Genomic DNA, 60948 nt, shown 5'->3' on the forward strand with positions numbered 1-60948 from the left:
ATCTTAAGAAGACGCCTGCTGCGGATAAGAAGCGCCGCAAAAATAAAAATATCTTAAGAAGCGCCTGCTGCAGATGAGAAGCGCTGCAAAAATAAAAATATCTTAAGAAGGCGCCTGCTGTGGATAAGAAGCGCCGCAAAAATAAAAATATCTTAAGAAGACACGAAGACAAGAAGATGTAAACCCCTTATCATACCCAAATAAATTATTTGTCGCACAAATCCGGTTAAGCAAAGATGGTTTCTGGGAACTCTGCAGCGAAACAATTCCGCATCATCAAGCCAGTAAGAGGCCATTTGCAATATGTAATGAAATAAAAGTAAATGCATCTTAACCGATGATTTCGGGTTCAACCCCAGGGAGGCACCACTGAATTTTCATGTGCTTAATTTGTGTTTATAATTCATCTCGTGCTCGGCGGTGAAGGAAAACATTGTGAGGAAACCTGCATGTGTCTAATTTGAACGAAATTCTGCCACATGTGTATTCCGCCAACCCGCATTGGAGCCAACCTTCTCCTCAAAGGGAGAGGAGGCCTTTAGCCCAGCAGTGGGAAATTTACAGGCTGCTAATGCTAATATGCTTATAAAACATGGTGAATAATATATTCTTACTATATATAACATGGCAGGTTATAATGCATACATTAAAAAGTGGTAAAAGTAAGGGATAAAATTTTAATATTAGGTACATATTTTAATAAAACCTAATGATGTTGAAATTAAAAAAAAGAAAAACAAAAGTTAAATAGTAATAAGTGAATGGCAAAATGCTTGCAGCCTTATATTATACTTATATTATGTAGAATTCATATAAGTAAACTCTTGCAACACCTGCTTTGTTTCAAAATTTTTATTTGAATTTTGTTTTATCATTTTATCTATTGAGCAAATAAGCTTCAATTTATTTATCCATTTAATTTGCGGTGTACTGAAAATATAAATATCCAAGCAAATGTAAATAATTTTGATGACCTCCGTGGTTGAGTAGTGTGTACACTCCAAGGTCCCAGGTTTGATTCCCGGCCGAGTTGATGTAGAAAAAGATCATTAGTTTTCTATGTTGTCTTGGGTCTGGGTGTTTGTGGTACCATCGTTACTTCTGATTTTCCATAACACAAGTGCTTTAGCTACTTACATTAGGATCAGAGTAATATGTGATGTTGTTCAAAATTTATTTAAAAAAAAATGCTTATTTGTTGCCTGAATAAACACAGTCTTATAAAATTGGTAATCATTTAAAAATCTTATTTTTAACTATGTATGGACTTATAATTTTTGGGTGCTGACTAGATTTTTTTTAAAATAGTTAACCAGCTATGCCACCACATTATTCTTTAACCACATAGATTAAACAGTAATGTGGTGACATTGCAGAAAGCCCTACCATCAAGTAAAGTTATTATTAAATTTCTAACTCTGTTAACATTTTATTTATTCATATCAGTTTAGTGTTTCATATCTGCAATATAGTTGTCCTATGTGAGGTAGTTTTCCAGTTATACAGAATTAATTTAACATTCTTCAAAAATTATTACTGGAATTCAGATTCTAATAAATACTGGAAATGACTAAAATATTGTTCAATTTCATGTAATTAAATATAACTTCTTTATTATTTCACTGTAATTATTTTTAATTTTAAATAGGGTTTTTATAACTTCAGCATCCCTTCTTGAATAAGTAGTAATAGCAATCAGGGAATCATATACATTGTACTAAAATCAAAAAGTGTTTAGTATCACAGAGGTCATTTTGGGAAAAATCAGTATTTAATTCAAGTAAATATGTTATAATCATAATTTTGCAGGATTACCAAAGAAGTCTCACAATGCTTTATATGTAAATCAGGAAAAATAGTTTATAATCCACTCATACTCCAAGAAATGAAATAGGAAGTTAAATATTATTACTTGTAGGAAATTAAATATTAATACATTTTTCAGCGATTATCATGTCATTGCAATGCACAAAATACAAATAATGGTATATTTTTGTGCAGCTAAAAACATTTTAAATTTAATTTATATTTAGAAAGCTGGTGACAAAATTTTTATATGATTGGCTCATGTGGCAGCCTTTATTAATAATGATTATTGTACCCTAACAAACATTATGGACTGGATCTCTCACCATGGTAAAGTTACAGATTTATTCACATACAAAGAGGCACCCCTCCACGTTAAATAAATTATTTACTATAACATTAAATTGTGAATAAATCTATAAATTGTTAATTGACAGTACTTCAAACAAGTGGAAAAATTGAGTAAGGTAAGTAGTACTTAATATGTTTTTTAAGTTTTATTAACTACTAAATTATTTTACTTAATGATCTCTTTTTTTTTAAACGGCATATAAATATAATTTGACATTTTAGCTGTGAAAATAATAAAACTAGTTTATTAGCCTTTATAATAGAATATTTCTAGCAACACTGAATAGTATCGTATGTTTTAAAATATTCAGCGAAAATATCCAAGCAGTTATTTCGATTATTATCGATTTAATTATGGGCACAAATTGATATGTTAGATCAATTATCGTTTTTGATGCCATTAAATAAAAACATGTTTTGTTGGTTTTTATGTTGTTTGTTGGTATTTTACTTAAATACATACTCGTATAAAATGTTAAAAAAAACTTCAAGTATTTATTTGGTTGTTCAATTTTCATTGTACGCCTGCAAAACCCACAATGTTTTTACAATTATGAACTCAGTTTATTTTGAAAACATATAGATGTTTCATAAATATTTGAATATTATTAATCGAAAGCGCAAGTTCACCTATTCATGCTGAATGGCGTGGGTAGGGAATGCAATTTTGATTGTTCTTCCGGAACAAACATTCGATTTATTCATTTGCAGCAAGTTTGCGGCGAATACATTCAATCACTAAGTGCCATAGACTGTAACTACATTTATGACGCATTATGTATGTATACATAACGTATGAAAATGTATTTACGAAGTCATAGGCATAGATAGATAAGACAACTTAAACATATTTTATCACGCAATTTAAATTAACTTTTAAGCAATCCATCAGATATGTTCAAGGCAAATGTTGAAGTTATTTTTTTTAATAAAAATGTTGTTTTTTTTCTGAAATGTTTTTTTATTACCTTTTGTAAAAGAAAGTTATGTGTTAATTAACTGCTGCAAGTTATTTGTACGGTATATTTATATAAGTTGTATGTATCACTCTTGAAATAATTTAATAACGTTTTTCTCTTTATTGGTTAAGTTAAGAATTAAAGTAAAACAACACAGTAATGTAAAATAATGTTATAACAACGTTCCCGCTTCCAGCGTATCCAGAAGAGAGCTTAAATTTCCCGCCAATGTTTTCTTTTTTTTTTAATGTTGCCCGCTTCAAAAATCGTAGCGACAACATCCGGCCCTCCTGCAGACGCATTCGCCCTCGAATGACGTTTTAGTCTGGTGTATACAGCTGTAAACGAAAGTTAAATAATATTTAAAATTAAAATTATATATATATATAAATATAGTATTCATATAAGGATGTACACGTGATATCCCATAATGAATACTACTCGATCAAGCTTCAACCAGATATCTCATCACGGTAATTGTGATATTAACGTAGGTATTATTCAAGTTATCCCATCAGCGGCTAACTTATTCAAACCTCATGGCTTAACCAGCAGCACCTTAGGTCACTGAGGTTGCATATCACCATGTTATCTTTCGCAAGAGACAGCGTTCACATAGATGCCTGTCACATGCTTTTAACGTATACCATGATTCAATACTCTGTTGACAGCTTTGTACACCAGACATTAGACAATTGCTATATTTTTAAACATTGATATTCTTCGAAGGCATTAAATTTAAGTAACTTACAGTCTTTTTTTTTCTTTATATGCATTTTGACAACATCCGCATTTACTCATCATTGGATATGTTTATCCACGCCTTCATGTTCTCGACGCAAGCGACGCCGTTGTATCGCTTCGAAGACCTCTCAGCTCCTCTCATATCTTCCACGCGATATCTATCCTTTCCTAGGCATTGCTTTATTTGAAAAGGCCCTTTGAACTGAGGCAGTAACTTTTTACTCTGGCCCTCATTGTTATAACTAGGAATCTTGATTACCACCAAATCGCCTACGTTATAAATAGGGGCTTCTTTCCTCTTTGCGTCAAAAGCTTGTTTTTGTTTACAAGCATTTTCTTTAATTTTAGCATCGACCTTTGCTCTTAATTTAGTCACGTCCACAATAGGTACTTCTTCGTCCATCATGTTTTCATGACTCATCTTTAAGCGATAGCCAAAGAATACTTCACTGGGAACCGCCGATGTGGTTTTGTTAATAGTGCTATTTATGCCTTGTTGAATTGTAGGAATATGTTGGTCCCACTTATTGTTTTCGCTATTGGCCCCCATTGTGCGTAACGACTCTAATATAGTTTGGTTGTATCGTTCAACTTGCCCATTGGAACGAGGAACGGCCGTGGCTATAATGTGATGTCGTATCCCTCTATCTTTACAGAATGAACTAAATAAATTAGACGTGAACGCAGTACCTGCATCACATATGAGTCTTTTTGGATTTCCAAATACTTTAAATATCTTGTTAAGCTCATTGATGACACATTTACTTTTTGTACTCTTTACAGGTGAAATAAAAACAAATTTAGTAAAAGAGTCTACTATTACCAATAGGTAAGTATTCAGTTGAGTGGTTTTTACGAATGGGCCTATGTGATCTAAGTGAAGTGTATGAAACGGTCTCGCATATTTAGGAATGGGAAATAGCTTGCCAGGCTTTTTCCCGTGCAAGTTTTTAAAATAAATACACTGAAGACAATTTTTGATATATTTAGTAACAGTTTTCTTTAAGCGAGGGAACCAATACATTGAACTAATTCTTTCTACAGTTTTATCAACCGCGAAATGACCAACTTCATCGTGGTTTGCTCTGATTACCTGCCAGATACATTGTTTTGGAACTAGCCAGCGTCTACCGAATTCCGTGCGCCTATACACTTTATTGCCCAGTAATTCGTAATTATTAAATATTTGCATATTAGACTCGGCCTGTCCTGATTGTAAAATATCTCTAATGCTGCAAATTTTTGGATTTTGTAGCTGTACCGACAGCAACCAATCGCCTTCTGAAATGAACAAAACACTACTCTCTGCACAAGTATTGTGGTTAGCAATGACGACAGGATTCCTGCTTAAGGCATCCACGTGCTGCATTTGAATTCCTGGTCGGTGGATAGTCTCAAACGTAAATTCTTGGGTTTGCAGTACCCACCTGCTAATACGTGGAACAATATCCTGTTTATTTAAAGCATGACGAACCGCGTTACAGTCTGTTATGATTTTGAAGTTTGATCCTAATAAATAGTGTCTAAATTTATTTAATCCTACCACTATCGCTAACAACTCGAGTTCAAACGAGTGGTATTTTTTTTCTTCACTACTTGTTTGTCGACTATAAAAGTAAACTGGCCTCTCCCCTGATTCGGTCATTTGCATAAGAATACACCCTAAGCCCTCACGACTGGCATCGGTATAAAGAAAAATTGGTAACTTAGGATCAAATATTAACAGTATAGTATCACTTGTTAAAATGGATTTTAATTTATCAAAGGCAATTTCTTGTTCTTTTTCCCATTTCCATGTAATGTCTTTCTTTAAAAGGTTACTAAGTGGACGGCATGTCAAAGCACAATCTTTAATGAACTTTCTGAAATAATTTATTAATCCAAGGAATTGTCTTACTTCATGAACTGTTGTCGGTTTAGGGTAGTTATTAATAGCTTTAATTTTTTTTTGACACGGACTTACTCCATTTTTTGAAATATCGTAACCTAAAAATTTTATAACATCCTTAAAAAAAAAACATTTATCATAATTAACGGTTAAGCCGTTTGCAAGTAAGAGTTCTAAGATATTTCTTAAGCAGGTGACATTTTCCTTTAATGTCTCTGTTGCTATTAAAATATCGTCCATATAATTTATGACCCTATTAAATCTTAAATTGCCTAATACAGAATTCATCAATCTTTGAAAAACGGCCGGAGCATTGCACAGGCCAAACGGCATTCTCAAAAATTCATAATGCCCGTCCAGAGTGATAAATGCTGTCTTATACACGTCACTTTCTTTAACCATAACATGATGGTAGCCGCACTTTAAATCAAGTACCGTAAAATACTCGCATCCGCGTAACCTATCAATTAAATCTTCAATAAGTGGCATAGGGTACTTGTCTTTTATTGTGATTTTATTTAATTTTCGGTAATCTATACAAAGTCTTTTTTCTCCGGAAGCTTTATCAACCAATAATGCGGGACTAGCATATGGCGAGTTACTGCAACGTATGATGCGATTTTTTAGCAAATCTTCGATAATTTCTCGCGTAATTATACGCTCGCGATCTGACATACGATAAGGGCGCTGTACAACCGCTTTATTGGTCGCTAGTTCAATTTCGAGTTCGATACCAGGTACTTTGCCCAGGCTACTCAAATCATTCGTAAAACATTTAGGATAGTCTGACAAAATATTTTTAATAAAGCTTTCTTTAGATGTTTTGTTATCTATGGTACATATTTTTAATTCGCTTTCATTACTAAATTCACTAATAGTTCTAAATTTCAACGAATTACCGATACGGCTATACATTATGCTTTTATTTTCAGTAAAATTTCTACCTATGAGTACCCCGCAACCAGATAACTTTTTAACAATATACATTTTAACGGGAAGTTCTACATCGTCCATTCGTACTGTACAAGATACCCCATAATCTACAATCATCTTATGATCATTTGTAAACCCGAATAAAGAAACTGGGGTTTGTAACTTATACGGTTGTAATGAATATTCTTCAACAAAGTCAGAAACAATTAAGGAACAATCGCTACCCATATCAATAAATGCACGACATTCAAAAGTACTATTAATTAAAATGTTTTTAAAAAAATTTTGTTTCGATTCGGACTCGCTAATAAATTTAACTTCGGCATCTTTATCCGGTTTCATTTTTAACCTACTCATGCAAGCCAATTCTAAATGGCCTGTTTTTTTACAAAACGCACAATTTATATTACCCTTTACGTCACAATCACTTCTTTTATGTCCGGATTCTCCACAACGAAAGCAACGGATATTGCTACTTCTAGTTCCTGAATCGGCATAATTCATACTCAAACTATTACTTGTATTATTATTTATAGGTACATTTCGAGATTGAAAAACCTGTTTTGATATATAATTGTTTTTTAATTGGTTACTTTTCTTTTCTTTTTCGCATTCATACATTTTGGCATGTAAGAAGGACGCTAATTCGTCACAATATCTAAAACTACCTGATTCCGATGCAATCGATATACTTTTATCACCTATTGTCCCTACAATAATCGAAATGATGTCTTGTTCCGAAAAAGATAATGATAATTTATCGATTCGACATTTTTGTTGAAAAAAAAATTCATATAGTGATTGCCCTTCGAAAGGCCTCGTGTCAATTAATTCTTTTAACAAAATGTAGGTATTTCTTTTTACCTGAAAAGTATCGGATAACCTATCACGCCACTGCCGCCATTTCCACGTAGTCCAACGTGTTTCAGTCTTTTGTAACGAATCGTACCAAACTTGGGCAGTTTTTCTTAATTTTTGTAATGATTGAAATTTAGTCATGGCATCTGACCAACCGAACGCACGGGCATTAGCTTCTACCACATTAATCCACATATCGATATTATCACTCAAAGGATCAAATTCTGGTATCACAGTCGACAAGATGGTACTTTGACTCACGGTTGACTTCTTTACATGGCGGCGACGCCGGCAGCGATCCCTCTCACTAGACGATGATGATGAACTTGATGAGGTGGAACTCGACGATGATGGTTTCCTCCTTACTTTGCTACGTGTTCGCTTTCGGTTTCGCGGCATCCTGTCGGTCGTATTATTCGTTATCCCACTTCTGATGTAAAAGAAAGTTATGTGTTAATTAACTGCTGCAAGTTATTTGTACGGTATATTTATATAAGTTGTATGTATCACTCTTGAAATAATTTAATAACGTTTTTCTCTTTATTGGTTAAGTTAAGAATTAAAGTAAAACAACACAGTAATGTAAAATAATGTTATAACAACGTTCCCGCTTCCAGCGTATCCAGAAGAGAGCTTAAATTTCCCGCCAATGTTTTCTTTTTTTTTTAATGTTGCCCGCTTCAAAAATCGTAGCGACAACACTTTTTAGAAACATACTTTCCTGATATAAACTATTTTTTTTTTTACAATACACATGGTAAAATGTGGTGCAATTATCACAACACAGGGTTATTGGTAATTCGACGTATCCCCGTTAGGTGATAGGGATGACTCTGCGTTAATTTTAACTACCATATGTACGATGTTAATGGAACCATTATTGAGTTATAACGTTTTTTAGATTTTTATAAAATAAGTCAAAAATGCAACTACAAATTTTATTTAAAAAAGTATCGATGTGATTTAATCACAATTTTATGCTGATTTATAAAAACGCTTAAATGCTGGTTATTTATCTATATTAGACTATCGAGACTGAAAACGATTTTATTTCAATATATTTTTGATCAAAAATCTATAACAACTAAGAATTTATTTCAAAGCAACTGAAAAAAATGTCAAAACTCATAATGACAAATAAAATTATGTTGTACCATGATGTTTCAATCTCTCTCTATATTTTTACAATGCCCCAATCATCCAATTGTTTTCCTTATGACAGCTCAATCACTTTTAAAATAAGAAATAGTGTTACATGCCAGTTTTAAATGTTATAAAATAATATCAACTAAAGTTGTACAAATTATTGATCAATTAATTACAATAATAATTGTAATAATATGTAATAATAATGTGACATTATTAATGATATTATTAATTATGATATCCTATGACGTAGCACCGTATTGGAGGCTAGGGCTAGTCTCGTAACAGAAGCTAGTGGAAATTCATATTCTAATAAAAAATCGTATTCACTCTTTGAATGTCTCGCAAATAGGTTAAATGCATACCTATGCCTATGCAGCAAGTTGGTTAAGGTTAAACAAGTTTAAGAAAAAAAAAACAATATTTCCAAACCATTCTTTTTTCAAAAACCATGCATGCATATGTACATTGGTTTTGTTTTACAAATTATTGGCGCCGTTTTTTTGAATTAAACACACAATATACAAGTTGTTTTTTATATTAAATTCACTACTTTAGATTATTTGAAACATGGAAGAAGACCTTGATTGGAATGGACAGTATATTTCTTATTATTTCAAACAAATTATACAAATGAAAAATACGCTGATATTATGTTTTGTTACGGTTTTTGCGAAGGTAGCAGTGAAGCCGCTCGTCAAAAATATTCAAGTCAGTTTCCTCAGTTATATCAGTTTTTATTGGAGTGAATTAGGCGAATCCGGAAGCTGATAGATTTCCGAGACAATAAATTGATGCCAATAACCCTGTATGTTTATTCCATGCAGAATACTTAAGGGGCTACAGAATAAATAGTAAATAAAAAAATACAAATAAATTTTACGACAAAATAGTAAAGCACATTTTCAGTTGACTATGAATATCTTCTGACGTTTAAATGTGTGTACGTGTGCCCACAAAGATAGTCTGTGCGTAGTAATATAACTCACTTCTAGCAGGTTATATTGCTCACATACACTGCGATAGTAAATAATTTATAGCGTTGTAAGTAGTTAAATACAAGATCGTACATTTCTTGGAAATCTATTCAGTATTCTTTGTATTTATATATTTCAGATATATTCATAATTCATACACCCGCCATTCTGGCCGATACGATGATTACAGACACAGATCACTATTACTACGAGCGGAATAGTAGATATTATTAATAGTAATAGTAACACATGATCCAACTTCTCGACCTTATTCTGAAATATCAATGCTATTCTCTACCTACTTAATTTTATTTTCACAAAGTATTAATCATTATAACAATTAATAAATATATTGGTTTTAAAGATTTTTTTCGTTTCCTAAATATGAGATCAGTATATACGAAATAAACGTCACGATCAGATCCACAATCAGGTTGTCGTTGTTTTTTTTGTATGCTTCCTGAATAATATGAAAAAGATTTGCGGAGACTGGCACGCATAATTTGTGTTTATGAATACCGCAGAAGTAGTGTAAGTACTGTTAGACTTAGCAGCTCAACGTCCCGTATGGTTCTATGTCATATACGTGAGACCTGTGAGCCTGTACCTCTCACTTGAACTCGGTCAAGTCTGCTGGTTCCTTATCTCTGCTAGTAGTTCACCAGATTCTCATAAAAGGGCTCAACCTTCTAGCTCGAATTGGTTCGCCACATTTTACTTTATCAGAGTAATGATCTTCATCTAATATATTATACGTTTGGATACATTCAGAGTTAGAGACGATAATCGACTACAACTTTAACATCACGTTACCAAATATATCTACTACATTGCTTTCATTATACGTCGGTGCTTCTTTGATACAAAACTCATAAGACATCTCTACCATTTTCTTTGGATTACGTAAGACAACGCCATCTATGTTGTATGAGAGTAACTAGTACGTCATTGAAATGAGCTTTAAGATACAGCTCAGGTGAGGGTTATTGGACAAAAGATGTCGCTACCATGTAGTTGCATTGGAATTGTACAATCAGGGTGAGAAAACCTTCGTCAGTTTTCAAATTAATTCCTTTATCAATTCGTAAACTCTTAGTACATTTTGAAACTAAAGCATTAAACAGAAAACTGTACATAAAATTAAACTAACATATGATAACTAGGTTGAAAATAGTGTAAATTACGACGCAATATGTCATACTCAATCGGTAAAGCATATTATCGCGCATACTGAGCACACGAAAATAGACCTTAAGGTGACGAACCTTTTCTTACCCCGACTGTACATAATATTATGTATAAATATTAATTATACGTTTTATTAATAAAGTTGAATAACTAAAACATTTCTATCCGGTTCTATTAGTAAAATCTTCCTTTTAAAACGGTCTATTATGTCATTTAACCTTATCAAATTGTTCAAGTGGGCTTATACAAGCCCATTCATTACAGGCTATAAATATCCCACCTCTGGGACCAGACCCTATTTCTCCTTAATTTTATAATAATTTCCCCGCGCTATTTGTACGTGGTGGATAAAAATGTATTAGAATTGAAACATACATGCCTATAAAATTTAATAACACTAAAACAATAAAAAATCACTTACATTTTCAATTTTCTAAACAAAAATATATGATATTTCATTTTAAATGTTTTGTTACGCAATGCTTTTTACATTACAAATAATTCTTCACTTTCATTGAAGTTGTATGTGCTTCTAAAAATATCGTGCAAACGCCATGTGGAATAAGTAAACATGCGTAGCTTGTAAAAATGATTGCACAAATCTTTAAAACAGATGGATGAGGGAAAAATGTATGGGTGCATGATCCGCTCCATATTTTGTATGTGTATTCTGTTATGTTATAAACAGTGGTTAGTATTAGGATACAAACAAGTTGATACATCAACCGATAAAGAAGCTTCCGATGAACAGAAAGAATTGCAACAAGCTCTTTTTCTTGTCGAACTTCTCAAGTCAGGTTTATAGAAAAATGGGTGTTTTTTTTTTAATTTCACTTCATTGAATTAAATCCTACATAAATATATTATGTTGTACCTTTACTTAGAATACGCTCGAGTTCTACGAGAGAATAAAGAAATGCAAAGCAACAGAGTATTATGGGAAGAGGGTGCCATGACGTGTGCCACAACTAGTAAGAATATCTACATTTTTCGCATCTCCTTTAATCGCTAATCTATTGGATGGTAAAGCTTATCCACATATTTATTTATATTTAATCATATAATCTATTTCATTTTCTGATAAGTCTAATTATTTTCCATAATTTTCTGTCTGTATACATACATTATTACGTTTAGGAAATATGTATTTATTTCAGAAAGAGGAAAATTTGAGAGAGCGCCTGCAACACCACAAGTTCAGCATTGGCCGCGTAGAATTCCGCCAATTTGTAAATATTTTTTTATAAACAAGTTTCCACTGCGTAAATTTATTGTTATATTGCAAATTTTGTTTACCCTTTATTTTAATTCTTTGCAAAAACCAAGACATTGGTCAGAGTCAAATGTAAATGTAACTAAATACTTTCTGCAGTCCCTGCTCTCCGGAAATGGAGACGGCGTTTCCCGCAAATAAATTCAAACATATATTATGGTTAGTTTTTATATAAAATTAATGGAATTTGCTTATCACAATTACATTATTTTAACGTACATATAATTATTATAGATATTCCAGCTCGAAATATTGAATACAATGAAGGATACGGTATGTATACCAACATTATATCAGGTAAGTGTGGTCATAAATATACAAAGAAATAAATTTTATTGATTGTTATACATATTGTTACATAATATATTTTGATAAAGTAAAAACCATCCTAATCATACCCACTTGCTGTGTTAAAACCTATCTGTGACTTACCCAATCGGCAATCATTAAATTAATATTGAATTAAGCTCTTTTAAAGTAAAGCTTGTAATGTTTAAAGATAAATTTATTCTACTACTAAATGGTAGGTGAAACATAGTTAGGATTTTTTTTTTTAATATTTGTTTAGAGGACAAGGAGAACGCTCGTGGGTGGCGAAGATTTCAATATGAAGACGCGTTTGGACCACAACCAGGGGAGAGCAGCAATACATCGCGCACTACTAAAACTACAATACCATCGTCTTATAAAGCATCATCGGTCATAAGTTCAGCACCGACTTCCATACTCAGCACTGAAAATGATAATATATTAACAGTCTCAACTTCCTCACCTGTGGTTTCAACACCAAAGACCACAATATCCGAAATAACGACATCGGTTACCGCGAACACGACCAAGGAAACCGTAACAACGTCTTTAACATCTTCAAGCCACAGTATGTTTAACTAATTAAATACACATATTTGTTAGACACTCGTGGACATATTTAGAAGTACGTAAAAACGGCTGAATATCTAAATGATTCTTATTCTGAATAATTCAATAGAATGAAAAAATGTTCCCATCGGCCCTCAAGTTAATTTTTAATTTTCTTACACTGCCATAACATTTATCGCAGAATAATAGCACGTCTTTATGTTGCTTTACGATTCCTTACCGCCGATAGTTTTGTTTTTAATATAACTATAGTTTGTGTTTTCTTATTGGTATCCTCTTATTGTCTTGAGCTTATTATCACTTAATATTTTAGTTAATTGAGATTTGTGGAAAATGCAATATGTCAAAGTACATACAGGAAGATAAAGGCTTCCTGTATGTTGACAGAAAAATAGCTACTGAGGTAACCGTGAAGAATATGATAAGTATGACATATACTTTAAATTTTAAAACAGATTGTCACTTATTTTTTATAATATAATTAATATATAGGTTTGTGCATAGTGTTTGAAGCGGGAAGAAATAACAATGTCCACAACTTGATAGTAACTCGTATAATACGCACACAATGAACACAGAAAGAAAAAGTCAGAAGGTAACAGAGAGTACGGAAGAAGAAAGCAACAGTTCTGATAGAATTGATAGCACATATAAATCACTAAAACTAAATACGAAAACAATTTGATATTAAAGGCTAGTAAACGACTTACTACTTTTGGCGACTTACGATATTACGCTTGTGTATTAATATTTTGTGTTATTGCATAATGTAATAAATAAATATCATAAATTAATAAACTAATTATATACACAATAATAATTCACATACAAATACATAATGCATTATTTTTTTAATGCATAATAATGTTCAGCCCCAAACAAAATAAAACTGTTGTAATGACCAGCTCATCAGATGTTTTGCAGCGAGAGGTACTAACCAACTACAAACTAATTGCGCTAACTTTTTAGAAATATTTTATATCAATTTTTTTAACAGTGTTGTTTTATTATTTAGTGTTGAAATTGTTATTCTAAAAAAAAAATATAAACGCGGGTAATGATTTTGGTTTTTAAACTAATTTGTAGCAACTAATGCGTAGGTACATCTAAATATGTCCATGATTATTTATATATAAATCATGTATCGAGATCTATGACAAAATTTATAAATAAAACCCCAAACAATTGACTGTCTGTTTGGTCGTATTATATAATTATATAATATCCACTAGTGAGGAAATATGTAAAGGAGGCCACAGATCTAGTAGTCCTGGCGCCTGTACACTTTCTAGTCGGCTAGTCTCTCTATAAAATTGCCGCCAAAGCACTAAATTAACCAGAAGAACATAATCAATTAATCACCATTGTTAATCTGAAATTAACATTAACATGAATTTTAAACTAAATATATATTTCGATTTTAGCTACTCGAAGAATCATGCTGTTATTATCTAAAAAAAGTTCTAGCACTACGTCCGATGTATCGAATTCTAATGAAGGTAACAAGCTACAATCGAATGCAGCACATATAGTGTCATCTACGAAATTTAACGTATCAAAAAACATTACACCGCGCGACACAGACCTAGAAGTGTCACAAGCAGCAGCAGAACTCGAGAAAGAACTTGGCTCTAACTTAGGGAACTGGAAAAAAAGAGCCTCGCGAAAATTACCTCAAATATGGCGGGCTACCACAAGAGTACATTTAGCGGGTAGCACACGCTACCAAATTCCTTTACCAGAAAACCATGCTTTTTGTTATACAAATCCTGATAATGCTTTATGTCGCACTTTTATATAATATTTACACACTTATTTTTAAACTAAATCATTAAAGAGTATATTAGTGCTGTTCTGTCCAAATTAAACATTTACATTTACTTTTCTTATTAAGATATAAGCAAATCTAATACGAATGTTTCTTTACATATTTTGTAAATTGTAATTTTCCCTAAAACTACATTACCGTTAAAAATGTTTCCTACTTTTTAACGTTTAATAACGAACTCTGTTTTAAGTTAGACATATCAGGTTTCTGCTACTATAGACTATGCTCAGTGGTTAAATAAAATAATGTTTTACTTAGTGAGTAAGTCATGTTAAAACCTTCAAGTATTGTCCAAATAACATGATCATTTCTTGTATTTTTAAGGGCTTTGATAAAGAAAACTCAATTTAATATAATACTAATTCAAATACAAAAAGCTTTTATTCCATTGTTTCGAAAGTACTAAAGACAGTGTTTATACCTACCCTGTACCTACAAGTTAGCTTGTTCTTTTTGACAGACGGGCTAGTGACGGGAAACAGAAAATATCTAGTAGTCCAAAAAAAATGCCTTAAAATAAAAAATAATGTAAAATCTCTGAACCCCGGGCTAGTCAATGAATTTGCGTAACGAGTGTTTTTTTGCATTATTAATAGCTTACATAAAAAAGTTAAAAAAGAAAAATTTAACGATCTCGACTACAATAATTTTAACAACAATTTACTGAAAAATGAGAGGTGGAAGGGGGAATAAAATGTTTATAAGAAAGATACAATTTTATATTTAATAAATTATGTTTACATAGTAACTTTAATGTTATTTTATTAGAATTTCGCAAAAAATAACGATTTCTAAAAAATAATAATCATCAACTATATACATTATTTTCGTCGTCGTGCAGCTGTCCCAAATGCATTCTAAGCAAGCAGCAGTTTATGCATTTGTAAAATTGACCGCTATTCTCTTCTTTTTCACATAAAAAGAACCTACTTTATCAAAGTCAATTGCAAAGTTTTATTTTAGTTGGAGATCTTGCCGATATAGTGTTCTTTTTTCAATAACATTTAATATATCCTTTATTTATTTATTTTTGTCTGCATACTTAATGTACGCTCCATATCCATATCTTTCTGCAGAAGCAGCTTTGAGCGTTGATATTCCTCTAGTGACTTTGACAATGTCTCCTAGTACCATCCAATTTTTTTTTTTCTAAAAAGAGTTATACCAGCTAATGAGACCCCCAACAAAAGGGCCCGGGCCCGGTTCATTCGAGTGAATGTTCTTTTGAGTGAAAGACTCATTTTTCTTTCATTCCATGATCACACGGCTTAGCTGGAATGACGTAAAAAAGAACATTAATCCGTAGTTTCTTTCAATATGGCGTCGAATGAAGTCGTGTCTCTTGGAATACGTTTAATTTGTGATCATTTGATCAAGGAGCTAAAAAAAAAGATTAAGAAAAATGCGTTCGAGACAAAATGGCCAAATCCGAGTGAACGTTCACTCTGTGTTCAGAATGTTCATTTTTCGTTCAATTGGAGTGGGAATGAAATATGCCGAATAAACCGATCCAACGGCGTTTTGCATCAGTTCACGAATTCATTCGGCACTTTTGTTTCACTTTGTATTTAGATGTGTGCCTTTGAGTGAAAGATGCAAAATGAAACAAGAAAATGAACAAAAAATGAACCGTCTGATTCCACTTTTAACAATTATACAAAAGGGACTGTCGCCCATGGCAACCGATAACAGAAAATAGAAGACGGGGTCGCTATAGATACAAGGCGGTAAGATATAACGGAGTAAAAAATATATAAACGATGGGTAATAAAAAATATGTACAACATATAGTTGTTGTTATTGTCTTTCGTTTCACTCAGAAGTGGGATATGGATAATGGCTCTAACGAGTCTGTTGGCGATAAAGACCGATAAAGACCGACACCTGGGTGGCATAGGCAAGAACGACTTGATTCTAGTGAAGATGAAGAATCTCCGCCACCATCCGCTAGAAAATTACTGAAATGTTTACTAGCGAACGAAGTTGATAGGGCGATACGGGAACTCAACCAAGAAGTCTTGCCGCTCAGTCATTTCAAAGGTCATCGTGCAGCGTCTCTTATTCCGGAATTTCATCCCGAAGGGGAAGATTGTGCAATAAGGGCTTGGATTAAAAAAATTGACCAATTAGGAGATTTTCATGGTTGGAGTGACGAAGTAAAATCATTTCATCTTCAAGATAAACTTCGTGGTCAAGCACGTAAGTGGTATAAACGTCTCGATGTAAGTTCGGGTTCTAGACAATGCCGACGGAGATAATGTCTACACAGCACCGCGTCATTATGATTTGCAAGAAGTCTCCTACTCTTTACCAGCAACATTGCTTCGAGGCGGTGAGGGCTACTTGAAGATTATTAACACTGGTAATAAGAACGTCAATTAGGAAGCCGGCGAGATTCTAGCACGAGCAGCCGCTAAAAGATAATTACGAGCCTTGATATGGCTCAAAGTTATCATCAATTGTTAATTACGCCTGAAGACACTCATAAGATTGCTTTTATTACATACCTCAGGGTCATTATGAATATTTGCGTGTGCCATTTGGCTTAGCGAATGCACCTTCAGTCTTCATGCGAATGGTCAATAAAATAGTTGATTCAATTCGTTGAACACAAATGTCACAATGCTTACAAAGTGACATGTCGTCAAATGACATTCTCGCCTTCTTAGATGATTTATTACTACCTTCGGTCGATTTTAATTCCGGTATAAATATGTTAGAAAATGATATAAAAATGTTAGTCCTGTATTGCAAAAATTTAATTCAGAAAATTTAAAATTAAATATGAAAAAGGGTTCTTTTTTTTGCAAAACAAAGTGACTTGTTTAGGCCATGAAATTTCAAATAACGGTTTACAGCCAGCAGAGCCAAAGTTAAATGCAGTTTCAAAATTTTCTGAACCTAGAAATGTACATGAAGTACGTCAGTTTATAGGTTTTTGTAGTTACTTCCGAAAATTTATATATCAATTTGCAGTTATAGCTGGCCCTTTAACGGAATTAACTAAGAAAAATGTGCTGTGGGTATGGAGTGATTACCAGGTTGCTAGTTTTGATAAGTTAAAAAAACATTTGTGCTCCAAGCCAGTTTTAGCTTTATATGATCCAAATTTAAATATAGAAATACATACCGATGCAAACTAGGAGTAGCGGGTATAATATTACAACACCAGTTCGATAGTAGTTATGTATTTTAGCCGAGTAACGTCTAAGGAATAAGCTATGTATCATAGTTATGAGCTTGAAACCCTAGCCGTTGTTGAATCATTGCGTAAGTTTCGGTTATATGTTGTGGGTAAACACGTAAAGGTGGTCACAGACGGTGCCGCTGTGCTACTCTTACAAAACGCGACATGATTCCCCGCATTCCAAGATGGTGGTTGCTAATACAGGAATATGATATTAGCGTAGAATATAGACCCGGCGAACGCATGAAAAAATGTTGACGCGGTAAGTAGGAATCCCATTGACGCTGTAAATATTAATCGCTTAGAAGTTACTGATTGGTTTTATACTGTTTAATATCAGGATGATAAATTAAAAAATATAATCGATCAACTGAAAACCGGATCAGCAGGACCCGATATTGTTAATAATTTTGTGCTGGTAGACGATAGGTAATATACTCGTAGTGCCTGGAGCAGCTAGGTGGAAAATTGTACAAATGCATCAAGATGAGATAGGACACGTAGGGTTAAAACGTTGCACTGGTTTGATTAAAATAGATTTTCGGTTTCAGAAAATGTCACGGTTTATTCGAAAGTACGTCTTGTTTAAATTGTGCTTATGGAAAGGGGGAGTATGGAAAAAAGAAGGAAAGTTATATCCAATTCCTAAACCACATGAAACTTTTAGAATGATACATGTTGACCATTTGGGTGCGTTCTGTAGGACAAAAAAAAGATACGAATATATGTTAGTTATACTGTTGCATTCTCGAAATTTGTAATCGCGGAGTCTATTTGAACAGTTAGTTCGATAGAAACTATTAGAATGCTTAAAATAATTTTTCATTGTTTGGTTACTCAGATAGGATAGTCACTGATCATAGTAAAGCTTTTACTAGCAGATATTTAAAAAAAAATTGCTTCTACCAAACAATTTAAGCACACGTTAAATGCAATTGCGTGCCAACGGACAAGTTCTACATACCAATCGCACGATACTAAATGCCTTACGAGCCATTGATCCTAGTGAAGCAGCTAATAACTGTTCTGTCTACCTGACGTAATTTGGGGTATAAATAATACTTTAAATGACAATACTGGTTTTAAGCCATTTTTTTTTATGACAGAGGTGGCAAATGAGCAGGAGGCTCACCTGATGGAAAGTGACTACCACCGCCCATGGACATCTGCAACACCGTGCAGGTGCGTTGCCGGCCTTTAAAATATGATTATGATTTGATGTTTGCACGTAATGGAAGGCCGGTATGCGATGTTACCTTCCCGAACCGTGTGACGGAACCGACCGAGTCCAAGCGTAATAAGGTTAGTGCGCGTATTAATAAAGCCAGTGCCAAGATGAAAAATAATTTTGATAAACGTCGCAAAAGCTGTCATATTTATAAAAAGGGAGATTTAGTTTTGTGGAGAATTCACCTACAAGTAGTCCTGCTAAGGTTAACACAAAACTAGATGACTTATATTCGGGCCTCTATAAATAGTAATTAAAGCAGGGAGCATTGACAGATACAGGATCAGGAGCATAAAGGGCTTTAAGGGTTACAAAAACTTTACTGGGCTAGTATCTGCAGATTCACTGCGACCCTATCGTAGTGTAGCTCCTGTATCTGACAGTGCAAGCAGCTCTGATGACCAACTAGACAAGATTTAATTGATTTACTAGATAGCTAATCAACATTGTATGCCCCATTGCGGGAGCAATTGTTACAGGATGGCCGATTGTAACGCTATATTCTAAATCGAGCCGAGCCGAGCCAAGCCGAGCCAAGCCAAGCCTTGGAATTGAATAGCCGACCCAGTCTTTTCCGAACGTTACTCATTAACAATTATGCAAAAGGGACTGTCGCCCATGGCAACCGACAACGGAAAAGGAAAGAGCGGTCGCTATAGCAACAAGGCGGTAAGACATAACGGAGTAAAAAAATATAAACGATGGATAATAAAATATATATATAACATATAGTTGTTGTTTTTGTCTTTCGTTTCAAATATTTTAATAATTTTTGAAATCATTAAATTAAGAAAATAATATTTTGTCATTGCAAAATTGTCGATAAGAAAAATTTACATCTGTCAAAAAAATCAAGCTAACTTATACGGTATAATAATGTTAAATTTTGTCGACCTTTGTCTTGTCCATAGCACAATTAAAATGTAATAATCTAGTCCCTAAAGTGCTATGCAAAAGATTCCCGTATTAAAATTATTAGTTTGTTCTGATTGACCCTTGAATATATATATATATATATATATATATATATATATATATATATATTGACCCTTGAATATATATATATGCATAGTATCAATATATATATATATATATATATATATATATATATATATATATATTGATACTATGCATACATCACAAATATGAATATTATAATCTCCCCGTGGAATTAATGAACCTAAGCAAGATTATAAGTCAATAACAACCATAGCCTTTGTCGAATCGCCTTAAAATACTTACTTAAAACGGATGTTCTTTACAAATGTATTGATACTTCAATGTTTTATTATTTTTATTTGAATATACTAGGGTACCAAATTCCAAACCATGTTTGCAGTGTCCCACGACCTGTCCTCAATCATTTTTCTATTTTGCTTTGAGAGTATTATCATGAAATTATTTATTTCGATAATGGGCATAATTGTAATGGTCTAAAAGATTAGACAATAATTATAATGACTAATAATTACATATAATCAAAATTACAGATTTAGGGAAGAACTTTGAAGTAAACAAAAATTAACTAAACACTTGAGAAAAATTATGCCCTTAAAAAACTTTATTGTTCTCTAAGAATAGATTTTACAGTATCGAAGCAAAGCAATTGGAAATTTTCTAAAAATAGTAGTTTTTAATAATATTTGTTAAAATAAACTTATTTTGATTTTAATTCTGCTGTCTGGATCTCTGTCGTGCTGCTCTCTCTTATACGAATCTAGTAAATGTAAGCAAAATGGCATACTAATTTGCCATTTTTTGTTCAGAAGAAATTTACGAAAATTAATAACCATAATCGATTATTAAATTACGTAAACAAAGCGCGCATGTAAATGTGAATTCTGTTTTATGACAGCTGCTTTCATCAACCGTCTGTTTCTTTTGCTTATATTATCTCTGTGTATCCGAGTCAATATTCACATATATTATTGCAGTCATTCGAAAGACAATTTTACTACTTTTTAATGTTCTAACATTTTCAAAAATTATTTACTTTTAGATTCGGAAGGTAATATGTAACTCACTAATCGCCACTTCAGGAATCATATTTTTATATTTTTTTTCCAAAATACTGTAAGGGTATACATATTTCACAATTAAATCTACAAACACTTGCTATATTAAAATATACGGAAGTCATAAAAAATATTAGGCACTTATTATATCATGAATTTATTTCACTTTAACGCTTCTTTTAGTTCCTGTAATAATTTTAGAAGATATAAAACTAAAGCGAAACTAATAAAGTTAGAACACAAGGAACTATTGTGTATAAAAAATGTATAATAATCCAAAATTAACGTAGGTAAATCGCGTGGCACAACTAATATTGAAATAAAAAGATAATTAAAATTTTCATCAATTTTTATTACGTTAAGAAACCTAAATTTGACAATTTTCCATTATTGTTTAAAATAGCATTCTTATACTATATTGAATTTTTGTATTTTTTTAAATTCAGTTCCCAAAAACATGCACAAAGATAATTATCATATTCATTTAGTAATATTGAGGTAGTTATTAGTTTCTGAACTTATACCAATTATAAATGGTTCTAAAAATAACAGTAAAAATTCAAAGAAAATTTGGTTGAATATGTAAGAAACGTCCAGTACGAACAGATACTGAATAAAAAAAAAAACAACCTTCCTAAAATGTACATTGGACCTTAATATACTCAGACGAGAAGCAACAATAACAGCTCCCCAATACATGACCCTCGGGCACTGCGCACGGGGCATTGCGCTCTCGGCGCCGAATGCCGTGTGCTCGACCGCGCTCTTTTTATAATATTAAACAAGTATATTCCTTTTGCGTAGGTACTATTTTTAAGATACATTCATGCACATAAAATGAAATCGATAATTCAGTCGATCACACGCCAAATACACAAAATATTGATTACACACATGAGAAATGAATATTATAATGTCTATAACAGTAGAACCATCAAACAAGAATGATAAAGTATATTTTTACCAGCGAGAATGACATTTAGATGGCTGGGCGCGGGCAACGCGGCGATGTAGTTCAGTCTCGGGCCGCGCGCCCGCGCCTGCCTCAACTTAACACTACTTCACAACGATACAATAATCAACTAAAACTATTAATTTCTGCTTCCTAACACATTACAAATCATAATGTGCAACATTATGATACTCTTGCTTACAAATGGAAGGAATTAACGACATGCCTATATGTACACTCCTCCGGTCGCAGTCGAGCGGCCGTTTACACCGAATAAGATACTGCAAAATAAAATATAAACGGCCGACGCGCTCGCACATATTGTCCTTAGTATATCATGGTTTATATTTATTTGTGGGTTGTCGTTTATTATTAAATCTAATCACGGTAATCGTGTAGACAAGTTTTTGCAATGAATCGATATTTAAAAAAAAACAATTGCTGGTCAGTTCCGGTTAAACCTGGTTCTAAACAGGCGCCCTTTATCACGTAGACTATCAACAATCTAGTGTAACTACTAGGTATTAGGACTTTTGCTATAACGCGAATTGTTACTTTTAATAATACATTTCAATCGCATTATTAGCCACACAATTACAAAATATGCCCAGTGAGGTTAAGGAACTTTTTAAATTCTGTAATTGAGCAGCTAATAAGATCAGAGACCATATCATGTAAACTTTGTTAATATTCAATAAAGTACTCGCCTATAGTACAAAACATATTCCCAATATTAACAAACTGTTACATGATATGACGTATTTATACAAACAAACAGGATCAACTTAGGCTAAAGAGGCTTTCTTAAATAAAAAAAAAAGCCTATTCAAAAGAAGCTAAATGACAGATCGTAAATCTTGGGCAAACATAACTTCGCAGAAATCCAGTTCAACATAGAAGTAGTAGTTATCTATTTTTTTTTTTTAACTAATACCGTAACTACCCCGCGCGCTCAATATCATGTCAGTAGATCTTATACGAACATGTTTAAATAATTAATTAATAATTGTTATCATTTATTTTTTTCATGTGATAGCAAAATATGGAATGTTAAATATAACGCATAAAGCGTTCAAAATACAAGTACCGTGCAGGGTGTTATATAAAAATTGGGCGCGGGTTTTTACTAAAGGGGAACGTTTCTATACGGTTAATTCTCATTCAATTTAATTAAAATCTCAAATATACTATTTGCCAACAATGTTTTAAACTTATTTTTACTATTGAAAATCAAATTATATATTATGAATAGATGCCCGTTATGTTCTCAGATTGTCATGATAAGGCAAAATAAAGTTTATTTATTACCAGACTACTGTCATTCTCTACACTTTTTTATACGGCGTTAAGGCCAATACTGTCAAAACGTTGTACATAATGTACATTAGCGATGTTCCGAATAAACAAATACGCGAAAGCACGTAAACATAATTAAATTCGTAAAGTAAATGAAGTAGTCGGGAAAGATTACAAAATACTAGTCATAAATAGGTCCATAATGTACGGTATGCAGAAAGGTACAGAATAAACTCGCACAGAACGGCTATTCATATTTTTTTTTATTCGATGAAAATTATTTAGCTTCGTGGTTAAAGCATTAAATCGTTCGGTAACAGTAGATTCGGTGAAAATTGAATGCCAATAGCGAGATAGTTTTAAATAATATGTGGAAGTATCCAGGTGGGGTCGGCAAACGATGACTGCTTAGGCGCTCGGTTGTTCAGAGTCGCGGCGGAGCGGCGGGCCAATTTGAAATGAAAATTATTTTATGCACCTGGGAGCGAGCGCAAGTTTACGGCGCCGTAAAATATAATTCATATATTCTAACCTCGAGAGCAGGGTTATAACGGATAAAATAATTAACAAGCAGAAAGATAAGGTTTAAATTTTGACCTCCGCGGAAAGATGGAATTACCCAGTTTATTTTTATGAATTGTGCTGGCGTTGCACATCCATTGCATTATCTCAAATTTGTAAGATTCGTCACATTGTTGACGTCACACTATTCACTTACGTTGATGTAAGTATATTGAAAGTATGCATTCAGAACATTTTATATCGCCACTTATTTGAATATTTATTAACTATCTAAAAATTAATAAAATTTTACATTAAGACCGTCTCTATTACTAAAAAACCATTATTATAAACTAATTTAATATTTTATCTAGACACTATCTGTCGATAAACACTAAACGAGTAACGAGTAATAACGCATTAATCCTACGGGGCCAACTCGTTATCTTAAGAAGGTAACAACCCGAATTGAGCCTCCTTACGTTTACTCCGTTTTTGGAGGCGAAGGTACGTGTCATGTGGAAGTTCTGCACTGCGTTACAACCCTGCTCGAAAGAATTAAGATAATGGAAAAAGAATGTTAAATCATTCTCACATTTTTGCCAAAACTTCCATATATTATTATCACAATTATAAATATAAATATCTAAGCTTTTCATCAATTTTGATATCATTCACTTAATCTTAAACTTTCATAGTTAAATATCTCACTTGGCACAATTATAACGCAAATCGTACACTCGCATAAAACCGTATCGTCGCGTGGAACCGAACGACCGCTCCGCATCGCTCCGCACTAGCTGAGCTGGTGCGGCTCGGTGTGACGATCGCCAATGTCGCATCGATACAGGAAAACCGTTATAAAGCTAACAAAGACAAAATTACAAAGAAAACGATCAACAAATGTCACTTACAAATTAAAACTCGTACCTTTTAAACCTTACCGTCCAACGATGACTACTATATCAAAAATATTTATATCCATCGCAGGTGGAGTGCAGCGCCGCTGGTTGATTCGAGTAAATAGTCGACTAGTCAGTCTGTCGCGTGGTCCGTCTTATGGTCAGTCAGTCAGTTGGTCAGCCCGTCCATAAGACGGCGGTCGGCCAAGCACCTCTATCGGCTCGCGCGCACAATGTGTTACATTAGGATATCCTTACTTCATAGTTGCAAAGCTTTAGTTTGTCGTTGAGCCTCATGAGTAAAGCGATGTCGTGTATCTCCATTCCAGATCAGAGTTCGCAACCCACACACCCTTTCGACTAAAATCAACAGTATATTGTAGTGTTTCAACAGATTAATCTATTATTTCATAACAAAACAAAATATGTATTACATCTCGTTTGTATAAAAATGGTGCTGTACTATACCTATTGCTACTAACATGTGTATATGTATAGAGAACATAATCGTCAACTATTGCCTTCAGTGAAAACTCTTTACAATGCAGTATAATAACATGGTATGAAAACAATATAACAATTAAATATATTCCGGCTAATTCATATAACTGTCACTATCGTTAAAAAAAATAGTGTATATGAATAATATATATAATATACATAATATATATCCAATTACTCATCAACATTAATTCCGGGATAAAATTCGTCAATAGTATTTAATTATAATTCACTACGTTAATATAATTACGTCAACAACAACATTGGACACAGGCTGCCAACAAATCAAAGCGCTTGAGGCTGCGCACAGCGGGACTACAAGGCAGAGCTAACTGAGCTGGGCCTTAAGTCTGGAATTCGGGGTGGGATCGGGGCTGAGGCGGAGCGGGGCAGGCGTTGCCGTGGCTATGAAGTGGCGACGGAGAGGTGGCGGCGGGTGGTGGTGTCGGTGTGACCGGCGCCTACTGCTGGGCGGGCGGCGGCGGCGGCGGCGCGGCGCGTCGGTGACGACCTGGGGCGCTCGCCTGCGCCACCATCGCACGAATGCGCCGTTGCGCTGACTGCAAGCAGCAACGCGACACATCACTACATTGTCAGAGTCAAATTTCATCGCGACATACCTTCGTTAACGAACGATGAACTATAAATCGCGTTGCCTTAATAATAAGTAGTGTAAAGAATATGTTAATCGCATAGCAGAATTATTATAATATGGCCTTAGAACAAAAACCTTTACCTTATAAATTAACCGCACACGTAATAAAATACCTACTCAACACACAACCTTTCATCCACATAACCATCGCACAACCTGTGACAATTTTATGCGACCCTTTTATATTTCCTATGTTCTGTACATGTAGTTACAACGTCCATGCAAACTATATATAGCAGCTTACGAGTAACATAGTTTCATAATAAAAATACAAATATTATTTGTTTAAATATTTATTTCAATAAACACATAGCAGTAATTGATACATTCGCTTGATGTTTATATAAATGGAAGGAGAAACTCACCTATCGAAAAGATGATAACGTTAAATGTGCTGCCATGACGGCCGTCATGTGACATTTCATTGTGACATCACCCACTGTGCGCACGTCGTCACAGGGCTCTCATCCCGCTTCGGGTGACTGCTACAACATTTAAACATTTATTATGCAGCAGTGAGTCGCCAATAACTTCTACCATTTCGCATCGCGCCAGCTATTTAAAATTGAGTACTTATCTTATGGCGGCCGACGACTCCCCGGCGACCACGACCTCGACACTAGACTTGTAACTACATGTACTCTTTGCTACATCGCTTATTGTTAACTCACACACGAATTATGTATTCCTCCTCTTACATACACATTTACTAATCACTCAATCTCTCAAATCACAATTCATGCCAAATAATCACACATTTAAAAAATTACAAATATACAAAAAATAAACTTGTTTCTAGATGTAATATTATCTAACGCAACGCGTTAAACATTGAGGCGCATACAACATGTTAAAAAAATATACATATATATAAAAAACAAGCAATTTTTTTATTATAATTACGTTTTTATTACTTTGTTTTTATTACTTGATTTGTAACTGAATGGATAAAGCTGTTTTATAAGGTAAGTTTTCAAAGGTTTTAATACTTTTAATATATTTTAGCTATACTAAGAAATAAATATTTGGCTAATTTGAGACCAGGAATGATGAGATACCATATGATAAAATTTATATACATTGCCTTCTGAAGACAATTTGGTTTACAAGTAAGTACATTTATTTTATGCTACTATACTGCATTTTTATGCAGTTACTATGATATAGTTATTATATTGAGTTTTTGTAATTTAGTTAAGCGGCTTTCACGTCTCCTTTGTTTGGTAGAGCTATATCTCTTGGATCGGACATTTTATGACTGTTTTAAAATTCGTGCATTGTATAGCTTTGACTGTACTGACACATTTTATGTTTATATACATTTGATATCAGATTTGGACACGTTAAAATATATTCGCTTAGCATATAAATTGTTTAATTACTTCACATAAGACTAGTCTGGCAGTAATTGATAAATTATATGGTTTATAAATGTTTTGTTTTAATACTCGAGGTAAAGATACTATTAAGATTTAAATAGTCGCGATACCAAAAATTCAGATTTAGTAGAAGTAGATTTTTTTGTTTGTAGATATCACGATCCGTTTCCGTGAAATACGTAAACTTTTTTACGAGTTTTTTTGTTATAAAACGATAAGTACGAATTTGTAGTTCACCGTTGTTTTTCTAAATATGTAGATATTGATAGCGATATTATATCCGGAACCAAAACAATTAAGGCCAATTCACAGTTACTCGGTTTAAAAAAAAAAGTAAAATACAGTTTATTAATTTTATAAAAAGGTATTTTGTCATCACCAACCTGGACGCTGTAGAAAGGTCCAACGATGTGCACGGTGGTCTCATGATCATGAGCTGCGGCGGCCGGCGGCTGTGGTTGCTCGGGCAACTTTATCAACGAGCCAGTGACGCGCTGGAGTTCACGCACGTTCTGCCCTCCCTTGCCTATGATACGCCCAACTTGCGATGAGGCCACTACGATCTCAACAGTCAGCCGTACATCTTCTGACCCCGACATGAATCCCTCCTCCCGCATCTTCTCAAAGATCAGATATTGCGCCTGTAATTGCAAAGAAAATTTATTAAAATATCAATAGAGCAAGAAACACATTTTTAATATTCATTTATCATTATCATATTGATATTCATTAATAATTTACCTTCCATTGCGCTTCTGGGCTACCAACGATGGTAACTTTGCGCTCTTGTTGCGCAGCTGCAGCAGGACCCACTGCGCCCGCGCTGGTGCCGCCCTCCGCGCCCTTTTCTTGCTCAAGAGGCGCTATTTTCACAGAAGCATTGCTGAATCGAATAATGTTCCGAATATGCGATCCCTTAGTGCCGATGATAGCGCCCACCGCGTTGTTAGGGATGTACAAGTAAGTGGTCTCTTGCGAGTCGCCGGCGCCCTGTTGCGCGCCACCTTGGCCGGCCAGCGGCGCATAAATGGGCGGTGGGAAGGGCGGCGGTGCACCGCAAAATCCGCGGCCAGTCGACATCATGGCCATAGGGTGCAGACCCGGGAACATTATACTCTGCGGTGCCAGCACCTGCTCAATAATAGAGACAACTGTGTTTTTTAATTGTTTTTATCACTTAAGATTTTTATTAATCCTTAATTGTTATATCTCGAAAAAGTGTAAGTTTATTACTATACTTGCCTGCAGATCATTTTCGTAGCTTTGACGCAGTTTTGCTGATATTTGTGACTCTGCTTTAGCCATATTTTCAATACTCCCCTTTACAGTGATGATTCGCTCCAAATTGAAGCTGTTGATATCGTTTATTGAGGATACAGTGATCTTGGTATCAGTTTCTTGCATTATTCTTTTAATGGTATTTCCACCCTTTCCAATGATGCGCCCGATCAAATTATTGTGTGCAAGAATTTTCAGACATATTTCCCTGTAAAATGATAATAGTACATTTTATTGGATTGCAGGAACTTATAAAAAAATATTTAATAGGCTTAATTATTATTGGTTGTAATCATTTCCTAATTCAGAGTAATCAAATAAAACTGGTAGATATTAATTAATGAATTACCCTTTGTTTGTATTATTTGCTTCCTGCTGCATCACCTCCAATATTCGTTTGCAGGCATTAGTGCAATTGTCTGGGTTGCCATAAATGGTTATGGCCTTCTCTAGTGAACCAACGTTGTCTTTGCGGTGGACATCGACACGAGCACGACTTTGCTGAGTGATGAGACGGATAGTGCTGCCCTGACGGCCGATAATAGCGCCAACCATATCACTTTGGACAAGCAAGCGCAACGGAAAGTCCGTGGGGCGCGCGCCAGTGCCAGGTGCGCCGCCGCCGCCGCGACCGCCACCCGGTCGCCCACGCCGGCCGCCTCGCGCCATCCCATCCGCCGCCTCCACCTTCATACGACTCCCTTCCACCTCGCACCCGTTTAGTCCGTTGATGGCCCTGTTAAATACAAATCGTCTCTTGTTTAGAAATAAATTTATGACATCTAACTATCATACTTTTTATATGAATATATTAAATAAGTTGCATGTTACTTCTGCAATATGTTAATTGCATGTTAATTATGCCTTTTTAATAGAGGTCTGATTTACATAAACAAAAAATATATTATATTTAAATCATATATATAAATAACTGTAATTTTTAATGAATTCAATTAATTTCCGTAAATAAAACAAATGATTATAAAATAAGAAAATAAATGTTAGATGAAATTTTAAATTTTGGAGTAGAAATAAAAAATATTCATATAATTTTTTACTATAAAATTCCTTAACATATAATACACTCCGCACGCATTTCAAGTTTAATTCACCATTGACATGCAAATTTAAATACGATAAGATAGAAAACTTGTCCATCCTGAATGTATTAACAGAATGTTTTATATACACATAAACCACACTCCATGCAAATATTATTAGATTTCCTAAAAACCAGAACTATAAGAAAAGCAATAGATTTGCGATAGTAAGAAAGGAGAAGGCAAGAAAAGAGACGTCACAAATCATGCAAAAACGCCTCGAGTGTACAGTACGTTGAGAAGCGGGAGACACCAAGCAGCCGAAAGAGTGACAGGCCCAAAAGATGTCTTCAAACTTTGTGGACTATACTCACTGCTGCGCTTGCTCCGGGGTCTCGAATGTGATGTACACCGCTTGGGTGTTGGCATCGCGTGAGTTCGCTTTGTCGCAATGTTGCACGTTGCCATACTGTGAGAGCAGGGGCTCGATGGTGTCGAAGCGAGCATGCAGGGGGAGCCCACTGATGAGAATCCTTGATCGGCTGTGAGAAGCGACATAACCTATCACTTATTATTACAAAACATCGGTCATTCAAGAAACCAATACATGATGAATTTTATTTCATAGGAATGTTTTGTGGTATAATACACCGGTAAGACAAAAACCAAAAACAGCTCATTGATTCAATGTAGATTAATGTATAGAAATTGAGGCATTTATTATAGTCATGGCGGCGGCAGGCGGCTAGCGACCCTCAATACAAAATGGCGGAGCGGAGATGACATCACCGGCAGCGCACTACTCCGCCCCCTCCCGCGCCAATTGCGCTCGCTGCCATTCACAAGTGAGTCGGTTGTGGTTCCATTGCACTCTCGCGTTCAACAAGTGACCCCTGATAGTGCATTTACCTAGTTAACTACTACTCACGAAGCAACTTACACACGCGTAAAGCCTTTATTAGGAATATTGTCTCTTAATACAACAAAATTGTAAAGCTGTTTTATAACAAAACTCGCAGTTCAATTTTACATGTTAAATAAACACATCCTAAGAATTAACTTTATCGTGCGAATTTAACCATAAAATAAAAACATACGGTATTATTATTATATTACTTTTTAATAAATAAGTTAAAGTATAAATAAATGTACCACTTATATACGTAAAAATGCGAGTATTATGTACGTATACGCCCATTTTTATTTAAAGGGGCAACAGAATTAAAGGGTCGACACGTGAATGTTTTTGCTGCTCAGTGACAATAGTAGGGTTGATGAACATGCTCATTTATTTGTTTGCCAATATATTTCTAAAGAGGTCGTAATACCTTATAACACTTGTGCTGTTATCAAACAGTATCAACATTTTTGTAGAATTTAGAATTTATAACTTTATGGTATATTTGCATTATCTTAAAAAAATACTGATAAATATGCACCATGTCAAGATAAATATACATTTAATTTGTAGTAAAACTTAAATCTAATTATAGCTACTTTTCCCTTTTTCGTTATAATATATTTGTAGATTAAGTATCGTTCATATTTTTAAAAATTTACCTACATGTGTTTTGTGTCATAATAAATAAGCTTTACAGTTGTGTATTAAAAACGCCTTTAAAAATAAATAGTACATGAAATCTATTAAGTGCAAGCATATAAAATCATATGCTAAACAAGTAATGGAATCAGTTTTATATTTTAGTTTCATTTTAATATATTTCAAGATATATTATGGAAATATGAAAAAAAATATATATACGAGCAGTATAAGCTCAATCAATTAGGAACTATATAAAATTATTGTGTCAATTTCTATATAGGTCTACTTAAAAAAAAAAATATATTTAAAAGTTGGGGGCTGCGTCAGCCAACCCATAAGCAATGTTTGTATTATCATTAAGTCTTCAGCTCAATATTAAAATATCAATAAACTTTGTAATTTGTATGTAGCAACAAACAATTTACTCTCTAAAGTATGTCTTATTTATACTTGACAAGTTATGGTTAATTTTGGTATATTGTTGTTGCAAGAAAGAGGTCAAATACTACAACAAAACCGGTTTCATGTTAGTAAACAGAAATATGCAAAGAACCGAAAGTAGCTGATCGCGATTTCCTTAGAAATATTACGGGGGCGTACATTACTTTATTGAAATAATTTGTCACTCTTCGTTCAACGTTGTATGTTTTATCAGCGTGTGCTTGGCTCTCGGAATGGTGACTCATGCCGCGCCGCCGCCGGCGCCGCCATTTTACTTTTAACTTTACGCACCACGTGCTCAAGTGCAATTCATTTAGTTAAACAACTATTCCCAATACAAGGCAACAACCGAGTGAACGGTAAATATACAAAATAGTTTAATACGTTCCAGTATTAAAGTTTGGAAAAATATCACACTAAAAGGTGCGAGGAAGTAGTAAAGAAGTCATTTAGCCGCTCGGATAGACATATAGCGTCTTCGATAGGCATACCTGCGGTATTTCGCCATTGTGTCCATAAGTAGACTGCGTAACTGGCGCGGCTCAGAAGACTTGATTACACAGGCGCCGAAGCTTAATAGGGAGTGGATATAAGAGACTGCAACGGGACTAATGTAGTGCTAGAAGAAGTATCAAATAAAAGAAATGGGTTAGAAACTGCCGGAACTGTGTGCGAAAATGAAACTGGGATGAGGGGGTAAAGCGGGGACGCGCTAAAAAGTGGCACCAGCGCGAGCGTCGCCGAATGACTGAACGGCGAACGCATAGAGCGGTGCGGTGCGCGGCGGGCGCGTCGGGCTCAGCGGCGGCTGGGGTGCGGGCGCGGTCCCCGACACAACGGCCATGCAATGCAAAACAGCGACCGCCACTGCCCCGCCACCCGCACTTCTCCCGCCACCTACCTGATAAAAACTAACAATCCATTCACCCCACTCACTAATTACTCTACTCTGCAACTTTCAAGGACAAAATACTCGTACCGACATTGCAGATAGGTCGATCGCAATGCTATGCGAATTAACGAAAAAGATTATTTCCCGTAATTTATACAGCCGTCGCAAGAAACAGCAAAATTTAGAAAGAGATGTCGTCTTTTTTGTAGATATTTTAACGCACTAGCGTTATCTCAAGTCAATCGTTATTACGATAACGATTTTATCAGAGGGGGGATACATGAAATAGGTGGATTGGAAATCATTTTAATAATATTTTTTATTTAAAAAAAAATATAATTATAAACATTTTATGTTCAAAACCTGTTTTTGTTCAGGAAACTGCGAAATCCTACTACAATTAATTAATTTCACATTTTGTATATTGTGCTTTTTGAGATTGATATATGATATATAGTATGCTAAAGTATTATTATATGTGCATCAAGAGAAACTACCAACATTGTAGCCATACTTTTACAAACTTCAGATTTATTCATTCATAAATGTGAATGAATAATGGATTTTAATTTTTGCTTAATTGTTCTACTTGAACAACCTATAAAACTTACTTTTAAGTAAAACATTTGCCAGTCGTAGAGCTAGGTGAACGTCTTTTTGTATATCTTATTTCCATAAGTGATTAATTAACTAACATTCCTTAAATATCTTAAATCTAAAGAAACGGAGTTTTAAAGTGAAAATTATAAATAGGACGAAAAGTTGTCCTTGCCTTTAGGCAATATCAAATCTATAGCGTAACTTCCAGGGCGGCTTTATTTATTGACCTATCTCTGCAATTATTATAGATAATATTTTTTTTACAGGGAAGATATAATTAAATTACTGATAATATAATTGCGTTTATATTATTTTTATAAATTGTTTATTAATTTATTAGTGATTTAATTTTTAAAATGAATAAATAAAAATGATATGCGTCGTATTACTAAATGCATATGAATATAAACAATCATAGTCGTGAACTTCTTGACCGATTTAGGTCACGGCGGCCATTCTCAAGAGAGACTAGACTAACCCTGCCACTGGTCATAATAATGTGGTGTGCAAATGTGTACACAAACACAAGTCTGTTATTATTGCCTGTGACTGGCAATACTAACGGCTTAACTTGTTTTCCGAGGCACAGCACTGTAAAACAGTGCCAATTGCCGCAACTGAAAATTTTCTGGACAGAAAACCGATTTTGTTGGACGTATCTTTTTATTTTGATATTGATACTAAAAACAAATTATGAGATATTTTTATTACATATCGTTTGTATGAGCACATTAAAAATAATTTTAGGAGTAGTAAGACAATAGCTTGTTTATGTATACGTACACGTGTCGATATATAGTTCAAACATCACAATATTGTTTTTTTTTTTCATATAATTTAAGAATGAGGGCATAATTTTTGCTTTATGCATATTCAGGACTTATGAGAACATAAATGAGACATTTACAATTTTTCCATGTATATGTACAATTTGCTGTAACAATAATTCGGATTTAGTTGGATAATGGTAGTGTTTAATTTAGCAATCAACAATTAAGTGAATACTTCTACTATATTAAATAAAGGCATTTTATTTGTTTAAGATAACAATTAGTATAAAATAAACTCAATAACCGAAATTTCGTCAAAAACACATAGGACCTCGTAGAGATTTTATAACTACCATTTATACTAGTAGAAATTTATATTTTATTGTTTATTACAATGGTTGATTATGTATGACTTTGTCTCATGGCCTCCAGAAGTATGAAGACGTACTAACGTCTTCATTTGCCGTTCACCAGATTGTAATTGTGTGTGCGGCAAATAAAGGTAATGACACCTTTATTTGCCCCACAATTATCACATCAACAGCAATTGGTTTGTCGCTGTTGGTTGTGAGCTGCAGCAATTTCTAAAATCTTTCAGAAAGCCCTCATCCATGAAAAATAAACAAAATTACTTCTATGTAATCATATGTTTTGATCTCTCTATAGATCTGAAAATATTTATGATCTTACATAGTTTTTCTTATCATAGGTCTTATATAACCATTTTCTTGTACCCACAATTTGTAAGAAATCGAAAAGAACTCAGTATCGAATTAAGAACACAAATATGAATACACTAAAAACATTCCTGTAATTTATAAGAACCCCTTTAACATTGAAGTAACATAAACCAACTGTCGTTTTAATATTATTATACGACTGTGTAAAAATAAGATTATTAAAATAACAGATGTTGCGTGACCTCCCAGTAACTGCCGTGCATACGATAAACGGAGTCCGGAGTGTTTATATATAAAATAATCCCGTCGCGTAGTATTCGCGAAAAGTGACAACTTTTTCATTAACACGTCTAGAACTTATCTTAAGAAAGATCTATGTTGTTTAAGTTGGAATTAATTGCAGCATCGTATAAAAATAAATAATATATTCATTTAATATGATACATGATGATAAGTAATAATAAAACTAAATGCTTTACTGTTGAGTTAATAAAGATTAGTTATAATGATAGATTAATTATTTAAATAAAAATGACGTTTATTTAAATTCAATTTAAAAATAAAGTGTCGTTAAAAATATACACGTATACTCAACATATATGTGAAAACCTTTTATTTATATTTACGATTTACTTTTGAAATTTTTTTACGTAAATAGTGATACAATTTACTTATAATTTTTACAACTCACCGGCTTAACGAATGTAATTAAAAAGGATAAAAATCCTGGAATATTAATCGAATATTAAACGGAAAGGAAGTCTATCCTAAAGCGTTATTACTTCCGATGCTTTATCGACGTAAATCCCATCAGTTACTGTCGATGGATATAAAAAGCCCACTGCAATCGGAAAAGGGCCGGTTGCACGGCGAGGCACGTGCGCTCCCGTCGCCACCTGCCGATCGGCAGGTGCACCACCTCCGGTCCACGCCGGTTGTAACTCATTCTTACATATATAATATGTAAAAATCAGCTTGTAATATTATATACAAAAACACTAAAACATACTACGTTTGAATCCAGATGGGGCAAAGTGTAAACTTTTGCAAATTTATTGAGTTGATTTGTTCCGTCTACCTACCTTATTACATACTTTCATTTTCATTTCATATTTTGAATCGAAATTTGTATTAAATGCGCATTTTTACAGCAAAAGTATGTATTTCAATCGCCCCAGCTTAAGCTTAAGTCATCTGGATTGATTGTTGTGTTGAAAAATAACAAACCCTACTTTTTCATTTGCTGAACCGAATTTCGTATCAGAACGTTAGTACGACAGTAATATTGTAATGGCGCGATTTTGTTAGTCTAGTCCACCAACGACGCTAAAGCAAATACCCCAATCATGGCAGAATAATCTAATGATTTTAATGACTCAACTACAATGTTAAAAAGAAAACAACGTCGTCATTTGAGAATTCCGTCATTTATTTGTTACCCGTTTTTAAAAAGTGTTATACTATTTTCTTTTTTTAAATTTCATGTTAATCTCAAACTTACTAAAATTACCAAGACCACTACCGAAATTCTCGATGCCGAGCACTTCGGTGTATTATTTAATTGTTACTTGACGATAACAATTTTAAATTAAGATCAATACCAATACCAATACCAATTACCATTTACCAATCGAGTAATTTAGATAGCTCTTTTATTATTATTATTTATTTTGCATTAAGATAAGATTTTACAAAATTATTCAAAAAAACTACTATACCATTTACTCGGTTCAATTTGCGTCTTAGTAACAAAAAAATATACTTAAGTTCTAAAAAGTAAAAAGTTAATCCTTGATGTTCCTAACTTTTTTACTTTCTTACGTCTACGGTTGATTTTGAACAACTTCCTGAGTAGGTTATATAAACCCTTATATTCAAATAAATGGCATAATGACAAGTGTAGTAGTCACAATCTGATATAAAAAGTTTTTTCTTATCGATGCCATATTATGTTGTGTTAGAAATAATTTTATAGTAACAGTAAAATCTGGTTTTCAAGATATGTAGAAAACCTTTGGCTGACCGATCTATATAATTCACGATGTCGTTATCGGTATCTATTATGACAACACATGGCAAACAAAAAACTGCACAACCAATACAAAAAAAATCGTTCAGAGTTGGACTACAATTAGTCATACTATATTTACCAAAATTTAAAAGTAGCCTCCTAAAAAGCTTTCGAGATAGATACATACAAATAAATTTGGTTCGTGTCCTCGTGTTATTTTAAACATAAAAAAATTATCAATTGTCTATAAAATATATATTATATATGGTAGTTTATTTCTGTAGACATATTGGACAGCTACAAATCTATTATACAAAGTTTTTTGTCTGATATCGTTTTTGCAGTGTTTATTATAGTTATTCCATTTAACTGAAGAAAAAAAAGGTAATCTGAAAATTAATCTCTATATGAAATTAGAATGATAAATGGGTAGATATGTTTGTCCAATGTAAGATTAGTCAAATAATCGATTTTAACAAAATGACAAATAATTTATTATGATATGATAGATATGATGATAACACTATTTTTTGCAACCCTGCTACCATTAGCATCGTAGAGTAGAGTAATTTACTAACGCCATAATTCCCTTAACCCAATCCTAAATTTACTTGGGGCGACGCAATAGCTATTGACCTCTTTCTCCTTCGACACAATCAACTCTACTTATAAAATTAGTCATTCACAAAACTATAGGTTTTTTATTCGATCTTATTTTTTTCTACCTTTCCATCTAACAATACTTTAAAAATTGTTTTAGTTATATGCAATATTTATACTTCAAAACGGATGACTTAAAGTTTTAAGTTTTAGCGCCTTTTCAGACTTCTTCTTATGTATCTTGCGTATATACGTCGCTTAACTTATACATACTTATCATTCACCACATACATCTTATTTCACCTGCTTGTCCACATTTCGATCCGTATGTACATACGCAAAATATATATATATAACTAGATTAAAACCCAGTACCGCTCAGGTAAAATAAATAAAACTAATCAAATACAGTTTATCATGTACTTTTCATATAACGTGTAACTTTTTCATAAACGTGGTGATTTTTTTTAACTTCTATGACAATTTTCAAACTTTTACTAATTTTGGCGTTCCCATTAACATAATGTTCAAAAGTAAATGTATTCGTTCGGAAAGTTGACTTTTGTCAAACATGGCCCGCCCGCTGAACTGTTATGTCAATGAATTTCATGGATTTAATATATAATATCTCTATAATACGGTTACTGCGGATATATGTTGTCGACTAATAAAAATTATTTTTTAACGATTTATATTTGTGTATACGTTTCGATCGAGTCTATCGAGTAGAGAGGAGTGAGTACCTCTGCACGAAGTTATTAATATGGCTTATTGCAAAAGAGATCTTGTGCTATGCGAAGACTAAACAGATTTCTGTATTTGAACAATTGACTGCAAATTGAAAGATATCATTGATGAAGAGCTTGATTAATCTATGATGTTTACTATGAATTTGCGAAAAATGGCGACCTTGTGCAAGTTTTGGGGGCACGGTGTTGGGAATGTAAGTTGTTTTATTGCGTATACAGATTGTTCTAATACTTAGCTTTAGTGTATTCATAAAATCGTGGATATACAACTCTATGAAGAATATAACAGCAATACTATTTTACAACAGTATGTATGAAAGTTCAATATAATTTGAATTGGTTGTATGAAAATCGGCTGTTTTAGTTCGATTCATAGAATTAACTTTAAAACTTAATCTTATAATTTATAATAGTTAGTTGTTTTAATTATCAAAAACATTATTTTAATCACATGTTGGAGACGTTATGCAAAATGAAGAGAGGTTATTAGTTTCTACCGAATTCATGAGTACTAAGTTTCCACTTTATAATATCAAACTATAGAATGTACATATATTTTTTTGGGAAGGTCAAGGTCGAACTTTTTTTGATAATTAGGCTATTATAAAAAGTTCGACCTTGACCCGTTGTTATTTACCATACAAGTTTATTCGATTGTCAAAACGATTATGAAAAAATATTACTTGAAATTACGAGACTGTGTAGTGTGTAGTTTAGTCTACCGGCAAACCGATTTTATCGAACCAATAGAACACTAGGCCTAAACATTGTAAAAAACTTATTGAGTTATAAAGAAAATCAACGAAAGAAATTCTACTTTTTAGTATAGTTTTGTATATTAATGAGATAGGACGGGTCGTGTACGGTCGTTTATGAATTAATTAATTATATAATAACGGTAATATTAATGAATATTATCAAATTAAAAAAGTGTCAATAAGTACTTACACTGTCAAAGATAAAAAAACCGATAAATACTATAACTCGTTACTATCTACTTACGCAGTCTGTAAACGCATTGTGTAGTCTAGCGTTAATTTTGCATAGGCCTAATAATAAATATTTTTACTGACTTATTCTTTGTGTGCCAAACAAATAAGTAACGCTCTTTTCACATTTCCTTAGGTTTTCCAATGTCATACCGACCAGGGTTCGCAACTATAATAATAATATAATTATTTATATTATTATTATAGTTAAAAATTATATATATACAATAATTATATTATTATAATTATTGTACATATATAATTTTTCACCAACCCGCATTGGAGCAGCGTGGTGTAATATGCTCCAAACCTTCTCCTCAAGGGAGAGGAGGCCTTTAGCCCAGCAGTGGGAAATTTACAGACTGCTAATGCTAATATAATTTTTACATCCATTAAATTTATGATCTCGAATCATCAAAAACTATCACCATGTTTTGTCTGGTTTCCTTAAAAGTATGATATGTAAAACTCGATTGCAATATATTATAATAATTATTGATTTTCAATAGCCATTCAAATAAACAAAGAGGTGGTTTGTAAGTTTGGATTTAGCGCGTAATTTTCGAAACTACAATTACGTTAAAAACGTTCAAAAAATATTTAGAATTAACCTTCAGGATGGACATTATCTACAGATTATAACAAAAGGCTTTTTCGTTTTTACAAATTTTGCAACGTAAGTCGTGGAAAAGCGGTCAAGCGAATGCGTTTAATATGAACGTTGCCATAATAAGAGATGTGTAAATGTGTTTTCGGACGCTGACTGACTTCGTCAGTTGCATGGCAAGTATTCAGCTCTTCGGCCTGATTAAACTTTTTTATAATACCGCGCAATCTGAAATAATAAGGTAAAGTTGATTTTTTTGCACCTTAATATACAACTCATTACTAAAGTTTATTATTAATAATAATAATACAAAAATAGTCATATTTAATTCTTTGATTTGAATTAACGATATCTTTTACAACTTTTTTGGTTTGCAAATATTAAGAAAGTTCCAGGTATTTTTCTTTCTCTTTTAATTATTAAGGGCTAGTTTTTGTTTTCTCAAAAATGTTTAGTAAAGTTACTTTCTATTGATCTTTTAGATATATAAAGAATGAGTTATATGATCTCAAGAACAATTGTTCTGCATTAATAAAAATTACATTGCTTTTTCTAATGTTTTTGTTATTGTTTTACTTCTGTATGGTATTCGGATGAATATATAAAAAAGACTAATAAGTGACTTGATATTCCAATAATATGTGAATCCTTGAAAATGTTAAAAGGATCGCGACTACATATATCTCTACTATCTAAAGATATTAAAAAACTTTAAAAGCTTAGTAGACAAATGAGACGATTTGATCTATTTTATATTATAAAACAATTCGGCCACAGTAATGTATTTTTGTTTCAAAATATATCATTTAAAAAATGGCTAAAAGAATATCCGATGATAAATTATGTGAGAATTGTAATTACAAAATTCAATTTTAGTCCATGAACTAAGTATAAACAATAATGACTGAGAATACACCATGGGCCAATACTTATAGCTAAATCAATGGCGGCTTCGTGAAATTCGCGCTAATAATCAAAAAGCATAGAATATATATATGCAGGGCAATGTTTGAAAAATTAAAGTATGTGATTTTCTATTCTAGCTATATAGTTGTATGCGGCGAAGAAAATCATTATTACTTTTTTATAATATAACAAACGTTCTTTTTAACTTGAAATATAAATATTCCGTGAAATTACATGTCATAATGTAACGCGTACCTCCGAAAATAACCGCGAAATATGCACACATCTAATTGACTAGGAAACTTCTAAGCTAAATAGTGCTTACTGTAATGGCTTTTTGTTCGTCTATGAAATTTGAAATAAAAACTGAAAAAAAATATTACATTAGTTAAAATGTTACGAAGGTATATTCAAATATATTAATTTTATTAAAATATAAGGTGATCAGTTCGTTTCAAATATTTTAACAATATTCCGCGATTACATATAACGATGAATCTGATAAATATGGATGGATATACGGTACTCTTTGATAAGATACATTGTGAACGAATTGAACATAATGCTCTACAAAAAATATTAATTTATAAGTTGTGTCGTAATAAAATTAAAACTATGTGGAAATAGTGTGTATTCAATGAATAAAAATTCTGTAACCCGCTAAGACTTCATGGGTATAAAAGAATTTTTACTAATGTAAACGATTAAGGATAAGTAAGCACGAATTTGAAGCTAACAATACAAAGAAGGATTTCAAGGTTTTTACCTTGAAAAATAACAAAACTGTTTTAAGAAGTTCTAGAAAAATAAGTTATGAACGAATTTAATACGTTTTTAATTTAGAAAAATATCCAATTTAATAGCTGCGATTTTATAATGAAATCTCTACATATTATGGTTATATATAATGAATTATGACCAAAATTAAATCCACTTTTTATTTCTTTATTCGTTGACTACTTTTGAAGAATATCACTTAAATTCAATTTCCGTCGCATGGTTAATATTTAATTTTAGGCAGACTCAATGTTTAATAAATTCACGTTTAAAAAATTATAACTTACAAACACAGCATATAATATAATAAGGAAATAAAATTATTCTACTATCAACCAACCTTTGATCCTGGTGATCCTCCTGTTCAAATATTTGGTCATGATCCTCCTGTGAGAGGCTCAGTTCGCCAAATTGCTGTTCCATTGAGTTAGACATTTTGCAAAGATTGATATTAGATAACTAACAACAATCCACTACAACACTTGATCACCTTTGAATTAATTATAAAGAAATGATGGCACCGACAAAGCAAATATCGATCTCAATTTGAGAATGATTGAAAATATATTTCCAAAGTAGACGCAACTGGAGCTACACAAATTGAAGATGAAGGATCGCGTTTTCTTAGGTTATGGAGATGAATTTGTTGGTGGTCGGATGTGGACGGCGATGTACAGCAGCCGGTGCGCACACGTGCTCGCTGTTAAAGGCGCGGTGTTTATTTTCGTATTACATAATAGGTCAAAAGCGAGCGAGGCACCGGTCGGATCGGCACCGAGAGCGATGGTCGCGCGGAGTGCGGCGGTGTGGATGTGGATAAGGGACGGGCGCGAGGGCACGTGTGCGCCGTGCGTACGGTTCGCAGGCTATCGAGATCGCTACTCGACTGACTGATGTGACGTGCGTGACTGAACCGCGCGAGCTACAAGCGACGCCGGCTCGACTCGATTCTCTGTGCATCCATTTCATGTGTATTTTGTTGGAGAATGCGCGCGCTGGGCGTGGCAGAATCGAGGCCGCGGGGAGCGCGGCGAGGTTAGTGAAGTACCGGTATCGATCTTGTTTTATCGAAAAAAAATAATAATATAATAATAAATACTTTAAACAAAATATTTTCAGTTTTAATTAAGATAAAAAGGCAATGTTGTCTAGTTACAACAAATTGAACTGTTTAATTGAGTTTACTGTATTTGAAACGTATATTTTTTCTTACTTTTAAAGTAAATAGTAATGAACGTCTGTGGTATTATGAACGTTACGTTTAATTATTTCAAAAGTTTTTTTTATTTTATGCTACATTCATTTGACGATAAAGATATTTGGTAGTGTTTTTCAAAACACATATTAAACATTTAAAATATTGTGGTCTTTGGCAAATAGACTATTACTGTAAATTAATAGAATCTGTAAAATATATATTAATGCTTATCGATAATAATGGCGATTAAATGTTCAACCACTAAAACGATAGAGTTCGTGAAGTATATTCGTTAGTGGGTCCGTGTGACGGCGCCCCGCGCCAATGCCTTTTCTACGGCGCCCGTCCGAAGCCCGCGGAGGGCGTTCGGCAGATACCGCCTACTTCGTCCGGTACAGGCGTCACCCGCCTCGTGTCCCGCTTCACCTTAGAACAACAACCGACCGGAGTACGGACGCTATTCCAAGGAGAAAACGCCCTTCAAATGGCCCGCATCCAGACCCTATGCCCTCGCTCGATCCGGACCTCGTTAAGAGAGCTTACACTGTCTAATCAAAAGAACTAGAACACCTCGACGGAGCTTAAACCATATTGAGCAAAAAAAATAGATATAAACTTTTCAGTAGATTATCGTTTTATAATAAATTAACGCAAACCGTTGTAGTGACGCCGAGAGCGTACCGATCGAGCGCAGTGAACGAGAGCAGCGGAGTGAGTGCGGCGCGGGCGCGCGTGCTTGCATAGGACGGTACTGAGCACTGCGTCACGCGCCATTCATAATCGCACCGCGCGCGCCGCCCGCCATCGACGCAGTACTAGCGGCCTCTACTTTTTATTTATTATTTTACCAAATTAACTTGGTGCAAGGTAATGTTGTAGCAAAATTACTATTTTTTGAACAGTAATATGTTAGGTACTTTTTTATAGGTACGTATTTGATGATGAGTTTTACATAGGGGTATTGATACATAGGTATTAACTAACATTGATAACTAAACCTGTCTTGGGGGATTTTAGATGAAGTTAACAAAAACATAGTCAGGTTTTTTTCGGTGTTATGACAAGTTTTTATAATTTGGTGCCCGTACAACTTAGGTGAGCAAATTTTTCATTAGTACAACATAGCAGAAAATAGCCACAAATTCTGGCGCAACTACTTATTATTCTTGCCACTCGCTAACATTTAAATACTAAAACATTGTCGCTATCCAATGTCCAAAATAAATTAATATTTGATGAGACAGTGCAAAGTGTCGGGTAGCCAGGAACTAATATTTTTACAAAGAGTGTAGACGTTAAATTTAAAAATTAACCATTTTCCAAGACACTAATTCATAAAATTCTAGCAGGTATTAAGATATACCTTAATACCTGCTAGAATCTATCCAATGTAATCAAAGTATAATATTTGACGTATGATAGTATGGTAAGTGAAAGTTGTTTGGTAGGTTAACTTAATAAGTAAATAGATTTTAAATACTAATATAAGATGTTATAAAACAATTAAGTAGGTATGTATATGTAAAAACGTCATAAATCTAAGGACATAAAATAATACACCCTAGTCATAGTGTATGAATACATACCATCACATACGTAAAAATGTAACGGAAAGTATTGATAATAGTAATATAAGTAAACCACAATATAGAATCTCAAAACTTTGCGGTATTGCAAGGCGCGCAACAAAAACTGGTTTTGACGAAGGCGACGAGACTCTGAGCTAGTGTGAGCAGCGGAGCTGTCGTTGCAACCGCTAAGAACGTTAGATGACATCCGCTGGCAATGACAACCCCTTGACAATATTATGAATTAATTACCGATCTGGTTTAAAGGATGTTTTTACTTGTGTGACATCCCTTATAAAAGGGTTAGAGACGTTATTATCGTGTCCCAGATCTTTCAGAGGATAAAAGACCCGAAGAACTTGTATTAGTCTTGACGATAACTAAAAATATTAATAGCAAATTTAAATGTTACGATCGTACAAAACGTGCACAAAAATACTTAATGAGGTATATTGACACTTACTTTAATTAAAACTTGTTAGCACAACCGACAATGAATCGTAAAATTCGAATCGTTTATATTTTTGGATTTTCTGGTAAGTGCTTGAGCAACAACGATCACGACGGCCTCGATCAGGACGACCAGGTACAAAAGGGCGCGGATGTTACGGGCAATGGGCGGAGTGCATCGAGGTGCATGCGTCGCGGCTTTTCACCCAGTACCGCAATGGCCAATGGCACGCAGCCCCACCCGACCCGCCTGCAACGCGCCGCCGCGACGCCATCCGCACCCCGCCTCAACATCATCACGTCACCTAGTCATCCAAATAACTATTGTACCTATCGTATGCCTTAACTATTAAAAAAACAATTGATTACCTAATAAAAAAATCTACTTAACTAAAACAATGAAAATTATCTAATTTCTAAAATTAATAACTTAAAACTATGTAAGTAAAACTGACATTATCTGCTCATTTTCTTATAATTTGTGCTCTCAAAGAGTACTATATATTTATAAAAGATATATATATTAATTTTCCTTTTTAGAGAAAATAATCAAATAATGTATTTTATAATATTATATATAAATAACTAATTATTATTTTACGAAAATCAGGAAACAACCATATATATTTGACACATAGAATTAAATTAAAGTTATTTTAATTTAATTATTTCATTAAGTAATATTCAACTGTATTAAACTGTCACAGAATTCATTTCAAAGTAAATTTTACAATAAAGCGTTTTTTGAATCGTCAACGTTTTAACTCTACCACCGTTTCGGAAAGCAGCCTCTTAGCGAGAAGAATCGGTGAGAAACTCGCGTGGGTGTTTTCTTATGATAAAAACACAAAACTCGCTTTTTATATTTATTTTTATAAGCCCATGTATGAATTAAATAAGAAATAGTTAATTATAATATTACAGTTTCAGAAGCAAAAGAAACAGTATTTAAAAACTCACTGTTTCATAACACTTATTTCATCTAAGACCACCACACACCACACCACACCACCTAACTTATTTGACTATTTGATTTAATCTTAACTTTAACCTTATACTTAAGTAATAGTAAGATTTATCTACGTAAGAAAAGATGAAGTCAGTCGCAGGAACTTAAAAAATGTAATGTCACTAAACTGTTATTTCAGTTATATCCATTTTTTAGTTGGGCTCCATTGGTTATAACTGTACTGTATAGATTAGACTCAGATTAACTTATTTTATGTGGCTTCGGGTGTCATCGTAAGTGAGGAATGACCAATGAATTTAAGATTGATCTATATATTACACCATAATGTTTATGTTTACAAAAGTAGGGTAGCACCGAAGAATAGAATATTACTTTTTTGATGATTAGTTTGACATATTAAGTACAATGGTGCTTTATCATTTAATTAAAGCGAATAAAACATGGATGCCCTTAATATTAGTTAAGCACCTAATATGTTTTGAATTAAATAACTACCCATATGATTAACTTTCGGAGAAATTCGCTCGTTAGTGCCCGGCACATAAAAAAAGAGTTTTACCCGTGATTGCTTTTCGTGACGGGTTGTCTATATAATTATCCTTAGATCGTGAGTTTCAATGTTTCCAACATGGTTTAAGGATTATTTAAAATCTTCGCTTAAGTTAGCGGTGGAATGCTTTTAAATAGTTTTACAGATACACAAATGTAAACAGGATGTACACATTTACACATATAGGCTATATACATTAAACAAAATATTATAATTAGGTGTATTTCAAAATATTAAGTGTGTCTATCAGTTATTTGACATTATTTCGTGCAAACAAATTTAAGGAAATAATTAAGGTAATGATAATCGCCTATAATTGGTATGTGAAGTATCCCTTACCAGTACCTAATGCCTTAGCAGTTCTCGGCAAGAATATTTGTTATACATAGCTACTATTATTTGTCATTGAGTTGATTGATATTATTGAATACATATACATATATGTATATTTCAATGATCATCTAGAAATTAAACGTAGTTTTAGGTGAAGTTTCCACTATATTTAAAATGTATAGTTAATAATAATAAAAAACACGTATTTCAATGTATCAACTAACACTACTCCTATATCTACTTTTAAAATACTAAAGCAAAATGATGACAACGTGTCAAGCATACATTTTATTCTTGGATAAACTGGTTTACATAATTATTTCTTTAACACCCGAGTCGTTAGTTAGAACTACTCTATCCGCATTGTATCGAGTCTAAGCTTTAAACTAAGTTCACAAGCTTTAAACATTGTCTCAGTATGAGACTAGCCTCTGTTAAATATCTTATTATATAAGCACTTACATTTTGAATTAGTATACTTGATCTGTGCATCAGCTTTATACCCACCTCTGATCGGATATTTATGAAAGTAAACATTAATCTCAAATTGACATATAAAATAAAGGTTTATTTTAAAATATAATATGTACCTACTGTGTATTTCAAAAAAATAATTTGCATACAAGTTTAGCGTTATCAGTAGCACAATTCTTCAATTATGATGCACTGAATTGTGATTTGCCAATGTTAGACATGTGAGTCATTTTTGTACGGTAGTAGTTCTCCGAGGCGTAGGACACCAGCGAGCGTGACGAACACGCGCAGTTTCCGGTTGGTACTAGATCGTGAGGGCGCGCGACGAGGCGGCTGGCCGGGACGCGGGGGGCCGTTGGTGTCAACGAACGCGCGGAGGAAATGGACGTCTAGACCACGGACACTTACTTCAATTAATACGAGATCGAGTACATAGTACCCCACAGAAGATACACGTGCATATAAAGTAGAAAAAAACATTTCGCTAAAGACATTCACACAAAATTTAAAGTACAGTCGTCAAATATATTAATTTTAGCACAGGTGGTGCTTCAGCTCCAGGCCTCCACAAGAAAACTTCATATAAGATTGTTTTGAAAACTACATATAAGATTTGAAATTATTCGAGACGTCCAAATCTTCGTTGAACCAGAACTTCATAATTTAAATACTGGAACTAAATCAGACTATGGTTATGTCATAAATCTGTCTAATTCTTAGATAATTTTTAGTCTGTATTTAGTAACTTTCTTATTTACCAATACTTGTTAACGCAAACAAAGATATAAATATAACTTATAATGTTAAGGCCACTGTTTCATTTCCCAACAATTGTACATTTCACAGCCCTGACCAATTACGTCTATAAATCGGTCGACGGCCTGCGGTGTGAGTACTACTACAACTACATTGAGAAATGAAGGCCTCTCGACGTAGTACTCTACTACTACGTTTATCTTAGGGGACTGCGCATGCGAGTGTCGACGAGATAAAAATACCCACAATGCATTCGGAGCGTATATGTTGCTTACTTGTATAAAATTCGGTCCAGATACTAGCGTATTGATTCTTAACATATCCTACTTATTTGCCAATGACATTGTTACGTATTGCCAATTTTGTCTCGTGGCTAGTTTATATGGTTGGATTCGCGCTCTCGAGTCAGGGTTTGAATCTTGTTTTTATTTATTATTTTATATTAAATTATTGTTATAAGGTAGTTAGTTTTTATCATCATATATTAAACAGACTGAAATTAGCAAGTTGTAGGTGTTATTGATAGGATTAGGATATTTCAGATACGAATCTAGTTATTATATCCCGGCCTCTATATATATATATATATATATATATATATATATAGTAATTATTAGTTCAGTTTTAATTATACCAAAGTCCGTACTTTGTACATTATTGTACCCGTGTACAATAATGTTTTCTTGTTTAAATGTACACAATACGTATTACAGTAGGACCGAATTAACTATATTTGCAACTCTTGACAGTGAACGTCTTGGGGACCTTCCAATAGATGTATTTTGTACCACAACACAACTTTTGCCTAAATATAATAAGTAATGTGGAGTGTAGTGATCTGGACGGATGCTGCGATTAATATATTTTATGCTTACATAAACAGTTCAGTTAATCCAAAATGACAAAAACTTACGTTTATATTTTAGTACCAGTTAACATGTGAAATTTCCTTGGTGTAATTTTAAATCTGATATCAATATAAGAACAGTGCAGTATAAGTGTGTAGCAACGCAATGTACGGGTAAAACAAACTAATAGTTGTGCGAGCTACCGTTTTACCGTCCACAATCACGTGCCTAACTGCGTTAACTGGTTTGTACAAGTTAGCTTGAAGTGGCTCTTGTGCGTGAAGCCTATTTCAAGGATGTTACATGGAAAAGTAAAGAAAAGACTTGTCAACATTTTTTTTAGTAAGGTGATTGTCTGTGTGCTGTCTTTAAATTTAAAACACATACAGATCCCAAAAACAAACGAATAGGTTATATAAGATATTTTAAACAACTTGCGTCAAATTTCGTTTCACATATACTTACATAAACCCGTTCCACACATAATGTGTCGAGTACTTACCAACAGTTTGCTCTAGGTTGGTTGAAGTTCATGGTTGTTGCTAGGATTCTTAGGTTCCTATAAATACACTAACACAACCAACATTATACAAACTGGACTGGTCCTGTGATCAGCGCGTTCAAGAATACAAACTAGTCCGTTTAATAATAATAAAAAAAAAATATCAAAATTCCTATTAGGTTTTTATAAGGCAGCTCAGCTCAGCAATATTCAAACTTATTAACATTCGTCCATTTTAAGTCTTAAATTTTTCATAAAAAAATTAGAAACAATAATTATTGTCATTCGCTTATGGCGGTTTTCCGAATTATATTTTCATTTTTATATGAATATTTTTATGCAGCCCACAAGCAAATTCAAATTATAGTTAAATACATATACTTTTCCAAAGTATACATATTTATTAATTTATCAAATTCTGGATCAATTACAACTTAAAAAATGTTTTAAGCTATTTTTGTCCAAAAGATAAGACGGATAAACGACAGGCAAAAGAGTGATCCCATAAAGGTTTAGATTTTTTCGGTATTACGAAACGAATATTCAAATTGTGAGATACTACATAATATTTGATCCGACTTGTTTAGCATTATTTAATATATTCGACACAATTTAAGTTTAACTCTGAATATAATTTTTATATTTGTCTATTAGCATATGTTGGGCGGTGTTACGGTGTGTACCGCGGTGGTGACTTTTGCCACCTCGTAGAATAGCGAACAATAACTGACACCGGCATAGAGACGACTAACTTCCTCCCTCCCTCGGTTCCCCGATATTAGGCATTTATGCATGACACCCACTACTTTCTCGATTCGGGGGGCACTAGGAGTTCGAAGTGTTCTTCGAAGGTCGAGCGATAGTCCAATGTGCGACACAGATATTGCAGGTACCTTGCCATCTGGGTACAGATATTACCTACTACAACACCCCGCACGACTAACGTTTTTTTTCTTGAGTTTATTCAAATGTCTTGTTTACATTATTCGTTAAAAGCTAGTGTTTCTTGTCAAAATATAAACATTACTTATTTATTATTGTAATTTATTTGAAACGTTTAAATAGTATTAAAGGTCAAAAACAATCTTAGTAATTTTTACGCAAATTTGATTTCGAAGATTTGTTGTTTTTTAAGCTCCGTATAACATTAGTATAATTTTTTTTTTTTATAAAATGATTAAAAATATATTAAACAGCTTCTGTTACTTTTACGTCGTTTAATTTATTAGTAATAGTATAATGAATTGAAAATTGTGTATACGTAAGTATTAGTTAATAGCTGTAGTCTTATTTGATTTAGCGCTTTAACTCTACTTGAGGAACTTGATGATTTTACTAGAATATTTGTTACAGAATTCCTTAATAGTTATATAAAACGTGTTTTTTGGTTGTCGTCGTACTCGTCAGATATAAATTAATATATTTTGTATATTCACTAAAGATAATATCATATTAAAATGTTACAAAAAGTCAATTCTGAGACGGTCGCAAATAAATGTTTTTGGTGAGGCCGCGTGTCCAATGGTCGGTAAAGGGAAAGACGGCTTTGTGCAATGGTGATAATTCAAAATCACATAATAGAGGGTCGAAGGGGATTGAGAGATGCACTGTGTTTTGCGGAGAAAGTGCATGTAGAGTGAACGCGTTCGTTCCATAACGAGGGGGGCTCGCGCGTGCCGAAGACGCGTGCGATTGCACTCACCGCCTCCTGAGTTCAGTCTTTGCTCTCTTTTGAAATATCTTACAATTTGGTATTTATAAAGCGTTTTCCAAGAATTCTTGTTAACGTGAACAAGTGACGTTTATTTATTTGTAAATAACCGGTATCTGGTAAAATGCGTAAATATTTTTTGTTAAGGGTTTAATGTAAAATCCTAATTTCTACAACCATCCATATCATTGAAAGTTTTTTAACAACAACGTAGGAACAAAAATGAAATTAGCCCATTATTTAAATAATGTGACCTAGTATCACTGTCATTAAAAAGGCAAATTAAAAAAAGAATACGGCATTAGGTAACTGATTTAAAAAAAGAAACATTTGTAATGTACAGATTTTGAAAATGGGGTCTGGTGTGTCGACTACTGCGAACATTGCACACAATATGCTATAATAAATTTAAATATAATCAACGTGTACTCTCTCGTGGAATAGCTGCTACCCCCGACTTACGAATATAGCTTACATTTGTAGCGTTTAAAATAAGGACTCGAAAAAAAAAGGAATCAATTGAGGAGGGTCGAGATATAATATTAAACAACAAGATATTACTCAAAAATTCACAGTACATGGTGCTGTTGCGTGATCTTTATGAAGCCTATATATAATAATCCAATATTTTTATTTGTAAATAAATATTACTCTTGGAGTCTTAGTTTTGATCATCTCGAATGCTTTTTAGATCAGGGTGAATACATAATCAATCAATCAGTAACATATATGTTCAATTATTACTTAATAATATATTTGAATAATATTTTTTGTTAATAATTAAAATTGTTACATAAAATCTTAAAATTTGAAATAGTTATATGACCTACTAGAAATTAGTACCCAAAGTAGCTACGTCTACCACAGAAAAAAGAACCGAAATATTTACTACTACAGTTTTCAAGAATGAATGAAAGGATGTTTTAAGCGACGCAAGATTATGTAAGGAGGATGAATATTGAAAAATGATATGGCAATTTTACTAAAGCTTAACGTTAAGAAGGGTTCGTAGTACATCGCTTTGAACTCAACTAAGCTCAAACAAAATACGTAACCAAAAAACTGGTTGCAGCTAAAAATGTACATCGACTTTATTGAATTAAATATTTACTAAAATAACCTAACATAATATTATTTATTCAAAGTAGGCTTAAAAAGAACTTGTGGATCGTCAGGTACTAAATTAAATATTTTTATTAATTTATCTAGATAGAAACACCTATATCTAAGTGATGTTATTTTTGAGTGAATAACTTATTTCCTGAATAAAATGTTAATGAATAAATCGTTAACTAACAAACTTTAAATAAAACTATTATAATAATGTAAAAAATAATTCGTTTTCGAGTAATAAAATTAAGATAACATAAATCACGTTACGTATATTTAGATTAACAGATATATAATATATCTACCTGGAGACAAAGCTATCGTAGCTATTACTACCATTAGAAAAATTTAAAAATCACTATAATAGTCTACATTATAAAGAATTCATTAAAAACAAACCTTTAATAAAACTTAGAAAGCTAGAATACGGTAGGGACTAACGACACCTAATTGGTTGTGTGGGGGCAGCAAATCAAAAGAAAATACTAAGTAAATATTGAGCAAATATACTCGGGCGCCATGACGGGGGTGTGAGGGGGCGCACTTAAGGTGCAGGTGCACCTCCACAACCCTGTTATATTAAATAAACGAAGACGGTAAATTCAAATCTAATATTCCTTTAAAATATTTGATTTGGAAAGTGTCCATTAGAAATATTATATAATTTGATGATTTGCTTAGATTTACTTTTATTTTTTTTAGCGACTATTAATGTTGATTAATGTATAGTTTATAGTAATTATTTTTAGAGTTTATGAAAGTAAATAAGCTAACGTGTTTTATTTTTAGAAAATATAGTTTCGAAACAGTTACGGCGAGTTTTTACTTTTTATAACTTTTAATTTGTTTCAAATATAACTGACAAAATTATACATCATAACCTTTGATAAATGCATAGATAAGGAGTTGTAAGTGAACATCAAATAAGTTGGTGGCAACGACCTCAGCGAACGCAACAGTTCTCCGGGCGGAGTGACGCGCGCACAGCTGCGCCGCGGCCCGCGACAATTCCACGCCCTACTCCAAGCAACCATCGATCACTTGAAATTGAAACCACAGCATTTAAAAAAAACCTATTTCATCTGTATACAATTATTACGTATGCGGAAGGCCTCTAACGTAAGTCTTATTAGAATTATTATATGTTGATAGTCCGGATGGCATTGAAATAATGGTAACTAAGCGAATTGTAAATTGCCAACGCTACGTACATAGTTTGACATTGATAAGTAGCAACGGATATTATTCTAATATTATGTATCGACTTATTTACAATTCACTGAACAGGGACACTTTTTCAAAGACTATATACATTTTAATATCTACTTTGATATTTTCTAGATCTAGCATTTTAAATGAATTTTAATAACTTGATGCAAGACTACGGGGGAAAAGGTGGTTGTTGATAGGTACAAATTCCGTACTCAAGCCTGGTATGGTTCCGTATGAACTATGAATACAGCTGCGACTCAATTTGGTATTTCAAGTTGCAATATTTTGTTATTTCGCATTCATCCGTATTGAAGAATGGAAAAATATATTACATAATTTAGTTAAATTTAATAAATCTGCTCTAAAGAAGTACAAAGTAATGCATTCCTAAGTTTAAAGCCATATTTTTATCAAATACTGATTATACGAATACAATGTATTATTATTTGACCAAAACCGAATTTATATTATTTATATTCATTCCTATTTTTAAATGCTGAAATTTAAATATTATAAATTTAATAGCGAATTTGTTAATTTCCGTTAGATTCACTCGGATCGTATGTAATGAGTTATTAGTATTATCATTATTAAATCTACATAGCGACTAATCATGGAGTACTACAGACAAAACAAACTTGGGTTACTCAGTTTGTTTTCACATTAAGCTAAAGCCGAGCTTGACGACTAAAAGGAATGCGAGCAAATACAACCACATAAAGGTCAAGCTAATTTTGTTACTTTTGTTCGTGTAGGGTAACATTACACAGTCGAGTCGGAACCCTTCAATTTTTAATAATGTTAGTGAGACCGTACTCGGCATTATCGGAGTGAAATATTGACATAAAAGTCAATATTTCACTCGAACATTATGTCGTTTGTCGATAAAAGTGTATTGATAGAAAAAATATTTTGTCGATTGTCGACAAACAAAATCTCTTTTACATTATGATACATAGCTATATCAGGACGTACCTTATCTTGTGTGTGACATAGTAAATTATTATGTAAACATGTCAAAGCGAAAATTAATTATCGGTCCTGTGCTTTCCGAAGCAGACGTTGCCCCCCCCCCCCCCTATCACTCGTAACTACTAGAAAACATGTAAGATTTGTAATCTTCAATACGTCTATAGATAAGTCCGCGACATATATGCATCTATCTTTAATAGATAAGTCGCATGAGAAAAAAATCCCGGTGCGCGTGGTTTGAAGATAGTGCATAGTCTGATATAATATTATATTATTTTTACATTTTTTGAATCGATGTTGGTCGTATTGTTTTGTTTGATTATTTGTCTGTATGTCACGTAAGGTTTTGACCAAATTCACATGGACGAAATTGTAATATTTAAGTGTTCAGCAAGTAGCTTTTAAAGTATCTGAATTACAGAATACATAATAATAGTAACTAAATCAAATTCATGTATCACAGTGATATTTTTTTGACATTTTAGTTACGCCGCAAATCGTAAAATGATGTTGTGTTTTTCCGAGTACGAAACAGAGTAAGTGAGAGCCGCTGAAATTGAGGCGTTTATTTTGTTTTATTTTAATGAATTAATGAGATTCTTTTTGAAGGTTTATTTTTCTTAATAAGGTTTCCGCAATCGAGAGTAGTTTTATTTTTGAGTAAGTAATAAAGACTCAAATTTAATAATGCCTTGTTCATTTTACGTATAAATAAAATTATGAAAATATTAATTTTGTTAATCAAAATTATATAAAGAAAATTTTGTGATATGTTAATGAACATTCGACTAATGAGTCGAATTTTTTTTTAACCTAATAACTGATATTTAGAATTTACTACAGATGACATAGCCTATTCTACGATTCGGTTTGATAATACACGTGTTAGAATTTCTTCCGACATAATATGGATGTTTCCTCAGGATGTTTTACTTTACCGCTGAGAGCAAGAAGCACAAATTTAGCACATTCATACTTTAAAATAATTAATTTTTAAAAAAAGCTAAGCTATAATTATAGTCGTTCATTTAATCATAAATATTACATTTATATTATTCACATTTACTTTGCGATATGTTAGCAACACTTATTATCTTCATAGTTTGTTTTCAATTTCGTTATTAATTATTTAAAATAATTACCTCCAATAAAGCATCAGTGGATAAATGCGATGCTAATATATAAAACTTAACAAGTTAATCCTATCAAAGAATTGGTTTAGACTTATTTTTCCAAATTTTTAATACCTCTGAAAGATCGCGTAGCAAAGACTCCGCTTCCTTTAGGACTACATCATTTCTCGAGGCAGAGCTGTGATTCTGCTTGAGAATCAAAATTAATATGAAAAAATGTTAATTCTTTTCTAAATCTTAAAACCATTTTGCTTGATAGATAACATTATATGATTTATAAAGAGATGTGATGTCATCTTAAAAGCCTTTTTGGTTTTAAGGTTGGTAGAAAAAATTTTTTTTTTGTATTTTTTACCATTAAAAACAAATTAAGTATGCAAGAATAGCAAAATTTTTATTTCCTTGGAACAATACTCATAAATATATATTTATCAATTACCGCTTAATTCCTGAATTATTAGCTTGAATTCTAGCGTACTGACTAATATAAAGTTACTTATTATGTTTCTCGTTGCCTTTTTTTCATTACCCAACTAATTAATTATTATAAGAGTTATATTGTGTTAATTTGTTACTAATACCAAGAACTTATTTATCGAATTACTATTGTTTCTTAAAAGAGCGCTCAAAGTCAGCAAATTTTTTTTTTCATCCGCGCTCTCCTTACTCGCCCCTCTCAGAAATCGGGCATCACAATGAGCATTACATTGCGATTTTTATTTCCATCTAAACATCAACATAAACCTGGAATAATTTATTAATTTGCATCACAAAACAGTACATCAAATTCAGACGTTTCATTTGTTTTCTTGCCTATACTACAAAACATACGCTATGAGCGAGCGCGGAGTGTGTGGTACTGACTTTGTTTATACTTGACTTAAGACTTAGATTAACCTGTTTCCTGTGCCATGCGATTTCATTATAGCTCTGCCGTATTATGCAGTACAGACAGTTCTTAATTAATGTACCTTTAGCTATTCCATTTATATTCACAACATTCAAAACGCCATTTTTTCGCGAATCCATAATGGGGTTCATTAGGATATAAAAAATTATCTCCTAAGGCGTATAGTACATCATTTCTGATGTCACATATATGGAAATCGGTTTTGAGGCTTATACAAAGGAGTAACACACCTGAAACAACGTTTTTGAAAATTGATCACCCAAGGTGATCCTATTGGATATAAAAGTTTGTTTGGACCTTCGCCATTTTTGATTGATCGCCAAGAATTATGGACCTCGATGGTTAGGGTTGTGCTTATGAATTAAAGATGTTATAGTATTTTCGAAAACACATCTCTTATGAGGGTGATATTTCGTCCGGTTTTTTAATAACGTTTCATATCCATTGGCTACACCGACATTCAAATTATTAAAATTAAGTGATTATTCTAATATCTCTTCTCTTATTATATACGAAAAAAAAAAATTAAAAGCAAAAAGATATGAACACTAAATAAAGTATTTTCAATTAAAAACAAGTAAAAATTTAACTGCATTTATCCTTGAAAAATCAAATAAAAGCTTGCAATTTTGCTTCATACAGCTATTAATGTAGGTATAATAAGTTCAATGAGCATATAACGTATGCTCGAAATTAATAAAATGAATGCGAATAGAACGCTTTACGTACGCTAACAAGTCCTGTATCTGTAGCTAGCCGTGCATTTGTGTTCGCTTCACTTTAAGCAAATTGGTTATTACGACACTGTTAATTCTCTTCCGATATGCGTACCCAAATCCAGCTTTATTAAGATTGTCTCATACTGCCGCACTCGTATTATATATAATAGACGTAAATTTTCGTAGAATCGCGGGCAAACACTAAAAAAGCTTAGGCTTATAAAACCCCTTCTATAATTAAAGGTAAATCTACCGGTTTGGAGAAGAACCGGCAAGGAACTCAAGTAGTTACTTTTTTCCACCATTTTAAGTTTAAGTAAGGGAAAAAAATATTTGTACTGACATACTCTGTGTAAGTCTGTACAAATATTTTATATTTCTGCCTAGAAATAAATAAATACTAAGAGTCCACGCTTTTTTTGACATGAGCTTATTTTTTAATAAGCCAAGTTAAAAATAACTGTACCATCTAAACTCTTCCAAATATATATATAGGAATACAAATAGCTATTCCAATAAAGGCAATAGCAGTAGGTTAAGTCATCGTCGTAAATAATTTAGTGAGCGCCAAAACGTCAGCCTTACCTTCATTGGAAGTAGGGCAATGTTCTTAAGTAGTTTAAATTTTCTTTTATATCGTGAAGATAGATTAGGGTGAACGAAAGCCCTGAAGATTACTGATATGTATTAAGATATTTGTCTTGCATTAAAAATTTTCATCTTTGTTGAGAACCCATTGTACCTACAGTTTGGATTTATGTACAAAGGTACAAATTCCATCCCCATGTAAGAAAACCATCAAGCTTTTCGACTTCTAACCGATTTCGGCCAAGGCAGCTAATTTTAAGAGAGACTAGGCAACTACATAGTAACATAATATAGTGTGCTTAAATACAGGTGACCAAAAGTTCGATACGACTAAACAGTTCAGGCGCAAGTTCTACCGTGTCCATCAGGTCTCACGTGCTTTTCGAGGCACGGGTTTACACATTTCCAAATTTCAGAGTGTTATTTAGAATTTTTCTACCGAAAAACCCTATCACTTTAATTAATGATTTTCATGTTACTGTTTATCTCAGGATTGAAGCAGTAATCATAAACTTCAACCAATCTAGGTAAATAAACTATTCGCAAGTTATGTGTATGAAACAGCCACGCATATTCAAATTTAATGCTGCTAAAACTGCTTATTTATTTTTTAAATGTAATGTGGTAAGGTTGTGGAATTGTATTGCTCCAAACAAATGACTGCCTACATTAAGTTTTGTGTTACCTGTTGTTGCCATTTTACAGTATCATAATTATCAGTGAAGTTTCTGTATTCAAAGTGCTTAAAATTAAGAAGTCACATAAGGTATAAATATGTAGTATGTGACTATGTAGTTTGAGTTGAGATGTGTAGTTTTTTTTATATATTTTAATTTTAAAGTCATAGTTGTCGTTATATCTAATCATTTGAGTACGTAAGCGTTTCAGACACCCCCACCCGTATTATAACGGTGAATCAAACCACCAGCTATTATTATATATATTTAATATTATAATATAGAATTCCCATTCTAATTTATGGCAAATTATTTTTCTTTCTTGCTGATTACACTTCGCCGACCGAAATAAATGATACGAGGGCAAGCGAGTGATGATGGTTTCGGAGATCGACAAATCTATTTTATACATAGATGTTTCAGTTTCCTTTCGTTTATAGAGATAGGCCTGTACATTTTTTTAAAAACATATAAAATAACACAGTCCAAGTCCGCCCTGAATTGGTAATGTATCATATAATGGTTTATATCAATGGCATAAGCCGATTTAGTACAAATTAAAAAAAAAAACAATAATTATGACTCGGTATATAAATTGATAGAGCATCATAATTTAGTTTTCAAGTATCATGTGGAGGCAGATAAACGAATTTTTATCTTGGGAATGTCTTGGCTATCATTTAGTAAATGTATGGACGCGGTTAGTGATTTAATTACGTTTATATTTTTATTACTACCGACAAATGTATTTACAAATTACCTCTTTTACATAATTACATGGAGAGGTCAGCACCCCCGCATCATAGTAAATTTGTTTTAGACAGTTATACCACATAATAGTTTTATACTTTAAACTTTGTTATTTTTTAAATTCTGATGCAATAATCCATTATAACGAACATATTCTGAGTTATAGAAAATACAAACAAGAATTGAGTCAGACCAAAAATATAGTTATTATTTAATAAAATGATTTATAGTTTAAAATATATTGACGACTGTTTTGGAATTTAGAAAAATACAATGCTATTAACACACAATAATACAATGATGTCTACACTTTTTCGAATCCTAATATTTGATTATTTATTTAACAATTTTATCCATTTAATAGATTGAATAGGGTTGCCAACTCGAACAAATTCTGCTATATATTTTCTTTCAAAATTATTTGAAAAATCCAAATGCTAACTACATTCGGCTAGTTTCAATATATGTTACTTAAAGAAATATAAGTTGCATTGGCTTTCCTTTAATATTGATAAAAAATCTAATCTATGTATAAGATGAAACAATTAGCAACCCTACATTCCGTCTGTGCTGTATCTATTCATATGTAAATCTGTAAAATTGTTAATATTATATTCTATATGTGCTGTGTCTAAATAATACGTAAAACTAGAAATTTTGCCAACGTTACATTCTGCCTGTGCTATTTCTAAAATTACATAAAATTGCAATTGTAATTGTAATTAGCAACGTTATATTCTTTCTGTGACATGTCTAATTATACGTAAAACTGTAAAATAGGCAACGTAATATTCTGTGTACTATGTCTACAATTACGTTAAACTGTAAATTTGTCAATCTTACATTCAGTCTGCACAATGTCCTAAATTCGACGTCAAACAGTTAAATTGTATACCATTAATACTGCCTTTACTACGTCTAAAACTACGCAAAACAGAAAAAATTGCGAATCTTACAGTCTGACTGTGTTATGTACGGGAACTACACAAAACAATAAAATTGTCAACCTCACATTTTGACTGCTTTACGTACGAAACCACGTAAAACAATAAATTAAATAAAAAGCAACCTTACGTTTTATCTATGCTATGTATTAAATACTATGTAAAACAACAAAATTGGCAACCCTACATGCTCTTTGTGCTATGTCTGAACTAGCAGTCAATTTACCGCATGTTTTCGATGAATACCTATATGCTTTCGAAAGTCGTTGCATAAAATGAATATGTTACACACAAAACTTAAAATTAGTTAAAATATAACTTAAAATTGAAAACATGTAAGCAATCTGCGGCGTTGATTCAATGAGATATTTTTTAAAGTTTAGGGTCTTTAAACTAAAATCATAATTCTAAATTTAAAAAAAACGGAACGGAATCAATTCATCGAAGCGAATGAGAAAAGCAGGATATCAAGTAGGGGAAGTGGGACGTGTTGCATACCTTTCCTCGAACGTAGGAGAGGCGTCTCCGGAAGGACTCTGGGACACGTCTCCGTCCATTTCGATAGATTCAATGGTGAAATGCAGAATGGTGGTGGTTAGTTAGATCAGTTAAGGGTCACAGTGCACACACCAGCGGGTGCGGCTGTCACAGAGTGCGCGCAGAGTAGGCGCCAAATACGGCGTATAAGCGAGCGCTCTCGGTGCCGACTGGTCGGAGGCGCTTGGCGGCACGGTGGCCCCAAACGTGTTGCGGGTGAGACGTGCGGGCGGCGTGAGAATGTGGCGCCCCGACGCCCGCGCGTCGCCAGGCAACGCCACGACCGCACGTGGCCCGCGCCTTTTCTTCAGCCCACGTCGCACGCACATCGCACACACATGACGCAAGCTCATGTAACTATCTCCTTAAAACTCATTACGGAACAGCGCTTTACAAATCGCATCCACATTTTACAACTGATAGAATTCTGATACAATTTATGATAAAGGTTAGGTTATGGCACTCCGTTACATGTTTTATGAGTAAGTTTGGATTTTTACGCTTGACTTGACATCAAGCGTTACATTCTAAATAATTTTAAAATAACCTTTTATCATTGCATTGTGGTATATTTTGATAGCGCTTAAAATCTAAGGGATTCATCACAAATGTATATAATATTTTGTTGATGTTTCCATTTGGCGAGCTTTTGGCATTTATTTTACATAGTCGATGCCTAAATAGGCCTGCCTGATAGTGACAGTGAT

At 33.1% G+C, this 60948-nt stretch overlaps 2 protein-coding genes across 8 annotated transcripts; one reads left to right on the forward strand and one right to left on the reverse strand.

The window, feature by feature from the left end:
- Nucleotides 1-11371: 11371 nt before the first annotated feature.
- Nucleotides 11372-14824, forward strand: LOC125076069. Of its 3 annotated transcripts, none has more exons than XM_047688012.1 (7): nt 11372-11647; nt 11735-11821; nt 12008-12079; nt 12223-12282; nt 12358-12420; nt 12692-13000; nt 14427-14824. In XM_047688012.1, the coding sequence occupies exons 1-7, from the start codon at nt 11464-11466 to the stop codon at nt 14801-14803; spliced, it is 1152 nt and encodes a 383-aa protein (XP_047543968.1). In that variant the 5' UTR covers nt 11372-11463; the 3' UTR covers nt 14804-14824. The 3 variants fall into 3 exon arrangements, with proteins under 3 accessions (XP_047543968.1, XP_047543969.1, XP_047543970.1); XM_047688013.1 differs by having other exon boundaries at nt 12358-12396; XM_047688014.1 differs by having other exon boundaries at nt 11561-11642.
- A 6768-nt stretch (nt 14825-21592) lies between these two features.
- On the reverse strand, nt 21593-60419 carry LOC125076194 (insulin-like growth factor 2 mRNA-binding protein 1). Of its 5 annotated transcripts, none has more exons than XR_007120293.1 (8): nt 41670-42342; nt 30139-30306; nt 29074-29460; nt 28689-28932; nt 28188-28577; nt 27830-28087; nt 26433-26552; nt 21593-25972 (listed from the first exon to the last, which is right to left on the reverse strand). XR_007120293.1 is itself a non-coding variant. In XM_047688223.1 (8 exons), the coding sequence occupies exons 2-8, from the start codon at nt 41762-41764 to the stop codon at nt 25874-25876; spliced, it is 1641 nt and encodes a 546-aa protein (XP_047544179.1). In that variant the 5' UTR covers nt 41765-42029; nt 43184-43248; the 3' UTR covers nt 21593-25873. The 5 variants fall into 5 exon arrangements, 4 of the variants coding, with proteins under 4 accessions (XP_047544179.1, XP_047544180.1, XP_047544178.1 ...); XM_047688223.1 differs by lacking the exon at nt 26433-26552 and adding an exon at nt 43184-43248 and having other exon boundaries at nt 41670-42029; XM_047688224.1 differs by lacking the exons at nt 26433-26552; nt 41670-42342 and adding an exon at nt 60203-60419.
- Nucleotides 60420-60948: the final 529 nt, after the last annotated feature.

This window comes from Vanessa atalanta, chromosome Z (assembly GCF_905147765.1).
Source record: "Vanessa atalanta chromosome Z, ilVanAtal1.2, whole genome shotgun sequence".
Taxonomy (NCBI): Eukaryota; Metazoa; Arthropoda; class Insecta; order Lepidoptera; family Nymphalidae; genus Vanessa; species Vanessa atalanta.

Coding starts and splice junctions, on each gene's coding strand:
- LOC125076194 (XM_047688223.1), bottom strand. CDS start 41,764: ATGTCTAACTCAATGGAACAGCAATTTGGCGAACTGAGCCTCTCACAG. Junction 28,578..28,688: donor GCTACGAAAATGATCTGCAG/GCAAGTATAGTA, acceptor ATTATTGAGCAG/GTGCTGGCACCGCAGAGTAT. Junction 25,973..27,829: donor GACCTTTCTACAGCGTCCAG/GTTGGTGATGAC, acceptor TGCTGCTTGCAG/TCAGCGCAACGGCGCATTCG.
- LOC125076069 (XM_047688012.1), top strand. CDS start 11,464: ATGGATGAGGGAAAAATGTATGGGTGCATGATCCGCTCCATATTTTGT. Junction 12,283..12,357: donor AAATTCAAACATATATTATG/GTTAGTTTTTAT, acceptor TAATTATTATAG/ATATTCCAGCTCGAAATATT. Junction 12,421..12,691: donor GTATACCAACATTATATCAG/GTAAGTGTGGTC, acceptor ATATTTGTTTAG/AGGACAAGGAGAACGCTCGT.